The 60948-nt window shown below is 37.6% G+C and overlaps 3 protein-coding genes across 3 annotated transcripts; all 3 read left to right on the top strand.

The window, feature by feature from the left end:
• Nucleotides 1–958: 958 nt before the first annotated feature.
• Nucleotides 959–34027, top strand: ache (acetylcholinesterase). Its single transcript, XM_042512256.1, has 9 exons — nucleotides 959–1156; nucleotides 23620–24145; nucleotides 25817–26040; nucleotides 26127–26387; nucleotides 26819–27041; nucleotides 27250–27483; nucleotides 28848–29040; nucleotides 30252–30430; nucleotides 32338–34027. The coding sequence occupies exons 2-9, from the start codon at nucleotides 23713–23715 to the stop codon at nucleotides 32457–32459; spliced, it is 1869 nt and encodes a 622-aa protein (XP_042368190.1). The 5' UTR covers nucleotides 959–1156; nucleotides 23620–23712; the 3' UTR covers nucleotides 32460–34027.
• A 7233-nt stretch (nucleotides 34028–41260) lies between these two features.
• si:dkey-6n21.12 (schwannomin-interacting protein 1) lies at nucleotides 41261–50566 on the top strand. Its single transcript, XM_042512365.1, has 7 exons — nucleotides 41261–41613; nucleotides 43455–43717; nucleotides 45556–45680; nucleotides 46881–46995; nucleotides 47562–47687; nucleotides 47799–47916; nucleotides 48857–50566. Exons 2-7 carry the CDS (start codon nucleotides 43457–43459, stop codon nucleotides 48955–48957), a joined length of 846 nt encoding a protein of 281 aa, XP_042368299.1. The 5' UTR covers nucleotides 41261–41613; nucleotides 43455–43456; the 3' UTR covers nucleotides 48958–50566.
• Nucleotides 50567–57742: 7176 nt separating this feature from the next.
• Nucleotides 57743–59360, top strand: si:dkey-6n21.13 (P2Y purinoceptor 3). The gene has a single exon (XM_042512587.1). The coding sequence runs from the start codon at nucleotides 57848–57850 to the stop codon at nucleotides 59303–59305; it is 1458 nt and encodes a 485-aa protein (XP_042368521.1). The 5' UTR covers nucleotides 57743–57847; the 3' UTR covers nucleotides 59306–59360.
• Nucleotides 59361–60948: the final 1588 nt, after the last annotated feature.

Genomic DNA, 60948 nt, shown 5'->3' with positions numbered 1-60948 from the left:
GACAAAATTAAAAAGATTTGCAAATCAACTTGGATTTAAATATAATGATTGGTGATTTGACTTGGTCTTGGGTCTTTTGAAAGTTATTGATACCTTCCCCCAAGCCTAAATTTGACAAAGTATGTTATAGCCAGCAGTGTCATGTAGACACCATAGCACGCTGTTAACTGTTTTTGGAATATCTCTGTTGTGCTGCAGTACAAGAATGTGCTTTTTATTGCCTTTGCTTTGTAACCCAGAGGCTTTGCAATCCAAACTGGAAAAGCAGTATTTAGTAGTCTTTAGTCTTTATAAAACAAACAACAATGAAATTCATCAATGAATGTATTTTGTAATTTTTTCTTTTAAAATCCATTTATCCATGTTGAAAGAAGTTGTTGTTGTCAGTGGAAGTCTACTAAGGGCAAACTGTATCCCATGATGCATTTGATCAAGAAATGCATGTAGGGAGAATATGTTGTTTGCAGCAAAAGTTGCCAGAAAAAAATAATTTCCTTATATGTTTGTGCAAACCACAGATACATTGCATTTGTACATTTCATACGTATCAAATCAGCATTTCTAAAGTGATGAAGTTGATGAGCTGACTTTGTAATTGAGGATGTTGGGTGGCAAAGGAACAAATGAACATTTTCAAAGCAATATTAAGGACATGTTATTGAAGCCTGCCATTACAGACCTTTTAAAAAAAAAAAAACAACCCACCTTAATTACACATAAATAACTAAACTGGGAGTCCAGAATCATTCTTTATTTTTTTCTCTCTCATTTCTTTTCAGCAATAAGTGTATTACAGTAGAGGTGAAATTTTGGCTCCAAAGGCATTTCCCTACTGTCTGACAGCAGCGCCACACATATGTGTTCTCGCGAGAAGAACAGTCCCCGTTATGTTTACTAGCAGTATTTATTAGCAGCAGTCTCCCCCTACCGTCACTGCTTTACGGTCCGGCCGAGCGAATGTTCAGTCAACGCGCTGCTGCTGGGAGGAGGCACTACCGACATTTCGTCTTTGACAGCCGGCCGGAGACACCTCTCCTTCAGGGAACATTTTCACACGGCCTCGGCCCACTGTCCCGTGTAGCTTGTTTGTTGTCCAAGCAGAGCGGGAAAAAGAAGAAATAAGCTAGGAAGCCGTCGGCTCCGCGGGGGTAGCCAGGTAAGACAGAAACACTGGTGCCGAATTGAATTGTAATTTGCTATCATCCATTCTTTACACCGCGAGAGCTTCACGCCAATTGCTCTCGTGCAGTTTGAGCAATATTTTATCTCGTGCATGACTGATTTGATGCCCTTTAATCTTTGCTACATCAACGGTAGCCATGGTTACTAGCCATTTATCCGGCAGAACCAGTACCAGGTCAGACTGTGTGTACGTGCGGTTCTCCAGCACGAGCAGAGTGCCACGCCAAACCCCTTTTCATAAACTGGCAATTTAAGCTACTCTTGCTTATCTACGAATATACATCGTTTATTGAAAACGGCTGGATATCAAATCTGAATCGACAGAAGTAGTGGGTCATATCGGCATACACACAGCATCTGAAATAATTAGTTCGATTGATATTGTATTGTAATTTGATGGACTCTGCTTGCAGAAATAGCAGGTGGACGTATTGTAAAATTGCATGCAGTTATACATGTATTTACGTTTTCCGACAAAGAGTGATTAAATTGTGGAAATGATTGAATTGTTGTCTCCGAGGTGTGTGATGTGTGTTACAGCTGGAGGAGGCTGTTGGGGGGAATCGATGTGTGACGCGCCTCAATGGCGAGACGCATGTGGCTGCTGTGTGTTGTTGGTGTCTTTTTTTCCTTACGCACGTTCACTTTGTCTCCGTGTCTCTCTCACACACACATGCACACACAGTTATAGATATGCACACATTTTGGCTTGCAGAAGGCTCGGATTGAAGCTTTGCAGTAAAAATCAGCATACTGTTGATGGTGTCATGTTTGAACCACAGCTGTATATAACACTGTGGCCTTAATACATTCTTTTTATTTATGCTCTTCTGAATTTTTGATATTGTCTATCTTAACATAATTTGGCATTATTAAATACCCATTACTATGATTACATGGTATTGATAAAGTGGCAATATTATTGCTTGCATTATTTACTGGCAGAAGTATTTGTATGTGTAGTATGATACTGTATCTCCTGATCTAATTACAAAAGCTATTCTCTTTAACCCTTTGAAACTTGAGCAAAAGGGCTCTTTTTTTCTTTTCAAAAACATGGGAAGAAGGCAATGGGAAAAATAAGAAGAAATGACCTAAAATTAACAAGAAATTAGTAAAAACAAACAAACAAGAAAAGGAAACCAAAACTAAAAAATAAAGTAAAAATAGGCATGGAAATTATGTGGGGAAAAGTGCTTAAAAATCATAATAATTTTGTAAAATAATTTCAAGTATTTAATTATGAATATTATAAACACAGTATTTCCCTAGCTTTATTTCTGTTTCCCTTGACAATTTTCCCAAGCCTGAAAAAGGTTTGTGGAACATTTCTTATTAGGGGTTGACTGATATTGGTTATACTTGGTTATACTTAGAGGGTTAATACCAGTAACGGTTATTTTCAGTTAATGAGACCGATAACTAATATCTGGAACAGATATGCATTTCCAATGAAAAAGAAAATGTTTACTAATTTAAACACATTCCCGGCAACCTTTTTATCAATTCAACTGAAAATTTAAATTAAAAAAAAGAATCAATACAAATTAGCTGCTGTGGTTTTACAAAGTAAAAGTTCCTCTCATGCTTAGCCTATCTTTGCACTTTTTAAATAAACGATTTTATCGTTGATCATAAAAAATGAAAACATGATATTTGGCAAAATGCCCTGATATTTGTTGACCCCTATTTCTTATTAAGATGTTCATTGCCTTTTTTCCATGTTTTTGAGAAACTGCACCAGTGTTCAAAGGTTCAAATACTTGTGAAAGGCGTCTGAAAGCTGCACAAGGAAAGTGATGTCGCTCCTGGTTACAAACAGTTAATCTCTCAGACACTCAAACACCCCTGTCAGATCACATCTCCACCTGTGTTGCATATTGCATAACAGTCAGTACTTTCAGAGATACTGGATGAGAAGCCAGTTGCTGATGTATTTGTGTTTGTGTGTTTAAAACAGCCTCCTCTCCTCCCTCCCTGCTGCTGCACTTCACTGTATGCTGAATTTATTGCTCCTGTAAGTCATAACAGTTAATGCAGTCTTGGCAGCTGGCAGTGCTCATTCCTTATCTGCATTCTCAGTGGAGTGACTGCCAAAGTGTAATCAATGCTGCAGGTTTTACTCATTTATTAAAAGTTGTGTTTGCGTGCAATTTCTGCACAAGGGACAATATGTGTAAGTGAATTCTGACTCTGCGTTTTTGTCCTCTGGGGAGTGATTCCACTCTGTGGTTCTGTGTTATGCTGCTTTGCAAGTTTGACAAGCTAAAAGGATTAACCCTTTGAAACTTGAGCAAACTGGCTGAATTGTTTTCATAACCATGAGAAGAAAGCAGTAGAAGTAGAAGACATAGAAGAAATGGCACAAAAATGAGCTAGAAATTGTAAAAAAAAAAAAAAAAAAAAAAAAAAGTACAAGAAAATTACCTGAAAATTTTGTAATAAAAAAAGAAAAAGAAAAGAAAATTTTAAAAAAAGATAAATAATATAAGATAAATGAGTGAAGTATTTTAAAATATGTAATTATAAAAAAAAAGTCTGTACTTTTTCTATTGCTTTTTATAAATAATTTTCTAAAAACACAATAAATGGGAAAAAACAAAAAAATTAAGTACTTTAAAATCGTAATAAATTTGTAACATCATCATTTTAAATATATAATTCTAATTATTTTAATTGTATTTTTCCCTACATTGTCTCTTTTCTCTTAGCATTTTATAAAATATTTTCTAAATCTACTAATGTCTTGCAATTTGTGCATTTTTTCATTGCCTCTTTTCTCATGTTTTCAATAGAAATCGCACCAATTTGCTCCGAATTCAAAGGTTGAAATTCTTGTGAAAGGTGTCTGAAAGAAGCGCAAAAAAAGTGGTGTTGCTCCATATTTCAGAGGGTTAAGGTGTTTTGAGTCTACATTTTTTCTAATTACCTTGTCTTTGGCTCTCAGCTACAAACCCTATTGATTCTGACTATGAATCCTTCAGAAGTCTCACTCATTTCTTAAGAAGATGTCCACTCTAGTTTGGAGCACATGTCACTCAAACTGGAGGAAATAGTGCATTTCTTGGGGACTATTTTCAGTGGCGCATAAATCCACATTTGGTGCTTGAGTGAGTATTTGCTGCAACATAACAGTGTAGGTGAGGTTGAGTCAAAAATACTATAGTGTGTGTGTGTTCATGGCATTGCATGTCTTTATGCAACAGTGTGACTCATTGTTTTCAATTTTTAGACACTGACAGATTGAAACTTGGTTATTATTAAATGATTGGTTTACAAGCCAGTCCTCAAACAATATTCAGGTGCCCATGTGAACACTGAAACAGGTTTTTCTTGCTATAGTCATTCCTCCAGTTCAAACCGAACAACAAAAGGTCCAATCCTAGTTCAGTTTTAATGTAAGTTATAAGCTTCTAAGCTTGATTTCACTGCCTACAGCATTCTAATTTAATCCTGGATCATTTTCAAAAAAATGATTGTTCCCATTAGCCACCTAAAAAAATGGAAAAATGAAGGAAAATGGGATGCAGGTTGGAAAATACCAAAGTGACGCTTGTACAACATTTAACATCCAGTCTCATATTATCAGTTATTATAAATGGAAAAAATTGAATGTCACTTCTCATTTTACACATTGCGAGAATCTATGAACAGATTGGCATAGTAAAGTAAATCAATATATCTCACTGTTCAGTTTGGGATTTGTATACAGTCGTGATACCCTGTTTGCAATCTTATTATTTAGCAGAAAGATTTGGCTATGACTATAACAACAGTCTCTTGATACATTGTAAAAAAAGTCAGAATTGTCATTTTGGATTTTGCACACTCCTCTGTGCTGCTGCAGGGACTGCGTTTGGCGTGCAGCTTGACTCGTAACCTGCGCAGCCTGTGGGCGGGTTAAGTGTCAGGACAGAGAACAGTGAGCAGTTTCATGTTTGAGTGGGCAGAGTGTTTATACTGGAGCTGTATGGGCTGATTCTCCACAATAACATTCTGCCATCATCTGGAGCCAGATGGCCTCTAAATCATACGAGGATGTTAAATTTATGTTGTCGAGCGGCACTGTGTGATGATGTAAAACCACTTCACATGTCACGAAGAGCAATGATGCAGAATATCAGTAGAACTCAAACATGGTGCTGTAAATCTGGAAGGTATTGCGAGTGAAAAGGCAGTTTCGAGGGTTAGTATTGGAAAATTTGTTAAATAAATTGCACAAAAGATCAGAAGTATGTCGCCACTATAAAAATAAAGAAGTCCCTTTAATATTACACTGATGCTGCATGAAAAAATACCATAAACTATCTGCACAATATCTACAATATAAGGTATAAAATAAAAGTTAGAATAATTTGAAATTGTTTAGTGATGTTTAAAATAAGATGCAAGAATTTAAGCTGTGTTAAGGTAAGGGGGGTTGACAGATAATTAGCCTGGGCCAATGATCGAGCCAATATTTTGCATTTTGCCAATTATGTGTATTGGTGTTTTATTTTAAATGACTGCCGATAAAATTGATTAATTAAAAAGTGCAAAGAAAGTGTCAGCATGGAAGGAACTTTTACTTTGTAAAACCTGTAAAACCAAATTCTCAATATTTTACAATAAGATTTTCATTTTATTGTGAGTGCATCTCCATTCCAAATGTCGTTTATCGGTATCAATAACTGCTAATACTCTGTATCAGTCCTGAAAAATCAATATCAGTCGACCACTAGTTAACCTATCCCTGTCTGTGAAATCACAAAACCATACGAGATATTAGTTAAATTTTTATAGGTATAATATATAATAGAAGTGAACTTAAATTATACTCAAAATTACAGTTTTAGACCAAAAGCTTGAAAGCAAATATATCTAGCAGGACTGGACCCAAATATTCAAATATTCCGACATTTGTTTTGTAGATTGGTGTATATATATATATATATATATATATATATATATGTTTTTTTCAAAATCTTAAATGTGTTGCATCATGTTTCCGAGCGCTGTCCTGGATTTTGAACGAGTTATTATGAGCATCCATTATTTCCCACTGATTTAAAATCTATTTGTGAACTAGGGGACAAACAACCAGCTTTTGCTGCCAATTTTTTTCTTGTAAAAACTCCACCCTCTGTTTATAGGATCTAAATTTAAGCTATTCCTTAATGAGTATTAATACATTTTTCCACTAGGGGGCACAACAAGCGTAAAACAGGCTGAAAAAAACACAGAAAGGGGCATATTATGGAGTTGTAAAGTTGTTATAGCAAATGTGTTAGCACTGAGAATGGTAGACTATATCACACTGCAATAACCATGCAGCCTAACATAAGTTATATCTTATAAGATGAAGGAAAACCAGGATGGAACGTCGGATTAAAATGTGAGTTTTAGTCTGATGACAAATTGGTAACTTGCTATGATGTTTCTGAGCATCACTTACCATCGTTATAGACAGAAAGTTGTAGTCAATCTAATTTATTTTGTGTAACAAGGTGCCTCATGCAACAACATTTTCTCTTCATTTTCACTTATATTTACTCTTAATTTTCTGGTAAGAGGAAAAAATAAGAGATGTCAACTCAAGACACACCAAATATTCTTAACCACCCAAATTTGCTCTGACCAGGTGTGCTGAGATTAAAACACTCAAGTAGTGTAAAATTAACTTCAGATTTGTACGTAAGTACAGTATTTGAGTAAATGTACTTTATTGCAGTTCAGCTCTGGTCAGCAGAGGTCCGCAGTAACTGAAATTACAATAATTGGGGTCAATAGACTGAGAATAGTCGTATCTCTTTACCCCTGAAATTGAACAATGCAGTCATAATTAATCTAAAACATCATCTAAATTTGATTAAACTATATTTATGCATTTTTTAAATGTTCCTCAAATATGAAAGTTATTTTTTCTTGTGTTGGACAATAATTTTTGGCCTGTGAAAAAAAAATGTTTTTCTCTTATCTTGGTACGAGTGCTCTCAGTCACTCATAAAATGTTCTCTTACCTCAGATAAGAAAATAAGAAAACACTGTGGAATCAACATCAATTGGTACTAACAAAATAAGAAAATAATCCTGGATACAAGCAAAACAAGAGAGAATTAGTGTGTTTATATTTCTTTTGCTTGTGGCCCAAGGTCTTGCGAGAACATACAGGATATCCCAAAATTTTAACTTAACAAATCATGTGGAGAAATGAGGGTCTTGTCAAGCACCCCCCCCCCTCTCACCTTACCTTTAGAAGGAAGGGATTCATCCTCTGGAACTACATGAAAACAGGGCCCAGGACCATTTATGGACGTAAAGTTTCAGGATTGGAGGTTTGGCTCTCTGACAGTGTTCCCCACAGCTCACCAACACTTCTTGTCCTGAAAAAAGCCAGAACAGAAGGTTTATGCAGTAAACTGTGGTGTGTCCTCTCAGCGTGACTGTGAATGGGGTGTCAGACAGTCTTGATGGATCAATTCAGACTTGTCAGACATTTAGAGATGTGTTGGCTCTCATATTTTGGTCTGTCCCATTCCAAGCCCCACTGTGTGTCCCCCTTTAACCGTGTGTGTGTGTGTGTGTTTATGTCCTGTAATTGTGGTGTTGTGTGAAACATTAGATGGCCAAACTGCAAAATGGAAAATTCCTGTGATTCCCCTGCTGCCAGTCTGTCTGTCACAGAGCTAAAGGCTCACTGCGGTATAAAGTTACAAAATTCAGGGAATATTCAAAATGGAATCTTTCCATGAAAATGACTAGTAATTTAATGGAATTCATGGGAAATAATGTGAATAAAATGGAATTAAAGGGTTTATTTACTCAGGTCAGTCTTTTAGTTGAGTTGAACTTCAGTCTTAGTTGACTCATTTAACATTGTGCTGAACTCTTCCTGAAAAACAACAACAAAATTGTGAATTTCTATACATAATAAGGTTACATTTTAAATGGTATTATTTTAATATTGAAATTGCAATTTATCTGCTATCTATTTTGTTATTTTCGAAATTCCTGAGCTTATATTAATAAATAAATTATAAAGCCTTTATTCATCAGGTTAGATGTAAAAAAAAAAACATGCTGTCACTTTCCATGGTCTCTCTCTGCCTGCTGGCCACCGGCTGTTTACAGTCCTGTAACTTCTCCCCCCTCCACTAGGTGCCACTGTGTCTCTCAGCTAAGCTTTCTGTTCTACCAGTAGAGACTAGAGACTGAGCTCCAGTGGTGCGTGCTGGCACTACATGAAATGAGTTTGATAGAATGAGGAACATCAGTATTTATGACGGTATTTAAAGACATACCTTTGGGATTTCTAAATACCCTGGTATACTGTAATACTATGATACCACCCAAGCCTAGTGTGGATGTTCGATGTAAACTTAACAATATCATGCATGTTAAGGAGAAAATGTGTTAGTGTGGATGTACCCTTAAATTATGAAATGTAGAAATATACTATTCAGGGCTGCACGTAAACCTTATTTTCATCAGTGAATCTAGCAATTGTTAGGGCTGGTGATTGAGACACAGTTCTACTGAGGAACCGGTTCCACTTTTTTCAAAACCCTAAAATGAATAACGTTGGAGCTTATCGATACTGCCGTCGAGTCACGTAGGTCCTATAATGTTACATTACATCTTGAGTCGAGCTACGTAATTTAAATCTAGTAACTGGTCCACATACATTGATGGTACATCAAATCAAACTAAATGCAGTGCCTTCGGCTGTCTTTGGGTTAAACAAAAACACTCTTTAAATGTTGCCAGCTGTTGCGGCACAGCTGGCACAGTTTTCATCGTCATGCACCCACGGCAGCAGTGGTAAGCACACCCAAACTTTGTAGCAAGTCCTGTCAGTCAAAAATAGCAATCCAATGTTGAAATGTAATATGATAATAATACAGTTGTTTTGGGTGAAAAATTTGCTTTTCCAGAAATATAAAAGAAACAGTCACATGTTCAGCAATAAAAGAAAACTCAGTTGTTTTAATAATGGATTGTTACCTCGTCTTTTCATCAAATAATAGAAAAGTATAGATAGTGGTTTCGATAGACTTGGGTTGTTAATGAGTCTGGATATCAGTATCACTCAAAATTAAAAATCCACATCCCCACCAATTGTTTTCTAAAATAACTATTTGCTCAATGAAATTGTTAGACAACAAACCCGCCCATCGCACTGTTCTGCGTCATGCAGTCTTTCTTTTGTCTCTGTGTACCGAAAAGAGCCTTCGTCACTGATCACCTGAGACTTTGAACTCTCCCATTCTGTTGTTGGAGTTTTGCTGCGGAGCTTCTTTTATCTTTTCCGTGCGATTTAAATATTTCTATATATAGATATAGTTTGACCTCATGCACTTCTTCCGTGGATCTCTTAACAATAACGCTACGCCTGGATGATCACAGATCTGTGCTGCACTTACACGCCTGTCAGAAGCCCATACAGCAACACATTTTCAATACTATTTGCAGAATTTTTTTCAAATTCATTGATTGCTGTGTAGTGTCTTCCCTTCACTGATATTGACTTCTCCGTCTTGTGTTTAAACCTGAGAGACACGTGACGTGCGCCGGCCCCAAGTGAAACCAATCCTCCTGTGAACTTCATACACAAATTCCTCAGTCTAATTTGAGAAGTGACACACTTTCTCCCACCCAGTGGTGGGCCCCTCCACTCAGTGTCTTCCTCTGCCCTCCTCTCTTATTTCCTCACCCACTCTATTAATCCATGCCCTCCTGCTTTCTCAGGGATCACCTTTAGAGGTTAAAGAAGAACTGAACCAAATGCATCACTTAATGCATTTTTAACGAACCACACCCGCCTAACAAATCACTGTGCTGAAGGATGAGTGCATCTACTCATAGCTAGCTCTGTGGTGCTAGGTGAGCTATCAGTAGATGCACACTCCCCTCTGATTAGGGGTCGACCGATATTGGTTTTTCGGGGCCGATACTGATACTGATTATTAGTAGTTAATGAGACTAATACCCAGTGTTTGGAACCAATATGCATCTACAATAAAGTAATTTCTGTCAGTATTTAGAATTTGGAATATAACACACTCCAATACAAAACTTTGTTTAATCAAAACTTAATCGAAACAAATCTAAACTTAAAACATCATATACAGAAAGTTCCCAGCAACTGTTTTTGAATGTCAAGTGAAAATAAAAAGAGATTAAAAAGAAACTGAATAAATAAAAATAGCTCTCTAAGGTTTTAAAAAGTAAAAGTTCCTCCCATGCTGACACTTTCTGTGCACTTTTTAACTAATAAATTTTATCAGCGATATATTTTAATGATCGACGATAAATATTACAGATAACTTGACAAAATGCTAAATATCGGCCCAAATATCAGCCAGGCTAATACTCTGTCAAGCCCTACTTCTGATTCAGAAAATTGTTCCTTCTTGAAACTGCTCACAAATAAGGTCAATGGATTCAATGGAACCAGGTTTTTTTGGGGCACTTTGAGCACCACAAACCGAGTGCCGTCTAGTTTCATTATATTGGAAAGAAAGCAAACATCTCTACAGCCGATATCTCTGACTTTTAATATATTTGTGTATTTGATTTGGGGGTGAACTGCCCCTTTAACAAGCCTGAGGAACTGCCACTGTCAGATGTCAACCCCCCCCCCCCCCATTATAATTATTCGGCATAAATACCTTCTCACTCCAAACAAACCACCCTGTCACACTAGGGTATAAAATTAAGCTGCTTAAAATAAAATACTGTCCATACAGAATATGAACATGCCATCAGACTTCGCTGCTCATCACCAGTTCCATCCGTTGCTCTCCTCTTCTTTTCCAGCATCCTTATTCTCCACTTCCCAGCAGCTTCACTCTCCCTCCGCTCTATACCTCCTCCCTGTTGTTCCCCAACACGCAGCTGTCACTGCTATAAATAACACCCCCCGCTCCCCCCATAAACACATCTTTCCTTCTTCCATTGCCTCCCCCTTCCCTCTCTCTTACATGAGGTCCTCCCTTGATTTTCAGCAACACGGATACAATGTCTGCCATATCACCCATTGACTTTGAAAGAAAATTAAAGAGCTGATTTCAATTTAGTTTGTTTTATTTCACATAGATTATCGTAATTTTTTATGTATTCCCTTATGAATATATTTATTTTATTCCACATCACTTAAATTATTGTTTTTGTTTGTTTTATCATAAAATGTATCACAACTCGCATTTTGCTGACCATTTTGCCTGTTGTGTTTACATGCCAGGGTTTCCTGAACACTTTTTGGTGGCATGCCACGACAAAAACATCTGCTGCCACATATTGACCTAATAATTTTTTAGCCTGACTATTCATTAGGAGTGCTGTTGGAATATACTGTATATATCACTGAGTTATTTATGATCACCAAACTCCCGGAGCACACTCTAGGCACAGACAGAGCAGCAGAACTCCAGCCTCAGTGAAAGTAAAACTTAATCCTTTATTGCGGGCCTGAGTATAAAAGATTTCTTTCACTCGCCTCTTCAACAGTTGCACTTCTTACCCATCGATTTGACCTGGTCAGCTCTGACCAGATTGACAAATCAGCTCCTCAAACTGTTGTACTCACTGCACTCACAGACCTATAACAATGTCTGATTTAAGAGAGGGGACACGGAATGATAAAAAAAAGGGACGGACACAAGACAACTACATGAAGTTTGCTAAAAATTCAAAGACTTGGGTGCAGTGATTCTCCTTTTTTTTCTCTCCAACCTACCTACTTCTGCAAATCTGAAGAAATATAAAACAACATTTCAAAAACAAAATTCTGAAATTTGTAATTCTGCAATTAAAAGCGATTAATCGTGATTTTTTTTTTTTATAAGTAAAAAGCATCTGTGTAAAAATGTGTATATTGTATGTATATTGTATATTGCACAAAAGGGTGTACTCGCATAATTAACATTGTATCAGTGGCTTTAAATGGTGACAAAATTACAATAATATCATTTATTGCAATTATTTCTGTGACAATACTGTATGTCGTTTAACAATAGCAATTATTGTGACGGGCCTGATACAAATGTGATGGACCTGATTATATTTGATAAAGTACAGAGATTTGATAAGTGAATTCAATACTGGATTCAGGTTTGGTGAAATGCTTTCCGAGTCCAAATATGAATATAAGTGAATCTGATGGTGATATGACTGACATCAACTAACATAAAGAGCAGCAAATGTGACAAATGAACGACTACTTTGTTTCTCACAGGAAACCATTGTTTTCATGTAGGACATGCAGAGATATACAAATACACAAGATGTATGAATATATTTACAGCAGCAGAATTATGCCACCAAGGGTAGATGATATAGCGACAGTTCAGAGGTAAGATGGCAATCTCTCAGATAAACATGAGAACAGGAACTTGGGACTGAAACAAAACTCCAAATCACGAGCGTTACAGTTGTGCTCCCGTGCAGGCGTGTCGTCACACTGCTTCTTTCCCCTGTATGCCTGTAGTAGAAATACACACGATGACAGCCCTCCATGTTGCCCACAGCGAAAGTGTGCTACACCGAGCCAGAGGAAAAGGGCATCCGAGTCCACATTCTCAGACCTGCACGTTTGTCCAGTGCTGCACCAGACATGTCTCCTCTACCAGTGTCTGGATCACTGTGTGGATCTGCAGCTGTGTGTTCCAGAGAGTACAGTGTAGTGTAGTATATTGATTCACTCTTTAGGATTTTTTTTGTCTTTTTTTGGGGGGATTGTTCCAGCCTGAAATACTTGATTTTGTGGCAGCTATTCTAAAAAACTTGCAGGTTTTGATATTATAATTTTACAGTGAAATTACAGGAGTAGGTAAAAATTGCAAAAATAATAGCTTATTCAATTTTTGAAAAATCAAGAAAAAAACTGTTTCAGTGAGAATAAAACTGCAGTGTTCTGAGTTTGGGATTTATACTAAACTGACATCACCACAAGCATATTTAATCTAACATTGATTCTTTTTCATTGGTAGAGAAGTGTTTGTCACTCGAAGACTTTCTGTTGTGTGCCACCACAACTTATCACACATGGCAAAACAGTGCAGAACATCAAGGAATTGCCTTGCATGATCTTAGGCAGTAATTTTTGTTGGTAAATGTGGGACATTTGTGTTGCACATCTGCATCTTCACAACCAGGATCAAGGAACAGAGTTTGGTGATGTTATGCAGGAAAATGATTGGTGATACTTGATTTGAAATGAGAGATGATTGTTCAAATAACTTTGAACAAAATTGGATGGTTGCACAGGATTCCAAAGGTATTGATTGAATTTATGTTTTACTGTTGCGAATGTGGTATGGTATGGTACAGTATGGTATGGTATGGTGCGGTGCGGTACGGTACGGTACAGTATGGTATAATATGGTATGGTATGTTATGGTATAATATGGTATGATACAGTATGCCATAATATGGTACGGTATGGTATGGTATGGTATGGTATGGTATGGTATGGTATAGTATGGTATGGTATGGTATAATAAGGTACGGTATGGTACGGTATGGTATGGTATGGTATGGTATAATAAGGTACGGTATGGTATGGTATGGTATGGTATGGTATGATATGGTACGGTGCGGTACGGTATGGTATGGTATGGTATAATATGGTACGGTATGGTATGGTATGGTATAATATGGTACGGTATGGTACGGTATGGTACGGTATGGTATGGTATGGTACGATATGGTACGGTGCGGTACGGTATGGTATGGTTTGGCATGGTATGGTACGGTATGGTATGGTATGGTATAATATGGTACGGTATGGTACGGTATGGTATGGTATGGTACGATATGGTACGGTGCGGTACGGTATGGTATGGTTTGGCATGGTATGGTATGGTATGGTATAATATGGTACGGTATGGTATGGTATGGTTTGGCATGGTATGGTATAATATGGTACGGTATGGTATGGTATGGTATAATATGGTACGGTATGGTTCGGTATGGTATGGTTTGGCATGGTATGGCTTGGTATGGTTTCTGTGTTATGCACACGTATGAAACCACATTTACAGTTACTCAAAACATGATGAAAGTTGATGAACTTGATGATTGAACAGATGGTGGCACACCACCTGAATAAAGGTCAGTGTATCCTGAACAAAAAAAAAGTGTGAGAAGGCAGCTTTTATCATTCAAAAAATTCTACTTACTATCTATATTGTGTGTGTGTGTGTGTGTGTGTGTGTGTGTGTGTGTGTGTGTGCGTGCTCCCTGCAGTGATGTTAATGTCATGTCTCCAGCAGTGGAGAACAGCTGCAACATCAGTACTTAGGAAAGCCATTGTTGTCCACAGAGCTGTATGGGCGCAGGTCTTTATAAATGAAGTTAGCTGAAAGTCTGCTATAAAGCTGTAGTATTTTTTGGCTTGTTTGCCAGTGCTGGAGTGTGGCTCTGCTCTGCTCTTGATGATGGCCAACAAGAAATCCACAAAATACTTCACCTTCATTTTACTAAGATGATTACTCCCAAGTAACACTGGTCTGTGTACTGTACAGTGTCCGGGCACTGCATCAGTTTCATAGTTCAGTAGTTCATAGATGTACAAAAATGCATTTTTGAAATTTGCAGAGGAATTGTAGAGTGAGGATTCATAAAGTCTGTTTCCAGTGTTCTCGGTCATGTTTTGTTTTTATTGACAAAGCAAATTTTCCCCCTCAGCCAAGTGTCAAAATGTATTTGATATTTCAACTTTTTTTCCTGGTGTTTCTACTCAGGGTCACAAAAACATGTGAGCACTCTACCTGCTGAGTTAACACTCACGCCCTGATGCCTATTAAACAAACCCTCAGGGACTGTTTGGCGCATTTTATGTGCTTGTCATTCTCCATTTTTTGCTAATTTTGGCTGTGTTTATGTATATGGCATACATTTTGGCAAGATTGTGTATTTTTAATCCTGGAATTTTCAGCTCAGCTCCTACAAAAAGTCTAAAATACACTGTGGAAACAAAATTATTCCATTAATACTGTTAAGTACAAAAAAAAAACTCCACTGAAATCCATTCAAACTGCAATTTTTGATCCCACAGCCATCAAAGCATAAAAACGTGCATTGTATTATTTCTGAGTGTCATTCTGGGCTTTTACTTTTGAATTTGTAATTTTTACTATTTTCTTCCTGATTATGTCATTTTTACTATATTTGGCATATGGAGAAAATACATGCTATTGTGTGATCATCAAAAAAAAAAAAATACTTAGCATGCAGTATAATCAAATAACTTTTTTTGTGGCTTTTTTTTTAAAATCTAAAAACATGGTACCATCATGTCAAAAAGCTTGCATTTAAAGGGCTCAATGAAAGTAGAAAATAACTATAATGTAAAATATTTATTAAAGCTTAATTTTGATTTTTTTTTTGTTTGTTTGTTTTTTTCCTTGTTTACCACTAGTGTCCACTTTATTTCAGTCTCAACTATGTTCTACAGATCTTTTTCATGTACCACTCCTAAAATTTTTTGGTGTGTGAGGGCTTCTCGGGTTAGCCACACATATGAAGAATGCATTAGGTCTCACCATAGACCACCTTGCTGCAGTAAACAATCACAAACAGTGTCATACCATTATTTTGTTAAAAATGCACAACAATGCCTGGAGACAGTCGTTCCCCACCTGTCAGGTTGGGGGCTCCTGTTTATGTTTTGAAATGTATGGTTGTCATAGTGACAGGATTAGTTTTAAGGTACTGTAAGGGATAGGGGTCAGCTGTGTGTTTGTGTGTGTGTGTGTGTGTGTGCATGTGTGGGGGGGGTGCTATTTCTGAACACGCTCCCTCTAAGTTGTATAGAGTATCTATTTTGGTGATGTCACCTCTCTCCGTCCCTCACACACACACACACACACACACACACACACACACACACACACACACATTTAAACAAACAAGCTGACGATGTCATCAATGGACTTCCAACGTGTTTTCCAACATGGACAGTGTGAGTAAAGCTAAATCCATCCTGGCTACTTCATCATATTGTCTTACCTAAACAAATGTCTCACAATGTTAACATTACTATACGTCCACAGCAAACATTATTCAGCTGATTTATTCATTCCAGCATCAAACTCAACGTCTGCATGCTCACGCTGCACTTAGCTTACATGGAGTTTAATGAGGACCAGTATAGAATGGGGTGGGTGATATGGAAAAAATTCAAATATCAGGATATTTTTGGCTGGACCGCAGAATGCCAGACCGGCCCTATAAATGTGAAAGTCTTTCAGAGAGTGAGTGATGAAGGGCTACCATTGGTTGGAGTGATTAATGTCATGAGTGTTGGTGTTTTACACCATTGGCCGTTGCTCTTTAGAAATGAATAGGTGCTGATGGAGCTATGGTGACGCAGATCTCCTTGATATTTTTGTAAACTGAAAACCATTTCCCTCAGTTTTATTAACTTTTATATGACAAAAAAATTGTAAAGACAACAAAGCCCCCACAAAACAGTATTTGAAGTCTTGTGTTTGATTTATTCTGGAAGTAGATGAAAAGTCCTCCAGGCGCAAGGTTAATTTACAAAGTAGCAAATGTCATAGACATATGCTAATAATGTTAACATGTTGCATAATTAGGAAAAATGTGTCTCATATGTAAGAAAATTGTTTTGTTTGTGAACCTTTTGAGTTATAATAGAGACAAATTTTGCAGTTACCTTCATTAAATGTCGCTGTTGTTTACTCCATATGAGTAGAGAAAAGTCTGCTACCTGCTAGGCAAATTTATAAAAGGAAATGTTATAGGTTTATGCTAATAAAGTTAGCATGTTGTATATTAAGGAAAAAAATGTATGTTATATAAGAAAAAATGTTTTGTTCAAGAACCTAGTGAGTTATAATGGAGTCGTTTTTTGAAACATTAAGTTTGTTAAATGTCGCTGTTGTTTCTGGCTAGATATGAGTAGAAAAAAGTCAGCTAGCTGCTAGGCTAATTTATGAAACAGGAAATGTCATAGAATTACGCTAATACCATTAGCATATTGGAAACCCTATATGTGGGGAAAACATATCTACAGTGTGTTTTTTTGTTCTTGTTTTTGATAACCTTGCTTTTAACGTTACCTTTTTTAAATGTTCTCATCATTCCTGGCTTTGTTTTAGTAGAGGTAAAAGTCCTCTAGCCTCTAGGCTAATTTATACAATGTGAAATAGCATTATGCTAATAAAGTTAGTATGAGTTGTAGGCTGTAAGACTATTGTTTTGTTGGCAAACCTTGTGAGTTACAATGAAGTCAGTTTTTTTATGTTACCTTTTGTGAAATATTGCTGTTGTTCCTGGCTTTATATGAGTAGAGGAAAAGTCCACTAGCCTCTAGGCTTATTTAAGATTTGTAAGCTTATGCTAATAATGTCAGCATGATTTGTGGGGAAAATGTGGCTTGTAGGCTATAAGACAATTGTTTTGTTGGTGAGCTTGTGAGTTATAATGAAGCCAAATTTTGTAACGTTACCTTTGTTAAATATTGCTGTCGTCTCTGGCTCCGTATGAGTGGAGAAAAATCCGCTAGCTGCTAGGCTAATTTATGCAATGAAAAATTTCATAGGCTTATGCTAATAATGTTGCATGATTTGTGGGGAAAATGTGCCCAGAAAAAGAAAGTTTTTATTGTGAAACTTACGAGTCATAATGGAGATGATACATATACATTATATTATACATAATTTTGTGTTGTTTGTGCATATATTGGAATTTTCTATTGGGGATAACACCAAAAACAAACAGCAGATGGTTATTTTTATAGCTCAGAGATAATTGACATTGACCCCATAGATGAAATTGATGGGGGTAAGACCCTATAAATCGCAGCCATTCCAGACCACCAACAATAACCGCTGCAATATCCCCAACTGTTCTCCTAAACCAGGGATGTGCATGTGTCCCACCTGCCAAGTCCAAGTCACGTCTTTGAAGTCGAGTCTGATTCAAGTGTGAAGTCTTTATAATGGCTCAGACTTAGCAACAATACTGCTATTTGTAGAGATGTCACCGCAGATGAATAGTATCCTCCCGAGTAATTAATGAGGGCATATAGAACCCTCAGTTCGGATTAGCTGAAAGCATAATGCTCGACAGCATAGATGTCAGTCCATAGTGGAGCCCAGGAGGAAACCGGAGCCCACGGCTGTTTCTTTAATTACTTTTTATTAGGTGCAAGGACAGCAGAGTGCTGCAGTTTCCGCTTTGGCTCAACAACCCACCGACTGACATCTATATTGATTCGTCCTTCCATCTATCATCATTATGTATCTACTACAACTGAGCTTCCGTATTATTTTATTATTTAATACCGTATAACTAGAGAAACATTGGTAGAAGTTCTTACTTAACTTTGTCCGTTTTGCTCAAACTTTTTTTCCACATTGTATTTGAGATGCAATGTTTGACTTTACATAAGTATGAATTTGATTTACTTGAGTCTTGTCTTGTCATGTCACTTTATACTAGTACTCCACTACATTTGAAAAGGGAATTTTTTTTACTTTTTACTTCTATATTTATCTGAAAAAGCATGAGGAAAGTTTATAAAATATGTTAATTCTGTTATAAATTACAGTTAATACAAGTACAGGTTAAATAATTAGACAATGAAAATTCATTGGCAAGTATTTTGATAAACATTTCAGTTTTTTTCTAATTTTATTTTTTAGATTAATTGAATTTGTATTTTTTTATTTATTTTTGCAATGTTTATTTCTCTTATAAATTACACTTTATGCAAGTACAGCTAAAATAGTTAGCCATTAAAAATGAATTTGCAAGTATTTTAATAATCATTTTCAGTTGTTTTCTAATTTATATTGAATATTTTTTAATTTTTGTGGTGTTTTTTTCTGGATTGGGTGCTTTAATACCTAAATTACATGTACCATTTTCAGTGCAGGACTTTTACTAAGTATTTTATCGCAAGGTATTACTACTTTTACTTTAGTAAAGGATCTGAATACTTTTCCACCACTGGTCGACTCTCACCCAATGTGAGTGATTGCTTTACCATATTTCTTTGACTAAATATAATAAAACAGAAATAATAAAAAAAGAAAGTTGGTGCTAAAAATACACGCTCCATCCCAAAATATAATTCTGATACAGTCTCTTAGAGTTATTCTGTTTCTCACTCCGAGGAGACACAGTGCGTATCTGCTAAGTGCCACATTAATCCATCAAACGCTATGGCATTTACTAGGGTTTTACTGGGATGCCTTTTTATAGTCCCCTCATGACCACACACCTGTCTCAGCCTTTGTCGCTGAGTGCTGAGGGGCTTTTAACACGCCTGCATGCTGAAAGAAAATAACTTTCCCTCCTTCACAGTGGAAACTTTGTAACAGACATTTCAGCAGTTGCAGGAGGGTTCCATTACGACACACGTGGTGCACTCTTAAAATCAGTCGCACGTTGCAACGACTCATTTCTAGATAAACATGGATTCATGTAAGCTTCTCAATTTGATTGATTTTAAATAAATAGTTTCTTGACTTTCAGAGTGTGAAACTCCAGCCTGTGTGCTGCATTTTCAGTGATGCTGGCGTAAAACAGCAATGCAAAGAGGCGCCTTTCATGGTGGTATGATACGCACAGGATCCATCAGTTTTAGAGGCTGTTTACACGGCATGAAACGTTAAACTTTTATTGCAGTTTGGCCTTTCGTTTACATGACAACAGTGTTTTGGGGTCCCCAAAAGGGGGCGTCAAGAATGTAATCGCCGTGTAAACTGGCAATGTGCAGATCCTGTGCGCACGGTGATATCATGGCCGCTCTTGCATTCCCGTGGTCTTCTTCTATGGTGTGTCATTACAAAGTTACACCGCCAGCTACTGGCCTGGCATGCATACTACAGTGTTTTCGGTTGTTTATTGCAGATCCCTGTACACAGGGATTTTTTTCACAGTGTTATTATATGAATGCAGATTTTTTTTAAACGCCACAGAAAGACTTTTCTGTTTTTAGTCGAGCCGTTCTCATCTAAATGTGGCCTTAGAGGCAGCAGGTTAAAGAGCCTATCCCAGCTGACATATAGTGAGAGGCAGGGTACACGCGGTACAAACAACAAACAATTTAGTCGACGAAAACGTATGATATTATAGTCAAGATTTTTTTATTTTATGTATTTTTTATTTAAATTAATCCAATTAGGCTAATACAGGTACCACATATTACATAGAATCAAGGTGACAAAAAAAAACATTTAGAGATAATTTTGAAAAAAATAGTTCTAAAATTTAATTTGAAAAGCTCAAAATCTCTCTATTTATGGTCTCAAATGCCACAAATAACTAATTTGAGTCAAGTGGGATTTGTACCCATGTTTACTGTAAACTCTGGCTTATTGATCATGCTGTGAAGAAGCAGAAAAATAACTTAATTTCAGCCAGAGTGTTTCCTGAATCGGCAACATGTTAGTCTGGAGGTTTAAACTCAGCTCTTCTCACAGAGTCACAGTTCACAACTGCTTCATTGTTCCTAGTGCTGACTATTTACTGGAGTTTTCACCCAGTCGGTGCTCTTAATTCATTTTGTTGCTCTTATGGCATTAGAAAATAATTGCACACACGGCTGTTGTTAGCTGTTCTTTTCTCCTCTCTTATTCTCTTATTTTGAAAGTCTGATAGTCCACCACTAGCATTTTTGTCTCGTCAATGAAAACAAAACATGGAAGTTGAATACCTTTTGTCATAGCTTTCATCAACAAAATTAGAATTGTTCTAAACAGGGTATAAAACTCAAAATGTGTTTCAGGGTTACTGTGACTGAAAATGATGGTGCAGGTCATCATACAAAAGTAAAAAATCCAGCGAGAGTGTCATTGAGATGATATGACATACATTTCTGTAGAGATACACTTACAAATACTTCACCTTCACCGTGAAAAATGTTTCAATCCAAAACTATTTATTTATAGTCCCTGAAGATAAACTCAGCACCACCAAGTCTGCAGCTATTCTTCAGCTATTAAGTTGACATGAGATAAATGTAAAAATGTATTTGTACTGCCGGTAGTAAGTAAAGTGGGAAATGTTTTGGAATAGACACTGTGTAATGGAGATGAAAATTATATCAGGATATCAGGTAATCCAATCAGTTGGGGTGTGTGAGCGGTGTAGTGTGAGCAGCGAAATGTAGAGAATTTATTAGAGTCTTGCTGCTCTCGATTAGTTCAAGGAAGAAGCGCTCTGTTCCCCTGAGCAAACTGCGCTCACACACAATTGATTTTGGCCAAATTTCGCCACTGGAGTGGTTTTGTATGGAGGACTGCAACTGACAAAATAAAAAATAAATAGATAAATGTGTCAATAAATAAATGAAAATGCAAAAAAAGGATAATATTTATTACATTTTCCATGTATCTATCAATTTATTTATTTTCCCATTTAATTTTCCATTTAATTTGTCCATTTATTTATTTTCATATTTATTTGTTAATTTATTTATGTGTTATTTTCCACTTTGCGTTTTATTTCCCCATTTTATTTAATTTCCCGTTTTGATTTCCATTTTTGAATATTTATTTATTCATTTTTCAATTTTTTTATTTATTTGTGTAATTTATTTATCATTATTTTATTTAATTTATTATTTTTGTCGGTGTCAGTCCTCCATAGTTTTGTAGTTTGTTGTTTGCTGACAATCAGATATTAGCTGTAGAAAACTATAAACTGGTTCACGTCTAGTTAGATGGTTTATTGTTTACATGATGTTGCCATTCCTAGGTTTGGACAGTTGTGTGGCTTTTACAGAGGCTTTTATGAAGACAGCTGGTGCCGTGTCTTGTTGTGTGATGTGATGGAACACTGTATCCTGCAGGCCTCCTGAGCATAAACAGCAGCAGTTTGATTCGGCTGGAGCGCTGACATGTCCATCTGTGCTGCAGAGCTACAGGACTCTTTCAGACTGCTGTTGTCTTGGTGTTGTGTTGAATATTTAATAAGTCTTTTCTGGGAAGCCACAGCCCACCTACACAGCCACATCCACTGCTAACCTGCATCAGGGTGTGCAGACATCCCGAAACAAGCCCTCACGTGTTTGAATCCATGAGAATGTGAGCATTTAGATATTCATTTGAAAAGTGATATAATGATGTGATGTTATGTTATTGTCAAAAATCCATTTACTTTGTCCAAATGAGCGATTCTAAAACAGTCAAAATGGATTTTTCGCGTGTTGAGAACTGCCTTATTTAATGCATAATTTCTAATCCCATACTTAAATGTTATTACTAGTTTGATTTTTTTATACATTATTTTGCATACATTTTCCATATTGATGACTCAGACCTAAAGGGCCACACCTTTTTTTAATTTTCAAATTTCATCCATCACTGTGAAATTAATGTAAGCTTTGGTTTCTAACTGTATCTTAGAAATTGATTACGTACCTAAACAGATTTGCAGTCAGTGCAAAAAATATTTTTTGTGATTAGTGATTTGCTTTTGTTTTTTTTCAAGATTACAAAACAAATACATTTTTAAATCTATTTATACTAGTTTTAATATTAGTAGTCTTTTAGTCATTTTTCTCTAAATTATTGGCTAAAATAGTCAGATCTGACTTACAGATGCTGTTGCTGTATGCTGCTAGGTCTATTAACTACGGCAAGGCAATATGGCCAAAAATGTTATTGTGATAAAAAGAAATCATAATAATATAATATAATATTTTTGAGATCAGTTATTAATTATTATTGCTCAGTCATGCAATTAACCAGCTTTTTTGGGGACCTTACAACCACACCTCAAAGTCTTCATCAGCAGTTGGAGGTAGCTCAGCATTCATTACATGATCTAGGTATGGAATATGTACAGCTGTACTTTGATCTGTATAGATGTAAAATAAAAACAACAAATACATTTAAAAATTAGGACAAGTTAAGACATACAGTTCAATCTGGCACAGTCAGGATCACCACCTCCGGTAGCAAATTTTCTAAGGGTGAACCTTTTTGAATAATCCCAAGTAGGGTTGCACATTGTAAGCACTTTCCTTAATCGACTAATAGGTAAAATTAACAGTCTATTAATGTTAGTTAATTAATTGTTATATGAAAAAAAAACATAAAAACGTTGTTTTTTTCAAACAATACCAACTGCGTTAAATAGAGCCTATAGAGTAATCAGTTAAATTTCACACGTTCGATCAAATTATTGACGGCAGATTATTCGCTCGTCGATTAATTGTTATCATCCCTAATCCCGAGGCAAAGTTTCAAGATATGGCTGTGATTCTGTGTGGAGTTTAAGAGACGCGTGACCTTTATTACAAATGTAAAAATGAATCATTTGTGTTGTCTGTCTGAACAAATCTTTGTATCTACCTTGATGACACTTCCTACTTCCTCCGTCCTGTCGTGTCTTTCCTCATCTGATTTCTCCCTCTGCTCTCCATCAGTCCTTTACAGTAATCACATTACGCTCTCTCTTTCTGTCTGTGTGTAGAGCTGAGGGGAAGCAGAACAGACCCTGCCCTCCCTGATTGGAGAGGGAGTCACGACCACAGCTCCAGCCGCGCAGACCGTCTTTGCCTCCACCATGCAGTCCTCCGTCCTTCTCCTGCTCTCCACGATCTTCCTCCTGTCCCTCCTCATCCCCAGCTGCTCCTCCCAGAGCGATGCAGACCTCATTGTTCAAACACGTAGCGGTCGGGTCCGCGGCGTCCGCATGCCGGTGCCGGACCGAAGCTTTGTCACCTCTTTCCTGGGCATCCCCTTCGCAGAGCCACCTGTAGGGAAGCGGCGTTTCCGTCGTGCCGAGCCTAAGCGTCCGTGGACAGGAGTGTACGAGGCAACCTCCTACCCCAACGCCTGCTACCAGTTTGTGGACACGTCGTTCCCCGGCTTCCAGGGCAGCGAGATGTGGAACCCCAACAGAGACATGAGCGAGGACTGCCTATACCTCAATATCTGGGTGCCCTCCTCGCCCAGACCGCATAATCTCACCGTCATGGTGTGGATCTACGGCGGAGGTACTCGGGCTCGACTTATTCAGAATGTGACATGAGTCATTCTTCCATCAGAGATGGTAGAGTGAGAATATTTGGCATCTGTTTATGTTCACTGTTTGTACGTAGACAAATTGAAAGTAGTTATTAGGCAGGTTTCCATTAACCCTCAGATTGCTCAAATTGAAATTGCAAATACATACAATGGAAACACGTCAGTTTAAAAAAAAATTATATTTATTACAAAAATGTTTTCACGCACGCATGGGTGGTATTTCAGGCGATTTGAAAAAGCTGAATTTTACAAAACTGCAATGGAAACAGTTTTTTCGCTTTTACAGATCATATGATGTGCAACGCCATGTGGCGGTAATGCGACTTTATGGTTGCCAACCGCTGTTAAACCCAAAGAAGAAGAAGAAGTAAAACAAAGTCACATGACATTCTACAAAACATGACTCGGTATGTGTGGATGGAGGAAGAGACCGAGATCTTATTAAGTCTCACACAAGACAAAGACATAATGACGATATATTAGATTGGCTTTATTGAGTAGAAATACATAAAAATAAACCTGCTAATGTTTTCAACATCAATCACCATGGTTACTGGAATATTATCGCAAGAGGAAAGTTGCTTAACATCACTCAGTGGAAAAGCAGTCATCTCGCAATTGTGTTTATCAAAATTTTGAAAATATCACATAAGTTTTGAGCAAATCTGTAATGGAAACCTGCCTACTGTCACAGTACCTGTTTAGAATAGTTGAACTCTTTTGATTTTGAGCCCAAATTATATTATAAAAGTCTCATTTACAGTGTGGAACCAGATGAGGTTTTATTCTATGCAGATGATGACAAACTTCCTTACACTTACACATATTGTAGAACTGTCAAACAATACATTTTTAAAATTGGGATTTATCAAAGAATTTCAATAGCTAATCGTGATTAATCGCATTTTTTATCCGCATGCTCTCCATTACATTATTTTGCATTTTTGAACTGTTATAAAGTCCATATATCCACAAGGTGAAGCAATTCTTACCAGATTGTCTTGATTAGGAATCAAATGACAGCAAAAAACTGCATGTTGCCATGTGAATGCCTTTTGTCCGATACCTGTTACTAAACTTATAGATTTAAAGATGGAGGACTCTTTAGATATTAACCCTTTAAAACCTGGATTGACATCAGTTTTCATGTGCTGTGGTCCGATGCTTCTCACTTTTGAAACCCTTCATATGTGAGAAAAATGGTTTGAAATCTATCCATATATATTCATATATATGGATAGATATATCCACAATTATTAAAATGATATTTTATTCACAATTATTAAAATGATATGTTTAAAATTATATCAGTGGTGATGGATATATTGCTGGTGCTTTTCTAAGATAATTTCCTGTTTTACTTTGACTTTTTTTTCTTTTTTCTTAAATTTGCAGGTGACATAATTTTATACAAATTTCTTGATAATTTTTGGGTTATGTCTTGTTTAGTTGCTCATTGCCTTCTTGCCATGTTTTTGAAAGAAATAAGGACAACTTGAATTGGTTTCAAAGGGTTAAACTTTTTCAATCTGTATCGTTTAATTCAATCCCTGAATTCTAATCAAAGTTGAGGTCATTCTGTTAGTAGAAAATTTCGGTACCACGGGTTAATATTATTCCGTGATATTGAACATTTCCAGGGTTCTACAGCGGTTCTTCTTCTCTGGACGTGTATGACGGCCGTTACCTCGCTCACAGTGAGACGGTCATCGTGGTTTCCATGAACTACCGGATCGGTGCCTTCGGCTTCCTGGCTCTGCACGGCTCCTCTGAGGCTCCGGGCAACGTGGGTCTGCTGGACCAGAGGATGGCGCTGCAGTGGGTACAGGACAACATCCATTTGTTCGGAGGAAACCCCAAACAGGTTCGTTTCTCGCGGTTTGATTTCTCTATCCTCTTCTTTCTACACAAAGACCCAACCTGATCTCTCTGTTTGCTCTCTTTTACCAGGTTACTATCTTTGGTGAGAGCGCTGGAGGAGCTTCAGTAGGATTCCACCTCTTGTCTCCAGACAGCCGGCCAACCTTCACCAGAGCCATCCTCCAGAGCGGCGTCCCCAACTGTCCGTGGGCCTCGGTCAGCCCTGCAGAGGCCCGCAGACGAGCCACGCTGCTGGGCAAACTGGTCGGCTGCAATGGAGGCAACGATACCGAGCTGGTGGACTGTCTGCGCGGTAAACATCCTCAGGACCTCATCGACCAGGAGTGGCAGGTAACCTTTTCACACACATCAGCGCACAGAGTCAAAATATACGTATGATTGCAACAAATGTGGATTAATGCGCTGCCGGAAATGGTCCCCAACAAATGCACTATTTCCTCCTCTTTGAGTAATGTTTGTTAAAAACTACAATGTCCAGCACCCTTTGGATGTCCTGCATGACCGACAGGCAAAGATAAAACCTTTGAAACCTGAGCAAAAACAAATTACCCCGAAAGGGCGAGAAAATTACCTGAAAATTGTTTTTTTTTTAAACAGATCATTTTTAAAAAAAGAAATAGAATGTAAAACAAGCAAATAAGACTTGGAAAAAGTGTCTAGAAATTTGAAAAAATTATAATATATTTAGTGTGTTATGTTCGTGCATTTTAATCACTCAGATCAGCTCAGTGCTGCATTGAGCTTCTCGTCGTGTTTTACAGGTCCTGCCGTGGTCGGCCCTCTTCAGGTTCTCCTTTGTCCCCATGGTGGATGGTGAGATTCTGCCCGACACTCCCGAGGCCATGCTCAACTCAGGCAACTTTAAAGACACTCAGATCCTGCTTGGGGTCAACCAGGACGAGGGCTCCTACTTTCTGCTTTACGGCGCTCCGGGATTCAGCAAGGACAACGAGAGCCTTATCTCCAGAGAGGACTTCCTGGAAGGTGACGCTCAGACACAAATAATACCACAAAATTTGTCTCTTAATTGTTTATATGATTATAGAATTCTGTATATTTGACTTATTAGAGAGAATTCAAGAAATCACCACTGGGAAATTTACCTGAAAACAATTACAGCAATGACTGACAACAATAGTTATACTTTTAAAATATTAAAAATGCAGCTAAACTTTAAATGTCAATGTTCCAGGTGTCAAGCTGAGCGTACCACATGCTAATGACATTGGCCTGGAAGCCGTGGTGCTGCAGTACACTGACTGGATGGATGAGAATAACGGGGTGAAAAACCGTGAGGCGTTGGACGACATCGTGGGCGACCATAACGTCATCTGCCCGCTGGCCCACTTTGCCCGCTCCTATGCCCAGCACAACGCCCTCAAGGCTAACATGGGAGGAGTGATGAACAGTGGTGGAAATTCACAAGGTAACGTGTGAAAGTGATCCACTATATACAGTGGTCACCATTAGAGGACGGCAGTTTTGAGGCATCAATTTGACTTGCGTCACCAACTCCAGTTTGGTGCTCTTTTCCTCATTAAGCTAGTCTGCATCTAGAAAACTTTAAATTTATTTTTTTTTTTATGCTTCCGTGTCATTGATAGCTGTGGCAAAAAGCATTATGTTTTCGGGTTGTCTGTATGTTGGTATGTCCATCATACATACATACAGACGTCTATACAAGTCCCATTCTCACGAACCCGATATCTGAAGAACCACCACCTGAAGAACACCTTAAGGGAATTTCTTCAAATTTAGCACAAATGTCGACTTGGCTTCAACACCGAACTAATTACACTTTGTCACAGTGACTTGGTCCGTCAAATTCTTATAAATGTGATGTCTCATGAATGCCAAATTTGGCACGAACATCCATTTGGACTTATTCAATTTTTGTTGTCTTTGAGGGAAGGCTTTGAGGTAATTACCCTAAATTTGGCGCTAACATCAGTTGACTCAAGGATAAACTGAATAGATTTTGGTGGCCAAAGGTCAAGTTCACTCTGTCCTTGTCCCTTGTATTTTTCTTTAATGCAATATCGAAAGAACACCTTGAAGAAATTTCTTAAAATTTGGCATAAACCTCCACTTGGACTGAACCTATTCAGTCTTGGTGGTCAAAGTTCAAAGTTATTTTAAATTTATATCTAATTCTCATGAATGCACTACTCAACATCTCCCTCAACGAATTTCTTCAAATTTGGCACAAACATCCACTCAGACTCAAGGATGAACTTATCTAATTTTGGTAGTCAAAGGTCAAGGTCATTGTAATATTACACATAATTCTCTTGAATGCAATTTCTCAAGAAAGCTTCGAGGGAATTAACTCAAATTTGGCACAAACATCCACTTTGACTAAAGAAATGAACCAATTACAACTTTGTGATTGAAGGTCAAGGTCATAGTGACCTCCTTGAACATGTTTTTGGCAATAACCCAAGAATCCATGTGCTTATTATGACAAAATATTGCACAAATGTCTAACAGAATGAAGTGATGACATAATAGATGCAAGCTTCCATCTAAGCTTTGATTCGGTTTGCGGATGTACTTTGGTAGAAAGAAAAAAGTTCTGACATGAAACTTTTCACAAGGTCTGTGGATTATATTAATGGCCATGACTTCTGGAATACGTTATTGCTTCTGAGTTTTTCAAATGTATTCTTGTGACCACACCTTCTATTTTAAGGAATTTCATCACTTAAACAAACCGTAATATACTCCTTTGACCTTGATGATGTTAGACTGTAGACAAAAATGAAGCACTTTCTCCTCCTGCTCCTCAAGGAGGGGTCTACCTCTACCTGTTCGACCACCGAGCGTCCAACCTGGCCTGGCCCGAGTGGATGGGTGTGATCCACGGCTATGAGATCGAGTTCGTCTTCGGCCTGCCCCTGGAGAAGAAACTCAACTACACCCTAGAGGAGGAGAAACTGAGCCAACGCATGATGAGATACTGGGCCAACTTTGCACGAACTGGGTGAGGCATCACAGACAGAAAGAATGAATCTGCTATGAACTTCTGAACTCTGAGAGGAGGACAGCGGACAGCACAGACCAGTCCATCTTAATTAGGTTGCTTAGCTACATAGCCATTAACAGCTAGGATGGGAATGCCATGGTGGCTCAGTTCACCACTTTATGCAGACTGAAATATCTCTAAAATGATCAGCTGTATTTCCATGAAATTTAGCAGATGTTTTCATCGAGTGCCATCATCTGGTCTAAAATTTAATATGTCCAGTATTCTATTATTATTTCACTATAATTCACTTGACTATGACTTGCAAAACTATCGATGTTCCCATCATCCTCAGCTGTATTTTTTTCTGAAAGACTTTGGGTTCTCTCAGCTAAAGCTCCCCACAGCACCCTAATTTTAAAAAATAGATGCTGAAGAATCAAAGTGAGCCTCTTCTGCTGAGCTCGGTCAGATAGCTTCACATTTTTTGTCACCAAATTATTTCGATCAGATACATTTAGCAAATACATGCTTCTGGTTAATTAAAATAACAAGTTTTTCTGAATATTTTGCCCATATCAGGATGTGATTTCCCTTCCTGACATTACTTTAAATCAATTAATTCTGTCTGTCCACAACTTGAGAATAATGAATGCTTCTAATCTAATAATGTCTGGTCAGTGGATGTGTCTTCTTGTTCTGTCTGAGCTTTGACAAATGGCCCTGCTGCAGTTACAACACAAAGCGGACGCCAGATCTTTAATAAAAGAGCCAGATTCTCAACTGTTCTCCTTCCAGTCCAGCTTAAAAACCTTTACTTAGTTAAACCTTTTGGAAAGATTTGGATTGGGTTGTGCAACTTATCTCTATGTAAGAACTAGTTTGTGTTTTCTACACTTAATAAACACACTTACATCAGAACAAAACAAAATTTGATCTTACTAGTAGGTGCAGCTGGTTCCTGGTGTATTATAAATACAATGTACACCCAGAAAAACACATCCTCTGTTAAAGAATATGGGATACCTTTTGGCCCATGACATGCTACATTGCATAAGAAATGTTTGCCAGTGCTGATGTTGCTTGAGTTTTGATTTGAACTGACTTTGTTTTAGCTGAGTGGACCTGAAACACTGGCAGCTGAGTACAGAGTTAATGATGAAAAACTTTTTTTTATTTATTTTTAATTGTACTCTCCCCTTGTTCTGTCTCTTTTACCTCCCTCTTAGAAATCCCAATGTGAACCACGACGGGCTGGTGGAGAGCAAGAAGCGCTGGCCTCTGTTCACCGTCAGCGAGCAGAAACATGTCGGACTCAACACCGAACCACTGAGGATCCACAAAGGTCTGAGGAATCAGATGTGTGCTTTCTGGAACCGCTTCCTGCCACGCCTCCTCAACATCACTGGTAAACACTCCTTCTAAACACAGCTTCTGCTCAGTGCATATCTGAGGGCATTCACAGGCATGTCAAGATCATTATGTTAGTGACTTATCGCACAATACGGACATGACCTCAACCATTTTGCTGACCTCAGTATTGCCCCTTGTGATTACACAGGTGTTTGTGTACATAAGAATGTTACCAACTTTGTAACCAACATGATGCCAAAATAAACAGCAGGGTTGTCTTGGTATTATGGTATACAAAGATATTTCAAAATCCTGAACATATGTTTTTCAGTACTGTCATAAATAGAGGCACTCCTTTTTTTATTAAAGTCATTGTATGTAGTGCACAGCACGCACCACCAGAGCTCAGTCTCCAGTCTCTACTGGTGGAACAAGCAGCTGAGCTGAAAGACACAGTGACATCTAGTGGTGGAGGGAGAAGTTACATGACTGTAAACCGCTGTTTGGAACAGTGTATTTACTAACTAAATTACTAGCAAGAGTAACCAAAAGGGTTTGAGGGAGTTTTATTTTGTTACTGTCGAGTTTGACTAATGTGTGTTTTATGATAAGTTGAGGAGGCAATTAAGCCTCAGCTGTCAGTCTTCTGAGAGCAAGTGAAAGTTGACTTCAAAAGGTGATTGGTCATGGTCTTAAGAGTGGTCTCAAAGCCACTTTTAAAGGGTCTTCTTGGTCTCCTTTCTGAATCAAATGCATTTTGCATTCTTGTCTAGATCTCGGACACAGCAAACTCCAGATTTTTAATCAACACTTACTGTGATTGGATGTAAAACTTCTTTCTTCAAATCCAGCCAATCACTTAAATCATTTGTAGTTTGGTTTATTTTTTGTCACAGATAACTGCTGCCACCCTTCATAGAAATCAGAGGAAACTTGTTTATATATATACAGTACATATACATATGGAGAGCTTTGCTAAGCTCGTTTATTAGGTGCAAAAGGCATCACTTGGTTTTGTTTTTGTTGGCCAAATTTTAAAAAGTCTCAAATTGAGTCATTTTGGACTACTCCTGTAAAGGTACTATTATTTAACCCTTTAACAGGCATTGTAACCGCACGGTTGACATTTTTTTTATGATCAAACAGCTTTACTAAAAGCTTTAAAAAAAGACCAGTTGTTTTTATACAATTCATTTAAGTGTTTTGATTATGCTGTAATTCACCTAAATTCTATTTTTATTATCTTAAATGAACTATTTGTTTTTTTTCTACCATACATTCAAACAGATTACTAGGGTTACTAGATTCATTATTATTTGTATATATTGTTGTTTATTTTATGATGATACTTTTATTTTTATGCAATTTTGTAGTTTTTTTTTGCCATATATTTGATACAGATTTTTTCCTATTTATTTTATAGTTTTATTTGTATCTACATTTTTTCTACATTTATATGTTTATTGTATGAAGTGACTTTTATTTTGAGATTTCTCTTATATTACATCATATTGCATTACACTGGGAAAATGGGTTTTTTTTCTAAATAAATTGATGGATTCTGAAGTCTATAATGTATATGTTTTGCAAAGGTGTCTTAGTGTGACTGTTAAGGACAATAACATTGTTTATTGCAATTATTTCTGGGACAATATATTGTCCAACATAAGTATTTATTGTGACAGGCCAACTCTGCCGACAATTTTTTTCATTGTGCATCACTAACTTAGCTCTTTGCTATATTCTGCACTCTCACATCTCCCGGGTATTTGACCTCAGACCGACCTCTATTACATAAGCCCCTCCTCTCTTCAGGTTAGCAACCAAACAAAACACAAAATACCATCCTGTGACTGTGACATAAGCAGCAGGACAGCATTAGAGTAAAGCCCCACACTAGCTCCGATAAAGCGTAAAAAGCTCAGCTGCTAACCTCTCTGTCCTCTGCGTCTCCTCTCACAGATAACATAGATGAGGCAGAGCGTCAGTGGAAGGTGGAGTTCCACCGCTGGTCCTCCTACATGATGCACTGGAAGAGCCAGTTTGACCACTACAGCAAGCAGGAGCGCTGCACTGACCTCTAGGAGCCTCGGCGGAGAGATGAGAGAATGACGGGGAGGGGGGAGGCAGAGAGAACAAGCTGTGGCCATTTTCCTCCATAGCCCCCTCAGTGAAGTCTAACTTCCTTCAAAACTTTAGTTTTCTTTGTGTTTCACTCCACACACAAGCACTGTTGATCCTTATTTGTATTATTTATACTATTTATTTATGTGTTGTTTTTTTCTGAATTTGTGTGTGTCTCTGTGGAAATCAAGGGCTATGGAGGGAAGTCGGCATCAACATGGAGGAATATTAGAAATGTCAAAGATGTGTCATTACCTCGGGTGTGTGTGCGTGCGTGCACATGTGTGTACGCGCGTGTGTATGTATGTGTGTGTGTGTGTGTGTGTGTGTGTGTGTTAGGCTTGAAAGCCCCCAGTTTAACTCAAATCTCGACACTGCACCACTGCTGGTTTACTGTTGACTCATTTGTCTTTGTGTCGATCTCATCTTTGGTTTTCTGAGGATTCCTTCTTTTGCAACATATCAGGGTTTTATGTTTTTGGACTCAACTACACTGTTTGTTTCTGTCGAGGCCTTTTAGTCTTGTTCATTTTTTGACCACTGTTCTCATTTTCCTGTGGTGTTCACTTTGTCTTGTGTGTTTCTCGTGTGGTAAAGCCATAAGCTGGGTTACATCACTTTGTTTTTGTGTGAAAAGGCTCCATAAAAAGGCTATATTTCCCTCTATATTAGGAAAACCACTCTGTGCTAGTTTGACATGACGTCGGTTTGTAAGTTGAGATGCTTCCATTCGTACCGTGGATGGTGTATGATGTTCAGCCCAACTGATTGGTGCCTAATTTACATTTCAAAAGTTCACTTTAAATCAGCTTGACGCTTGAACAGAAACAGAAACATGTCATGTCAATGTTAATGGCCCTCCTCAGCTTCAACTCGCCGTCTTATTTGCATATCTGCGTAGCTGGGACAGAAATAGGGTGCAGGGGGAGCGGAAAAACTCAAAATGCCTACTGATAATGTAAGAAAGCAGTCAAAATAAAGTCAAATATCCCTGCAAATGCATCACAAATGCAAAAGCTCCACTGTTAAGTTAAAGTGTAACAAGAAAAAATAGCCTATTTTAAGCAGGACTTAAAGGAATAATTCACCCACATAATGATCATTTGTATATCAATTACTTACCCCATCTTAAGTTGAATGCCTAAAGAAAACTATTTTCCTCGCTTTTCTCTGTGGTGAACAAAGAATCCAAAAATGGAGGACAAATTCTAGATGAATTGGAGTAAATGGGGTCCACATTTAACAACAGCAAAATTATGTCAAAACATCAGTTTACAAACACGGAAATAACTTGTGCAATATTATCCAAATCTCATTTATCCAGTTGTATGCTCACTATTTCCCAAACATATGCAGTTTCATTAAATTTGTAATATTTCAAACAGTCCCGCTTCATGAGGAGCACCTGAGCAACTCAGTGGAGCAGAGTTCAAACGCATACTTGCTCAGGCGGGCTACTTGTTTGTAAACTGGTGTTTTGATGTTGTTTTGCTGTTGTTTAATTACACCCTTTTTTTGCAATTCATCTACTATTTTCTTTGTTTTTGGATTATTAGTTCAACATAGCCGCATGCAAAAAAAACAAACAGCAATTCGTAATTTCAAAGTAACACGTGGTGAGTAATTGAAATGCAAGTATTACTTCCAAATTATTACAATTATTTTAATTCTAAATTTCTCAGTTAATTAATTCATTATTTGTATCTGTAGAATTAGAAATCTAAAAAACGTTAGTCTCACTTTAAAGCTACTATTCATATGATTTTAAATATGTTTTACTTTGGCATAATTGGCTGGTAGCTTTTAAGAATAACTCTGGCAGATAACCCTATGTGAGTCTGACAACACTAGGATAACAAAGTAATAAGTAAATGATTCCAGGTTTAGTACATTTGTTGTCACTTTTTGACAGATTCTTACATTACAGCGAGGGAATGAGTTGCTTGGGGGGGGGGGGGGGGGGGGGGGGGGTCGTCTGACTTAAAAAGGGATATCTTGAATTCTAGCAACCTTCTCTTCATTCGTCTTCAGAAAGTTAACCCTTTAAATATACATACAGTATAATATGTGTGTCTGTACGTTGTGTGAAAGCGGAAGAAGGGCTGTAGCTATGAGGTCACTGAGGTCATGTAATCAGTATTGGGGGGGTGGGTTTGTTCATGCCCTCAGTCCCTCTAAAATTTTTGCTACGGCCCTGCTGAGGAGCCATTACTGTATTGAACAACTGCACTGAATTATGTGTGTGTGTGTGTGTGTGTGTTCGATGTGTGTGTCATCCTGTCATGTACAGCTGGGATGTATTTCATTAACATTTCTCCCTCTCCGTTTGTTACAGTCCTCCATGCTTTATCGCTCCGTCCTGTTGTTTCTCTTTCATCCTTCCATCTCTTCTGCGTTTTATTCCACCTCACATCTTTCCTTCATTCGATTTTTCCACCAACTGCCCACCCCTCTCCTCTCCTCTGCTCTCCCCATCCTCCATCCCCTCTGTCCTCCTGCATCTGTTCCTCTCCCTCCATCACCGCCCTGTTGCCCTGCTTTCCGCCTCTCCCTCTTCCTCCATGTTTCATCTTCCTCTCTGATCAACCTCCACCCACCCTCCTGTCTTTCTCTTTTCCTTTCATCCTTTGCTCCCTCTGCCGCCTTTTTCCTCTCTTCCTCTCTCGTGTCAGACCTCCACTCCTCCATCCTTCCTTTACACCCCCTCGTTCTCATTCCACCTCATCTAACTTTTCTCCTCTCCATCCATCCTTCCTCATCCATCTCTCAGTCGCATCACTCTTCCCCTTCCTCCCCACTCAGCCCTCTCCGTCCCCCGCCCCCATCTCTCCCTCTCCATCCTCCTGCTTTCTCGTTAGTCTAATGGAGGCCGAGTAATTCACTCAGCAGCGGGATAATGTGACAGAGCGCTTGCTCAGCCTCTGGCCTGCCAGCCAAACAGGACACAATGGATGGATGGAAAATGGAGGTGGAAATGCGCAGGGGATGAGGCAAGGAGAAAGGGGACAGAGAGAGAGGGAGAGGTGGAGATGTGACAGCAAGATGAAAAGACAGTCAGAGAAATGCAGCGTTACATAACTCTTGTCCTCTGAAAGAACCGTGCGTCTGAGAGTTTCAGCTTACATGTGTGCCGCCGATGATGAATTATTCAAATGTAATTAAAAGCTGAAAACCTCAATATGACACAAATTCCCAGTCATTAGCAGCTAACTTTTTAACATAAAGACTGGACTTGTATTTATATATTTCGACTGATTTATTTCTGTTTTGGCACTTTACAGGGGAAGATCTTACTTAACAGCATTCGCAGTTGTAAAAAGAACAGAAGAGAAAAAGGGGGATTTTGCTGATTTTGACAGAAGATGATAAGTGCCAAATGTGAAAAATGTATTTGAGTTCTTAACTTTAAAATTCTGAAACTCGGAATTCAGAAGACATTTTCACATGTGATTTTTGACTTTAAAGACAGAACTTTTAAAAAGAAAATTCACATGTTGCCCTGATTTCTCTTGAAAGTCTCAGAAGGGGTTTTCTGATTTTAATTACTGTAGTATGGAAGAATTTTAGTGCCAAATGTGAAAAAAATATTCAAGTTCTATGTTTTAAAATCAGAATCCCTGACACATTTTCACACGTGAATTCTGGCTTGTAACTCGGAGCTAAAAAAAAAAAAATTAAGTTCATATTGCCCTAAATCCTTTCCATACCAAAATCAGTTAATATCAGAATTCTGACTTCAAACACAGAACTCCAAGAAGAACTACATATGTGGCCCCAATACTCTGTTATTAAGGGCCCTGGGTTTCTGATTTTGATCATTAAAGTACGTAAGACAGATTAGTGCCAAATGTGGAAAAAAATATTTGAGTTAGAAATTTAAAATCAGAATTCTGTCTTCAAACTAAGAACTCAAAACACATTTTCATATGTGAAATTTTTAAGAATCCCACATTGCACCGATTCTCTTCTGTACTAAAAAGCCCTGAAACATAGTTTATGTGCATTAGATAATCACATATTGAAGGAAATTTACATACTGTGTGTACAAGATATTCTATTTTATCGCACATATGCTGCATGAATAAGTTATATATGGATCTTGTGTCCACAAAATACTAACTTGTAAAGTGAAATAATATTGATTTTACAAGATAATGGTTGCCCAAAAGTTCCATATGTTGTTTGCATGGTATATATAAAAAAAATGAAGGATATTTTAAATGTAAAATGTATGTGTTGATCATAAGTTGATATATTTATTATTTATTCTTAAAACTATTCTTACTATTAAGAATCACTGTAATATTTTTTTATCTGAAAATTTACAGAACTATTTACAGGTACGGATATTGACACAGATGATACCTGTACTCGAAAAATCTGCACTGATGCTCATTTCATGTTAATGTTCAGCTCAACCCCTAATATATATTTTTTAAATTTTACATTTTTTTATTATCATTCGCTGGATGGGACTTATGATTTCGGGCTGCCTTCTCTCACTCACTCCACCTGATTATGTAGCTGTGCATCATCCTTCATATCTGTGTGTGTGTGTGTGTGTGTGTGTGTGTGTGTGTGTGTGTAATATACGTGTCTGTGTCAACCTCTTTGCCATTTTTATTGAACAAAAAAAAAAACAGGGAGGGAAGTGAATCAGCGCTCTGATTGGCTGACGGCCGTCCCAGCCAAGTGTCTCTGTTGGCATGTAAAGCTCCTATTTATGGATCGGAGTTGAGTAGTCTAGCTTTAAAAAGAACTAAATATGAATTAAGGATTGTACCTGATGTTCAAAGTACCGGTGAGGAATGCATGTGTGACTGTCTGAGTGAGTGACAGCTCCTCCAGCTCCTCTCATCCAATGGGAGACCCCCGCTTAAGCCCTCCTTCCCCTGCCCTCCTATCAAATCCTTGTGCATGTCCTGAAGTCGACCCCGTCCCCCAGTATATCCTTCCAAACTTGGACTGTTATTTTATGTAAAAATTTGTACTTTTGAACAATATCAAAGTAACTAATATATCTCTAATGTTAGGTACGTTTAATGTTAGCAATAACGTAAATACATCAGTAAAGGAATATATTTGATATTTAAATGCAGTGAAAATATAACGTGATAAAAACAACAATGATGACGGATAGAGGTTGTGTTTTAAAAAGCAATATTATTCTGAGTATAAACTAAAAATGAGTGCCATAATCTTTTTTCTTGTATTTTGTTTTTTCTTCTGTTTGTTTGACTTTGTTTCGGTCCTCTGCCTCATCGTTGTTTGTTCCAGTCACTAGTACTGTACGTGTTGAAGGCTTCTGTAGCTTCCCAGTATGTCTCTGTGTATCATGAATGCTGACTTGGTTAAGCTATAGCAACAGAAATAAAGACACCCTGCTGCTTCTGTCCGTCTCGAGCTTTTATTGAGTGTCAGCAGGCGCCATCAGCTGTTTGATCCAGGACTGTTTCTCTCCTACATTGAGTCACTTGAATTTCAGAGGATGCTCATTTCCAAAGTTTTAACAACAGAAACATAACAAAGACTTTTATTTTTGGTTCTAAAAACCTTCTGAGAATGGCACAGTGCAATCAATGCAATGTTTTAGTAATGTTTTCAGCAGCAAGTTTTCTTTTAGTTCCCAGAATGTTGTTAGGGTAGCATTCTCTATGAAACAAACAAAAAAAATTTATTTTTTTTTGTTGTTGTTGACAAATCCCATTACATTACATTTTCATAAAAATTATCTATAATCTCAGGCCTCAATAAAATGTTCTGAATGATGTTTTTAAAACGTTCTTCCTTTGTTGTCATGTCACATTGTGGGAATGTTTTAAATAAAGATTGCTTTGTGATCTGTCACCCCTCAACATCACCAACACATTCTCAAAATGTTGCAGTTATAATGTTGCATTTTAGTCAGCATTTAACCTTATAGGAACATATTTAAAATGATAAACACCCTTAAAACGTTCTTTGAACATTAAATTAAAATATTTTCTTTAAAACATTATTGCAACTTGTAGGTAACGTTAGCCAGTGTTGTGGGAACATTTGCTGCTAGCTGGGTAAATCCTTTGAAACCTAAGTAAATCAACTTGATTTTATTTTTTTTTTTTTTAAAAATATGGCAAGAAGGTAATGATCAATTAGATAAGATAAGAAACTTATTTGTAAAAACTTAAAAGAAAATTACCCAAAATGAGTTTTAAAAAAAATGCAAACAAGACTTGTAAAAAGTGTTTTAAAAAATAATTCCATGACATAATTTTAAATAATTAATTTTAAATATTTAAATTTAATAGTCTATCCCCCCCCCCCCCCCCCCCCTAGCTTTTTTTTCATTTCCTTAGACATTTTTCCTTAGACATTTTTCCCCAGCCTTTTAAAAAGTTATTTTTCTAAATCTACTTATTTCTTGCAATTTTTGGATAATTCCTTACCAAGTTGTTCATTGTCTCATTCCTATGTTTTTGAAGAAATCACACCAATTTTCTCAGGATACAAAGGTGTAGTAAATACATGTGAAAGGTGTTTAAAAGCAGCACAAGAAAAGTGATGCCGTTTCAAAGGGTTAAAAAAAAAAGATAGCATGTCAGTTTTAAGAGATACTAAGTGGTAATTATGATATTCATTATGACTATTTTTTTATTTTTGTCACAATTTATGAAGTAGCTGTCTCAACCCTGAGAGACACCCCAAAAAAAAAGTAATATGAGAAACTGGTGCTTCCAGAGGTAGAAGAGTGCTTCACTCACTGATGTTGGTTCAATGCTGCCACCCAGTGTCTTTTTAGTATGCACAGACCGACTGAAGATCTTGTGTGATGCCTGACTTTCCAATTTTTAAATAATCAGAAAGGCTTCCTTGAATCCTGCTTTCATTGTACATTCATATATATATATATCCCCACATCGTGCTAAATGGGATCACACTTGGGGATACTTCACCTCCTCCAAATGATCATTTGTATATCAGTAACTAATCCAGTGTTATGTAGAAATTGTCCAGAAAACGCTGTTTTTAGTGCATGCTCCCTCGTTAAATGAAGAATATAAAATCCTGAGAGAATTCTTGATTGAATTGGAGTCATAGCGGCCGCATTCAAATACAGCAAAATTATATCAAAACGTGTTCACAAACTGTCACATAATTCATTCAGTATATTTAAAGTATCCTTTCTCCAGTCATATGCTTAGTATTTCTCAAACTTTGGGCTTAATTCGGGGACATGCCCCCCCTATAGATGACACGGCTCTGGCTTGCGGTGTGTGCCATATTTCACCATCATGTAAGAACTTGTTGGGAAAGAACCACAGTAATTTTAAGCATTCCCTTACTCTACCGCTCTTACATTATCTTAGCCATACTATATACACAGTATTGAAACTCTGACCCTGATTTTTTTTAATGTAGAGATCTGGATCCCTATGTGTGTCATTATTCCCATCACATCAGCCCACTAACCGCTCACCCACACATTTGAATCTGGACAGAATAGAAGGACTGAGTGAAACAAGACACCTCCACCTCCTCTGCTCACTGCGTCAAGCTGCCACAGCTGAGATCTCTTCAACAGGAAACACACTGAGGGTCAAACAGAGAAGACTGAAAAGAGCAGAAGGCGCCCTTTAAAATGTGTGTGAGTGCAGACCTGAGAGTGTATGCATCTTTTGTCTGTTACTTTACGTGTAGTCTGCATATGCATATTTTAAAAACTGTTTTTTTCACTTGTCCACTGAGTCCAATACGACAATAATCAATTCACCTAAGTTACTGAAAAAATCGACATGAATTCTTCCTTAGACAATCCAATATGACCATATTTGTTCCCCCTTTTCCAAACTGAATGTAGTCTACCAGTATGTGAGGACGTTACTAATTACATAACTTGTCTTTGATTTGAGTAGTTTTATTATTAGGTGATATCACATCCACCAGAAAATTTCACAAATCAGAAACATTTTATGGCAATGTAGTGTAAAAAAATAAAAAGAAACATAAAGATAAAAATAAGATAAATAAATAAATATTATTATTATAGAAATGTATAACCATTAGAGCTCCCTCTCATCCTCCTCCTTACATTGAAGTCAACTTTGTTAGGGACTGTTCTTTATTTTTGAGAGGAGAGGGGGTGGTGCACAATGGGGGGAGGCACTTCAAATACATTTTTAAGCACTCATGTTATGTCATGTTATGTTATGTTATGTTATGTTATGTTATGTTATGTTATGTCATGGTAGTCATTATTTGTATTATTATGTTAGTTATTTTGTTTAGGGGAGGGCCATTCACCTTTAAAATGGTTGTATTTTGTAGGCCTGTTTATATTAAATACCCACAGATCCTTAAAATCTGCAAGTAAGCATGAAAAGCATCTTTTTATTTTTATTTAAATCTTCAAAATTACACAATTTATCATGGCCAGAAACTGTGAATTATGGTCAAGGAAAAAGAAGGGTCGTGGGGGTAAACAGTCACACCCCTGCCACCCTCCTACTTAGATAGCCTAAATAAAGAACAGTTCCTTACATTGTCACATTGTATGCTACACTGTATATTACAACAGCACATTGATAGGAAGTTAGACAGAAAGTTTTTGTTTTATTTTGTTTAAATTCTTTAACAGTAACAGCAGAAACAGTAAAAGCTAAAGGTAGAAAATAAGACCAAAATATTAAGGCTAATTTGTTAGCAGCATGCTAGCGAGAGGACAATAAAGCTTTTATTTTGAAGGCACCGACAGGAAGTCCCAAAGTTGAAATCCTGAATCACTAACTTTTTCCTTCGCGTGAAATTCCTCAAGTTTGTGTCTTTTGTTTGTATGTTTGAGCCGTGAGTAAACGAATATCTGGCGTGATAACAGCCCAAAAAGATAACGCCGCCATGACACGGTGTCAGTAAGTGCGCAGACTGAGACGAAGGACATTTGGACGGATCTTGTGGACATATTTTCCACTTCTTTGAGGACAGAGGGAGTAAACTCCTGATGGGAAGAAAGGGAAGGGGGAAGATAACTAGGAGGAGTTGAAGAAGGAGTCGAGCTGACTGTTATGTGGCAAAAAACTCTCAACTATTTCCGCGACAACGCGAGCTCCGGAGCTGGTTTCTGACCTGAAGAAAGTGGTAAGTGACTTTTTGAACAACTAGTTGCAGTTCGGTGTGATACATTCAGACTGAAACAAACCCGCCAAAAACTCTCAGGTCCAACAGTTTCAAACACACGCTGGCGAGTCAAACTTTGATTTTAGGCAGGGCCGTAAGCTTCATAAAACCACTGAGGGCATGAGACCAGGGCCCCTAACCACCACCACCCCGAACCAGAAACAACGTTTTTCCCTTTTTCTAGACTAATGTTAACTATTTGTCTTTCAGTGGTGTAATGTCAGAGTTTCCTGCTTAAGTATTTCTTTTTTTGGGGCGGGTATCTGTGCTTTAACTGAGTTTTTATAATCCTGTTAAGTTTCACTTTTACCCCGTTACATTTCCTAATTAAAATATTTACATTTATTCCATTACATTTCCTAAATAAAATGTACACTTTTACATTATTACATTACCTAAATGAAATATTTACCTTCATTACCATTTCTTAAATTAAATGTATACTTTTACTCCATTATGTTTCCATAAGAAAAAGTGAATTTTACCCTGCTACATTTCTACTAAACATCTTAGTACTATAACTACAGTAAATACTAAATATCTGAAGACTTTTACTTACTCACTTTGTTGTTATTTTATTACATAGGCTAAACGTATATGAAATATCCATACATTAGAGTTGTCAAAAATAAGGATTTATCAATACATATGGATTGTGAATATTTGAAACATTTTCTCTTTCATTGGTAATTTTTAGTACTGTCATCCTGCTGTTCTCTGCTACCAAGCTATCATTTTATAGCCTTGCCATATTTAACTTTTAATAGAAATATTCAATTGTGTACCCTCTATGTCAGCTTTTCAACATAGTACCGAAAATGGTGTAGAATATTGATATTTTTCATGGTATTGTTTAAACATTAAACATTCCAGTATCGTGACAACCCTAACACACATGCACATGGCACATAATTGGTAAATGGACTTGCATTTGTAGAGCGGGGGTCGACAGATTATCGTCCTGGACGATTATTGAGGCTGATATTTGGCATTTTGCTGATTATCTGTATCAGTGTTTTATTTTAATGGTTGCTGATAAAATTAATTAATTACAAAGTGCAAAGAAAGTGTTTTAGTTTGTAAAACCTCAGGGAGCTATTTTATTGATTAATTTCTTAATTTAAATTTTCACTTGACTTTATTTAAAAAAAAAAAAAAAAAGTCGCTGGGAACTTTCAGTGTATGATGCTGAAAGTTTTGCGTTGGAGTTTGTTATATTCCAAATTCTAAATATTGACAGAAAGATTTTTATTTTTATTGTAAATGCATATCGGTTCCTGTTGTAGAAAATCTTGTACTCTTGATGAACGATAAAGTAAACTTGATAAATACTAACACAAACTTGATGAATAATAAAATGAAATTGATGAGAAACAAAAAGTAAATAAACTCAATGAGCTGCAGTTGTCCATACTTGAATATATGTTTATTATATCTGATCAGAGAAGCTTTTGACACAACAAATATCAGTTATGGTGCTCATTAACTACTAATAATCGGTATCGGCTCTGAAAAACCGATATTGGTCGACCCCTTTTGTAGAGCGCCTTTCTAGCCACGCAAAGCACTTTACATTTCGTGCCACATTCACACGCACATCCATGTACTGATGGCCAAGGCTACCATGCAAGGTGCTACCCGCTCATCAGTTTAACATTCACATGCAGTTTTAGGGTTGAGTATTTATGAAGAGACGCCACATAGTCGGCGCTCTAAGTAGTTTTCTTTATTTTATTTTCTCACTTGACATCATTGCAATGCTGAAATATTTAAGATCTGAACATGTTTACTTCTGCTTCCAGAGATGGAGGGAGAGAAAGAGCGACAGCGGCAGCAGCGAGAGGAAAAGGAGAGCAACGAGGCAGAGGATGACAGGAGGAGCGATGAAGATGCCGACATTGACGAGGAGGAGGAGGACGAAGATTCAGAGGGCGCCGCGCTGTCCTGGCAGGAAGGCTACGGCGAGGACAACCTGGGCCTTCCCATCATGCACTGGGAGGCGCTGAGCCTGCGCATCGCTGAGCTGGAGAAGCAGGAGGAGGAGAATAAGGAGAAGAGGGCAAAGGTCAGTGGTGGTGGTCTGGGAAAGGGGGACGTTTAGTCCTGAGGACGCTCACTTTTACCGTCTCAGTTATTTAACAAAGTACTTTGAAGTGACTTTTTAGTTGAGTGAAAACTCTGTTTACCCTGAGGGGAGAGAAACAGTCAGTCATTATGGAAAAAGGTTCCCACGGTCATGGAAAATCTTGAAAACTCATGGAGTTTCAAAACACATATTCCCAAGCCTGAAAAAGTCTAAAAAGTATGAAAAATCATTGAAAGTTTTGGAAAAATCATGAACATTTGTTGTAAACGATGGATTTGTTTTCTGTAGCTGATGACGTAACGTAGCTTTAACATGCATCGACGTGACAACATTTTGGTTGTTTTTGTTTCTTTGTACATCATGAAATACTTTCTCCTCACGTTCCATCTCTTCCTTCGTGCATGCACTCAAAAAATAATTCCTCCAAAAACGTTCACTGTAAGTCATTGAATTAGATGTACATTTATAATGTATTTTCGTCACATTAGTTAAAGGAAAAATATCGCATTTAATGCAATAGTTTATCATCAGGTTGAGACAACTTGAATAAATTAAGTAACATAGTCAGATTAAATTAAATTAATGCAGTCTTTTATATAAAGCAATCAATAAAGAAATCTGATCATATAGAGTTTACTCCAGTTGTTTTATTTGAGTTTATACAAAGCATATTTATGTGTTTCGCTATTATTATAAATTAACTTTTGATTTGATTTCATTTAGTTGCATTTTATTAAAAAATGTAGCTATTTTTTTATTAGGGCCAATAATCATTTTTCTGAGTGTACATGAGGAAAGACAATATTGGGGAAAAAACAAGAAACTTTTGTAATTAACAAATAAACAAAAACAAGGAGTTTATAACAAATATCCATTAATTATTCCTAGTTTTGTGACTTTTCCAGGCCTGGAAAACATGTTTTATTAAATAAATACAAAATTCAGCCATTTCAAGTTGTGGGTCCCTTTTCCTAAATTCTCAAGTTTTTAAAACATTATTTGAAACCCCTTGTGGACACATGAAGGAAGAGAACAAGGGCAGAAAATCAAGAAGTCTTGAAATCAAGATTAATGAATAAACAACCAGATTTTTTTCAAATGTTGTCATGTATAGTAAAGCTATTTGACGTCATCAGTTACAGAGAATAAATTCACAATTTTCAACAAATTTCCATTATTTTTCCAAAACTTTCAATATTTTTTTCTAGTTTTGTGACTTTTCCAGGCCTGGAAAACATGTTTTATTATATAACTAAAAAATACAGACATTTCAAGTTGTAGGCCTTTTTTTTCCTAAAGCCAAAAGTATTTGACATGCCTTGTGGATATGCCCACAAGAAATGTCAAATAATGTTTTAAAAACGTTTGTAAAAGGAGCCTCCAACTTAAACGGCTGTATTTTGTATTTCTTTAATAAAACCATGCGCTCTGAACCTGCAGGCTCTCAGGTTTGGACGGCATCGTCTGGACTTTTACAAAGTAGCTACTTCCTTTGGTCAGCCAGCTTGTAAAACAGACTAAAATGCATAAATGAATAGTCAATAAATAAACGGTAAAGTTTAAATAAAAGCCAAACTAAGCAGTTTGAAGCTAAAAATAAGAGTGTTGTGAAAATTGAAAGCAGAATCTGCAGTTTAAAGGCGTTCAGTGATAAGAGTCAAAGCCTTATCGTGGCCCACGTTATTATCAGGTGTGACGCACGGAAGCTAACCTCAGTCAAACACAGTCAGCAGGCTCTGTCTGTACAGTCATGCTAAAGAGACCACAGCAGCTAACAGCCGTCATTTTAACCCTTTGCTGCTCTCTGTGGTGCCCAGAGCGGAGCCGGTCTGGAGCGAGGCAAAGCTCCTCTCAGCTGGATGGAGGAGAGAGGGAGGAGAGCGGAGAGCTGGGAGGACGGAGACGACGCCTGCAACAGCCACGTGCTGGCGCTCACCTCCCGGTACACACACACACGCACACACACACACACACACACACACACACACACACACACATCCCTCATAAGACTCTGTAACCTATTACTCATGAGCGTGGTGTCAAGTGTGTGATGTCATTGGGATTTGGTGTGTTTCATCTCGCAGCCAAACGCCCAAATCTGTCCATAGAACTTTGGTTGTTTCACTAGAGGAAGGATACTGAAAATATTTAAAATCTCAGCATTTCAGTGTATTTATTAAGCCTTCGAAACTTAAGCTAGTTAGTTTGGATTTCTTGCAAAAACACAGAGAAAAGGCAATGAGCAACTCAGCAAGACACGGACAAAAAATTAGCAAGAAATTAGTAAACAGTTACAAAATTATCTGAAAATAGGCTAAAAATAGAAAAGAAACAAACAAGAAATGAGCTAAAAAAGTTGCTGAAAAATAGAAGGAAAAATTTTCAATATATTTGAAAGAATAATTTTAAATTAATTTTAAATATATATTTGTAACAATTATGAATATATTTTTTTGGACATTTTTTCCTATTGATTTTTATTCTCACTTTAAGAAACATATAATAATTTTAAGGTTTTTTTCTTTTATCGTTTTTTACTAATTTTTTCCAATTTGTGGGACACATTTTGCAAAGACACTTATGTCTTCACCCAACATTTTAAGTTTTTTCAGGTTTCATAGGGCTAATTATTTCACAACAACGTATGGAACAGTGACATGTACATCTAATGCTGCACTTCTGGATGTAACTATGAAAGATTTAATAATATCACGCAGGCTTGTTGAACTTTAAGCACACTCATATGAGACTAAAACCATTAAAGACAGATGCTGAAGGGCTGCTGTGAGTTTGACTGGCCATCAGGTGTCACTGTGTTTACTGCATCTGAAGCCCCAGAGCTTCTCTTTCTCAGCACTTTACCTCATGTGAGTTAATGTTTGGTAATGGGAGTGTGAGTTTTCACCCCCCCCCCCCCCCCCCCCCCCCCCCCCCACACACACACACACACACACACACACAAAAAGACCCCCCCCCCCCCCCCCCCCCCCCCCTCCACACACACACACACACACACACACACACACACACACACACACACACACACGCACACTGCTCCATCAGTCAAACGGGTCCCTAAATGACCCCGAGTATCAGTCCAGCACAAGTTTGTTTGTGTGTGTGACTGCTGTGTGTCCTCCAGCCTGCAGACTCAGATGAATCTTCAGCTGTGCTTCATCAACAACAGCGAGAGCGAGGAGGAGGAGGACGAGAAGGAGGGAGATGTCAGCAAGAAGGAGAGCAGCAGCAGCACACGGGTAACTAACCTGAACCCGAGTCCCCAACTACACAACACAACAGTTAGATTAATGATATGAGCAGAAAATGAAAAAGACAGTTAACCCTTAGGGACTGTTTGGTGCATATTATGCACTTTTCATTCTTCATTGTGTGCTGACATGCTGTTTCCACTAAGTGCACTGTCACAGTCAATGTTGCTGCTAATCATTAATATATCCCAGACTGTGATAAGTTAAAAAAAACTGCTTTGCATGCAGTATATTGAAAACACTTCTTTTTTTTTGTTTTTTCATCGAAAAACATAATGGCATCATGACAAAAACATGGCATTTAAAGGGTTAAAATTCTGAAAATTAATGAATATTTGAAATTTCTGATTAGGACTGGTGTTGGTTAAAATGTTTGTATGTTATTTGTTTATTTTGAAAAGTGCATTTTGTGCGCAGAGCGATATGAGTGTGTTTAACATTAAAGCTAAGGGTTAAGTGAAATCTCAACATAACCACATCCTTTTCTTATCATTTGATGTGTTTGTTCTGTTTTTATGTCCTGCCCACCCTATTGTCCGTCCCTGCGGATACAGAGAGGGACAGTTCAGGTCCATAAGAATCCTCCACCTCCTGCCAAGCCGGAGAAACCCAAATCCAGAGGCTTCCGAAACACTCTGAGGAGCCTGCGAGACCGACTGAGAACAGACCACAAAGCTCTGGTGAGAGATCAGCCTGTTACTACCAAATACTGCCAAATGTATAGTTTAATGCAGTTTTTTCTCCTCCCTCTCCTCTTGCCCTCCTCGTATCCCCTCCTCTCCTCCTCTCAGGCTGCAGCTCGCAGCGCTCCTGTGGTCCAGAGGAGACACGTGGAGCGCAGTGATCTACAGAACTTCAGCATTAAGGACCTGAAGGCTCTGTGTTCGTCCCTCAGCCAGACCATCCAAGGTAAATTAATTACTAAAAACAAAAAAAGTTAAAAAACAAACAAAAAAGTGCTTAAAAATAACACAAATTCTGGTCAATTCATAATTTTAAAAAAGAAAATAATAAAATTAAAAAATTATGATACTTATAAATATAGCTTCTCCCTGGCTTTTGTGTTTTTTTTCCCTAGACATCCAGCTTTTTAAAAAATAATTTTCTAAATCTACTAATTCTACTAATTTGTTGCAATTTGTGGAACGTTTCTTAACAAGTTGCTCATAGCCTGTTCCCCCATGTAAAATTGGTCTCATATTTAATTCCCAGTTAAAAAAAATCCAACCTACCTTAATCCTTTGAAGCCTGAGCAAAATTTGCTTTATTTCTTTAAATAAGAAAATATAGCAAGAAATGAATAAAAGTACACGAAAATGACCTGAAAATTTGAAAGAAAAAAAAGAAAGAGAGGAAATAACCTGGAAAAAATGAAACAACACAATTGATGTTTAACACAATTTTAAATATGTTATTATCATCATAATAAATATAGTTGTTCCTTAGCTTTTTTCTTTTTTTTTACCCTAGGTATTTACCTCTAGCTTTAATTTTTTTTTTCGAAATCCAATAATGTCTTGCACTTTGTGGAGCCTTTCTTACTAAGTTGCTCATTGCTTTTTTTTCCCATGTTTCTGAAAGAAATTACACCAATTTACTCAGGGAACCTTGGATGTGCTGTCCTCACCTTATACACTACTCGCTCTTTGTGCATAAATGTAATAGATATAAGGTGCCACGGTTAAAATAATGAAAATGTTCAAGTTGCTCTCTGCAGATTTATGGTCGCGTGTGCAGGCAAAATGTTAAAAAAAAAATGTGACCACCTTTATTTCTCAGATGTACCACACCTCTAAAAAACCTGGCATTAACTTGCATTAACTTGTGATATGTCATCTGTCCCCATCAGACCTGAACTCAGACCTGGTGGGTCGCCTGCAGGTCCGAGACCAGCTGAGGACCGAGCAGGACGCCATGTTGCTGGAGGTCCAGGATCTGACCTCGCTGTGAACCCCAGCTGAGGTTCACCTGTCCAACAGCCAGGAGCGGTTACTATCACACAAACATTTGAATGTTCACTGCTGTGAATCACACGGCATCACAGTGTCCCTCCTTGAACATCTCAGTCAGTCCCTCGTGCTGTGGGTCTGACCAGCCAATCACTGTGAAGAGTGTCACTTCCTGAAAGGATGAGGACATTCACATGCTTAGTATTTTTAAACTTACTGTCTTTTGTGTATTTATGAGGGACTTTTTGTCTCACTATAGGACGGTGTCCCCCCCAGCAGTGGTTTAAAAACTCACAACCAGCATAGTGATGATGTCAGAGCCGTACGGTACGGTCAATCACTGAAAATGGAGTCGGACAAAACATCCAGGCGGTGGATGGTGTTTTTTGGGAGATTCACTTCTTTGCCTTTTTATGCGTAGTCAGATTATAAGATCAATGTCATCTGCACTGTGTCCACAGGAGACAAAGGACGGAGTCATGCTAAACCCAGTTTAGCACAGAGACTGGAAGCAAGGCTGAAAAAACTTAGTGGTAGTATCTCCAGAACTGAAAGACGAAGCCCTCGCAGAAGTGCCAAAACTACAGTTCCTCTAATGGCCACTAGAGGCTGGCTTCAAAACGAGTCAATCCACATAGACCTCCATGTTAAACTACCCAACTTATCAGCAGAAATAAACATGTTTACAGTCTGGTACAAAAATAGTTTCCAAATAAAGTCATTTCTAATTTTAAAAAAAAACAAGCTGGCAGCAGCCAAAATAGCAGTCCACAAAACAAATAGGTAACCTTTAGGGGTTAAAATTTTGTTCAGACTATTTTGGGGATTTAAAAGATGTTGCAATCTGTTAAGTATTGTGATAACATATATTGCATTTTATTATGATTTATTTCCTCTTTTTTTGCAACTACTAATTATGTCCCTAAAGGAAAACTTTGTCTACATCTGTTTTATCCAAAAAGATGAAGTTTTCAGTGTGTTCATCTCAATTTAGTCATTTTTACTGTAGCAAAACGTACCTTGTGGATGGAAAAAATTAATTATTTTATTTTTCTAGTCGGCTACCAAATGTTTAATTTGTATTTGTAATATTAATTATATATTATGAAATCATATATTCAAAAAATCCATACTTGTATCTGTTTAACGATGCAATATTGCCATGCAGTATATCATGATACTATGCTGTATTGATTCCCCGCCAGTACCACCACACCCTTACTGACCTTTATGGTGGTTGTTAATTATTTTTATGCAGTTTATGGATATAGTTTCCACCTTAACACACCAAGCTGTTCCACCCTGAGTCCAAACCAAAACTGGGATGCAAAAAATGGGACATTTATTTGACTGCATTTTACACATGAGAAATGTGCATCAAATCAGAGTCAAAATTGTGAACTTGTTTACTGTGTTCTTATTAATTTTCTTCTCGTGCATTGGGTCAGCTTTGGAGTCTCTCAGGCAGTCTTAATGACATGCAGGAGTTTGAGTCATGGGGTTGATGAACAGTCAAGTTTTACATTAACTGTACCTGGTTTTCTGCTGCTCCGTCTGTGTCCAGAGTACACTCTGCGCTCTGACAGTGTGGTGCAATCAATAACCGAACATTATATATATATATACACATACATACATACATATATCCTAATAGCACTCCTAATGAACAGTCCATAGGGTTCCCACAGTCATAGAAAACCTGGAAAAGTCGTAGAATTTCACAATCATATTTTCCAAGCTTGGAAAATTCATGGAAAAGTTATTGAAAGTTTTGGAAAAGTCATGGAATTTTGCAGTATGTAATGATATTGTTACAGTAATCTTCTACGGATAGGTTTCTGCATAATGAAACTTACCCGCAAATTTATTTTCTGTTGCTGTCGATGTAGCGTAGCTCTAATATGCATTGATGTGTGTGCACGTCAATGTTTTGTTTACCTTCACACACATTTCTTAATGTTTTTCCCGCATTCCATCTCTCCTGTATAAGTTAAGTTATGTGTGAAGAGAGGATGTGAGTATATTTTTGAAAAACGCTGGGCAAGTGGGGCAAAAACAAAAGTATTATGGTTTCTTGAAAAGTCATGAAAACGTTTTGTACTTGAAAATGTGTGGGAACCCTAGGCCTAGCTCTAAATATTTAAAATTAGTACGTGGCGGCAGCTGTTTTAATCGTGGCAGGCCGCCACAAATAAGTGAATGTGTAGGAATCCGGAGAAAGATGGCAAGTTTGAGTTTAGATTATGGTGTTTTTGATTGTTTACAAAGCTGCTCAATTACTTCTTTCTGTTCCTGTCAGTTTCCTTTAACCATCACGCTTTTGTTGTTGCCTGTGCTGATAGCTCACAATATTTACTGCATGATATAGACAAGAAATATGGAGAAAAAGTCATCAGACTGACTGATTTCAAGGGTAAAATGCTCATTTCTGACAGTGGTTGTCTTTCTTCAGAAATTTCACTAAGGTTTTAGGTTTGGTTCAGAGGGAAGAATCTCATTTTTGGGTTTGATGGAAACTAAATTTCCTAAACGTCTGAAATGATTTGTCCAGTGTTGATGAAAGTTAGCTTCATTTTCAAGATCTCTCTCTTAAAGGCATTTTGGACCACTAGTAGCACTAAGGATTAATGTTTTGATCAACAGTTTTCGGTTTCAGTATCTGTGCACGAGAGCATGCGGGCAGCGTGATTAATATTCAGTAATGAATTGTTAATGTTTGCAAAAATTAGAATATTTACAATATTTAGCAGAATAGCGTTAATATCACAGCGGATATGCCAGAATTTCAAATGAGTAAAGGTTTTTTCATGTAATTCCTCCTCATTTTTCATGTTTTTTACATTATAAGAGTGCCTGCATTTCCCTTCTGTTAAATATAAAATGAGTGTACAGTGGAGCAAGACTTTAATATGTTGTTGTGTTTAGCATCTTTTCAAAAGGCTTCAAACTGCAATTTGAAAGGGACTCCTGTCTAAAGCTGCTCGAAATCACCAACTGAACAATATGTCTTTGTTTTCTACTTTGCATTAAGTTTAGTTATGTTTTCTGATGAGAGAAAAATGTCTTCTCACGTGCATCTTTGTGTTGGCCTTTAAGGTGGAGTTAGTAAAGAACTGTGCTTTTCTTTTATATGTGAGGGATATTTTAATGTTTATATTCAATCAGTTCTGTGAGTCTTGGCACAAGATTTTAATATTTTCCAATCAACAAACACAATACAAAAAAACGTTTACCTGATATTGTTATAGTCTTAATGATAGACATTTCCACTAACCCATCAGTACAACTGCGATGTTTCCTCTCATTCATGAAGTAACTTAACCCTTTAAAACCTGGTTCAACATCACTTTTCTTTTGCTGTTGCCTTTTTACAAGCCATTTAACCCTTTAAACCAGGAGCAAATTGGTTTGATTTCTTTTAAAAATACGGGGAAAAAGCTTGGCACAACTTGTCTGGACCTTTTTCAGGTCTTTCTCTTGTTTTGTTTCTTTTGTTTTGTTTTTTTACTTTTGTTTTTTTCTGTTTATTTGCGTATTTTCAGGTAATTTTCTTGTATCTTTTTGCTAATTTCACATTTTTTTGGGCTATATGTTCTTAAGTTGCTCACTGCCTTCTTCATGTGTTTTTGCATTTTTACAAGCTGTTTAACCCTTTAAAACCAGAGCAAATTATTTCTTTCAAAAATCTGAGGAAAAAGCTTTACACAACTTGTCAAGAAATGTCCCACCAATTGCTAAAAATTAGTAAAAGATGACAAAGAAAATTAGCTTTTTCAAAAAGGGCAAATCATTTCAGAAAGTATCATAAAACTTGAGAAAAATGTCCAGAAAACTTTATTTATAATCATTGTAATTATTTGTTTTAAATTATGTTACAGGAAAAAAAAATACAAATATTTTTAAATTTTCTGCATTTTTGGAGGGATATTCTCTTGTTTGTTTTTGATTTTTACATTTTTTTTTAAAAAAATAAATATGTTCAGGTAATTTTTTTTTACTCACAGTAGCTTAAAAACAGCAAACTAAAAGCTATTTGAAAAATTTAATTAAGTTGAACTCACCATGCAAACCATTATAGTACACTGATTTTCACTCAGAAGCAGTTGAATATCAGCTTCCAACATTTTGGCTCAAGTAGCAGTTTTGTTGTTTGTTTTTTTTTAAAAAAAAAAAGCTTTTCCTAAAGGCAAAACACCTCAACACTGTTGGCTGCTGACGGTCATGTCTGTCAGTAGTTGTGATTGGTATTTTGGGGAAAGAAATCAATAATTAACATAATGTTGATTTGGATTAGTTTACTGTAGATATACGTGTAAGAACGGGATCCTGTTAACTCATTAAATTTGCTTCATTTACTGTAAAGGAATCTTCAGCAGCAGAATCATTTAGACTTAGTTGTTGTTTTCTCGTGTTAATGTGTGTATCAAAAAGTTGTCAGTTAAAGTGATTGCACGCTCCAATCCTGTGTTTTTAATTTCGGTGGTGGTTCGACCATTTTGTTTACACTCGATAACAAATTGTGCCTTTAAATTAAATAAAGAATTAGTCCAGTCATTTTCGAGACTCATTTCGTTTGTGTGTGAGCAGGTTTGTGTACTGATGACTCTTTGTATGCAGTGCTGTCTGTCTGTTTGCGGCTAACTTGGATGTGTGTTGTAAAATTAGTTCACTGAGGAAATCTGTGTGCTCCTCAGTTTGGTTTTTTTTTTAGCCACTCTATTTAAATATGCTTTCCAAAGCAAGATATGTCAACAGTTGTTTTTTATATTGAGGATGATTCAGAAATAATCTGATGACCCTGTGATCGTTTGGCTTGCTGCTAGCACCACTGTCAGAAAATTTCTGAATATTACCTAAAAAGGCAGACTGTTTTAAAGAAACAGTGACATGTAGTGGATTTTTTAGCGTAAGAGATAGCTCAGTCAGATTGAGTTGAATTCAACATGTTTTTATTAAGATACAGTGACTCAATTGCTCTACCAAACAGCTGAGCAGGACGTTTATGGGTAAATAAATGTTTTTTTGGGGGAGCAAAACTAGTGAAAACACAGGCTGGTTTGCTGGATAACACTAAGAATTCTGAATGGAACAAGTTCAAGAATCTGTGCTTATTTGGTGGAAAATGGGAATCTGTTATTTGATGAACTGCCTCAAAAAGTACATTAACATACATTTCAACTGTCTGTGTTCTCAGGGAGATCAGTCGCTACTGCAAAACATCCAGCTCAGCTCAACAGGTGAGAGGAGAGCCACACACACACACACACACACACACAAAGGTGAAGTGGGGAAGAAGAATTGGATGACACACATTGAGGGACAGAGGGAGGGACTGAATTACCATAGAAACTGCCAGACTGATCAGAGAAGCAGCAGAAAAAGGTGAAAGCTGAAGTGCTCCAACTGTCAAGGTCACCGATCACCCAAAACTGCTGCCACACTGATCACACCTGATGTTTTTCGTGCTTTGTCAACTACCAGGAAAAGGTGTTCTTTGAAGCCGCTGACATACAGCCGCACAAAAAGCCTTTTGGATGTTTTCGTACTTTCTTGTGACTATTCTGATGGGCGACACAACAGGAGCCATATGGAGTAAAAGTCATCGCCGGCACAGGTAAGCTCTTTGTCTAACAGCAGATTGCAGTGATGCAGGTATTTATGAGTTGGATGCAGTTCTCTTTACACAAACACTAATGCGTCTCTCAAGACTTCACAGGTTATTTTTGGTCCATGGCGTTTGCTAAGGCAGTAAAACGGTTCATTTTCAATCACATGTTCAAGATTCGTCCTGTAGCTAACGTAGATTACATGGAAAACGTACACTGGAACATTTCTTGATGAGAATGAATATGAATTCAGTGGCAGATGATACATCAGGCTGGAGTGGGCTTTCCTAGAAGCTATTAGCAGCTCCTGGAAAACAGCCTCTTCTAAATATGACCTCTGTACAGTCCAGAAAGAAGAAAAAGTTTCATTGATAAAAGGCCTTAAAAGTATTAACACATTGTTTTACCAGTAAGGTTCTATCTAATTTGATGTCTTTTCCTTTTGCTCACCACTAGTGCATTTCCTTAGCAGCAGCAGGATTTGATCACTTTCAAAATCCAAGCTAACTTCCTGCTAAGAAAATCAAAGACATTTAAGTCTTAAACAAAATCATTATTTAAAAGGGACCATGTACAGTTTAAATCATAAATGTGATCATTTGATGCACCGTACCAGATTATATCTTAGAGATCATTTGCATCGGCAGCCGTTTCTTTCCATTAATTTGTGTAAGGTATAAAAATCCATCAGCAGACTCTTGAAACAGGCTTCAGTTGTATAATGCATCACGGTGATATGTCTTATTTTTGTTAAACAGCACATGTACATGAACTTAAAGAACTTGGTCACTGCTTTGTTCACTGGTTTTCTTAAACGTCATTATGTGTCAAACCCAGTTTTCCAGCTAGATTTCTAATCGACATCTTAGCCAGTGTGTGGATGTAGCCATGTTTCTAACCTGTTGTGAGCATGTGCAGCAGAGCTCCAAGGTAAAGAAAGACATTACACATAGCAATGCATATTTGTATGCAACATAATTGAATTTGAAGTCAGATAAAACCTTTAATGAGCTCTGTATGATATTTAGAGTGAGTAAGTTCATTCCACTTGCACTGAAAGGTCCAATTTCCAAGTTCCCAGTAGGAAATCTGAACTGGGAGACCTGAAGTCAGATTTTTTGACTCGACAAGTCAAAGGAACCTCACCAGCCCTCAAAAACTATAGTAATATACGTTTATTAGCATGTATTAGCACTATCTTGGGTCTCGTTTTATTTATATTTCGTATTTATTTAAAGAAGTCTAATTTAAAGAAGATGGAAATCAAAACTGGAAGGCCCACTGAAGTCAGATTTTTTCGACTCGACAACTTAAAGGACCCTCTACCCTTAAAATCTGTGATAATTTACTCTTTATTAGCATGTATTAGCACTGTCTTGGGTCTCCTTTAATAACATAACATTACAAACGTCTGGTAGAGCTGCACGATTAAATATATTTTTGCCCATTTGAGTTAGCAGAGCACCAAACCAAAGTTCGCTGTTACGCCGGCGGAAGTTAGCCACTGGTTAGTAGCTTATTCAGAAAGACTGCTATCACTAACAAATTTTCATGTCATAAATATAAATGGGAGTCAATTTGGCTTCTGAAACATGCACAATATACATTTTTGCTTCTTTTCTTTTTTTTTTTTTTTTTTTACACACAAAAATCTCTTAGCGGACTCTTGAAACCTGCCTGAGTTACATAATCCCTTACACCATTCATCGCACATTCACGTTTGTCAGAGTATCATTGTTGTTAAGAGATATCGCAGTGCAGAGTTTTCGAATTCCATTTTGACTGTATTACTCTATAAAAATGTATCAAATCAGGTGAAGACTCGATGTTTACTGCAGAGGGTTACAGAACTCAAGCATCTTTGAAGAATCTCCTGGTTCATTTTCAAAAAAAGGATATCACACATTCAAAATTCCTCAGCAATAATAGTTATGGAGCTTAAACGTTAGGTTATTTCATTGAGCATTAAAGCAGGCCCAAGATGTCAAACTTTGCTCTTGTTTTTAGCTCTGAGTCAGAATTGCTGAACTTCAGCATATTGATGAGACTGCCCCCACAGGTTGTAAGATCATGTTTAGGTTATAGGGCAGAGACCTTTTACATCTTATTTGCGTTGTACTGTTAATATGTCATGTTATTGGCTGACACATTACCCTTTATTTAGCTGAACTCTGAGGTGAAATGGTGGTATCACCTGTGGATGTCACACTTATGCAAGCATGCCCAGGTGCACCTGCCTGTGTGCTGATGATCCTAATATGTAAGGGTGATGGCGAGGCTTTCAGCTGAGAGCTGAGGCCTCGCCTGAGTGAATCCAGTGGTGTTGACTTAGATGATGACGTTGCCCATCTATAGTAGACAGAAAACATTTTTTAGGATTGTGAAAAAAGCCCTGATAAAATCTAATTTACTGTCAGTGGAGTGAGAGTAAGACCGATATACAGAGGGGGGCATGGAGACTCATCGGGGAAGCGTGGTTACTTATTGCTGAGTTAATGGGGTGAGAAGAGACTGAATCAGCAGCATACCCTTGTACACAGGAAGGCAAACAAGCACTAAGAATCAGCAGCATACAACAGGAGGTCAAACAGATTGTGCAAAGGCCCTAGTAAACAGTCAAAGGGGAGGAGGAGTGGAGCGGTGGGAAGTTCCAACTCTTTCCATTCCTCCCTTCAAGAGGACAGAGGTCATACTCTGAGCTAAATGCTAACATCAGCATGCTAACATACTGACAGTGTTGACATGTTAACGTCTATGATGTAATACGTACCATCTTTGCTATTTTTTAATAAGTTAGCAGTCTAACTTTAGCTGTATTGTGCAGCAAGTACAAATGGGATTGATGTAGTGCTTTGATTCTCTGCAAGAATCAGACTGAGCAATCAACCTATCCCAACACTGGTCTGCCATTTATTATGCGAAATGTTATACAATCTCTATTTAATAAAGGCTGTTTTCACTTCAATAAATGGTTGATAGCAGTTGTCATCGGGAGCTAATATGGTTATTTTGTGAAAAGAGCAAGTAAAATATTATTGATTACACTGTTCAGCTGATTATGTTGATTAAATGAATTGAGATCCTAAGGGAGTACAGATGGATTACTAATTTATATCTTTTTTTTCTAGGTGAACCACCCATTTGTGGATCTGACCATCTGAAATCCTCAGGAAATCTACTGTACAGGACCAAACGAAATGACCATTAAATGGTACAGAGTACGAGGATGACGAAGCTTGACGGAATCCCAAATGCACAGGCCACAGCCTTGAAGTTTTCTCTCACATGAAAATTACTTTGTCTCTCACAATGTCATCTAGAGGTGGAGTTTCTCCTAATATCAGTGTCTCGGTACTTCAGGACTTACTCAGCTCCTCCTCCCCCTCACTCGCTGCTAGCCCTCCACCTCCATCTTGCAGCATAGACGAGTCTTACAAGTACATCTTCCTCCCAATATGTTACTCTTTTACGTTCCTCTTCAGTATCTCCCTTAATTCTGTCGTCCTCTACCGTTCCTTCCGCCGGACCAAGCGCTGGAATGCTTCACTGATCTACATGGTGAACTTGGCCTCTACAGACTTCATGTATGGCTTGTCACTGCCGTTTCTTGTGGCTAGTTATGTCATGCGTGACCGCTGGATCTTTGGGGACTTCATGTGCCGCCTGGTCCGTTTTCTCTTTTACTTTAACCTCTACTGCTCCATCTTCTTCCTCACTTGTATCTCTGTCCACAGGTACCTCGGTATCTGCCACCCAATGAAAGTCATCACATTAGAGACTAAGAAGGCTGTCAAGTGCACTTGTGTCCTGGTTTGGATTGTAGTGTTTGCTTTGACCTGCCCTATCTTCCGCTTTGCTCAGACTGGTCATGTGACTAGATTAGGAGTGCTCGGCAACAATGCAAGTAGTATAGACTACCCAAGCCATGAGGTTTCATCAGTAAATGGTAATGCCAGCTATGGTAACATGGTAGGGGTCATTGAGGAGTACCAGAACTGTTGGGACGATGCTATTGACAAAGAGTTTCCTGATTACGTACCCTATGGCATCATACTCCATTTGCTTGGCTTTTTTGTGCCTTTTTCCATAATTGCTTGGTGTTACTCTCATGTTGTCCTGACCATATTTAGAACTCTGCATTCTCAGCCCTCATCCTGCAGAGGTCGGAGAGAAGGAGAACATGATGGAATGGAGAGAAGAGAGAGAAGTAGCCCTGCAGTAGTTGCAAGAGGAAGAAGAGGAAGCAATGGACTGCCAAGGGCACTGAGAAGAGATGGAGGGGTTTCCATTTTCCTTGGTGCCCACTCCCCTTATGCTAATCGCAGACGTAAATCTATCAAGACCATCATCACCATCACCCTCCTCTTTGCTCTGTGTTTCTTCCCCTTTCATGTCACTAGAACCATCTTCCTCCTTCTGAAAGTGACAAAGGGAGTCCCTTGTCACACTATGACCATGGTCTCAATGTGCTATAAGATCACAAGGCCTTTGGCATCATTCAACGCATGGCTCAATGCACTCCTTTACTTCCTGACTAAAGACAAGGGGGGAGCTCACTGCTGCCAGGCAGTAAATACCACCACCCAACAACATGGTGTGCTCCTCTTGCCACTGAGGTTGATGGGAAAAGTAGAGGATGCAGAGGAGGGAGGGCTGGAGGACCAAATTGACAATAAGGAGAATAAAGGATTTCACAGTCCCTCATACATGAATAGAGCAAAAGTCAGCTATATAGTTGAGTGAATGTTTTCATGAGGAATAAATAATTTTAGATGCACTGTAGGTTGACTTTTACTGGAAAACAAAGTATATAAAATATATAAGCATAAGCAAAAACAATGATTTAAGAGGACCTAAGCAAGAATTCACCTTATAATTGTGATTGTATGAGCCTAATTGCGGGTCTGCTACTTAGAAAGTTACTTAGCTAAATGCAACATGAATACAAATGTGACACCTCATTTTGGTCGTAATTTGTTATTTCGTTTTACAGGGTGTATTTTGATATTGTGTTTCAGACTGAATTTGCTACATTGGCATCACTGATTTCCTTTGAAGTTGTTGTGCAACATGCCATCCAATCACGTCTTACCCGTTTTTACTTGTTCTGAATGGCTACACTCGAAATGTCCATCCTCATAGAAAGAGGCAAGGAGCAATAAATAGTCAAATGGGAATATCGGCACACACTTTCAGTCAGTCTGTCTATGACAGCTTTCATGGTGTTGCACTCTGTTGTAGATGGGTGGAGGATGAAAAAATGGGATCTTAAGAAAGACATTCGAAACTTTTCTGTCAAAAAAATGGTTGATGGAAGGATTTCAGCTGCTGTTGCACAATCCAACAAGCTGCATTAAGTGAGCTAAACTATAAAAAGAGATATCTTAAAAGATTTAACTTGATGGTATGACCTGATGATGATGGACATTTGAACCACACATGAAGAACATGGCCGACCATTGAACTATGTCTTGAACTCTCTTCCTCCAAAAATGACAATCCGACATCCACAGCTACTTTACATGGTGACTGGCCAGGTGTGTTGTTACTTTTTGTGCGTACAAATACGTGTAACACCATCAGTGCCATCAAAGAGAGACTGTCTGAAAAGTGTTCATGATCGTCCACAATTGGCGATTCATTCATCTTGCCCTTCTCTTTGCTGACAGATTTAGCCCATCTTCAAATGTAGCCTTTCGGATTAACTTCTACCACTTTTGCCTCATGACATGTTCAGACTAAGGTTTGTATAACCTAGTGTGTTTGAAAAAAATACTGAACCCTTAAGACTGTTTAAAACCACCTCTGCAACATAGCCAGAATTCATGTATCAACGTATTGGATAAATTAATTCTGATTCACACATTAATTTCGTCCAGATTTGACTGTTTTCCGTAGTTTTCTCTCGTCCAGCCTTTTCCCCAGCCATCCATCAAAAGCCTGCAAGTTGCACTGCTGCTAGAATCCAAACCCCAACCAGAACATTTGATCCCATCACACCTTGATCTATCTCAATTGCCAGTGTCAGAGCAGACGCCCAAATACTCAGCCTGACTAGCACCTGGCTGCCTCTCAGATCTCATTACACCATATAAACCTGTACATACCCTTTTCAGAGTGTAGAACCCTTTCCTTCTACAGTCTTTACCTTCGAAAAAGTCTTCCCATCTACATTAAACCACTTCTTCCTTAGAAACATTTATGGCCAGACTCAAAACCCCACCAACATATAGCCCACAGCAGCATATCGGGCTGTTTCTTGACATGTTTGTAACCTTCATCCTGCACTTAACCACTGTTAATCTACCTTGGTTTCATTGTTTTATTGTTAATATTTTCGTTGTTATTGCTGTATCACTCTCTTATTCTACATGCTCTTATCTTCT

Source organism: Plectropomus leopardus, chromosome 23 (assembly GCF_008729295.1).
Source record: "Plectropomus leopardus isolate mb chromosome 23, YSFRI_Pleo_2.0, whole genome shotgun sequence".
NCBI lineage: Eukaryota > Metazoa > Chordata > Actinopteri > Perciformes > Serranidae > Plectropomus > Plectropomus leopardus.
This window is presented reverse-complemented; position numbering and strand designations above follow the sequence as displayed.

Coding starts and splice junctions, on each gene's coding strand:
- ache (XM_042512256.1), top strand. CDS start 23,713: ATGCAGTCCTCCGTCCTTCTCCTGCTCTCCACGATCTTCCTCCTGTCC. Junction 24,146..25,816: donor GGTGTGGATCTACGGCGGAG/GTACTCGGGCTC, acceptor GAACATTTCCAG/GGTTCTACAGCGGTTCTTCT. Junction 27,042..27,249: donor CAGAGAGGACTTCCTGGAAG/GTGACGCTCAGA, acceptor TCAATGTTCCAG/GTGTCAAGCTGAGCGTACCA.
- si:dkey-6n21.12 (XM_042512365.1), top strand. CDS start 43,457: ATGGAGGGAGAGAAAGAGCGACAGCGGCAGCAGCGAGAGGAAAAGGAG. Junction 43,718..45,555: donor ATAAGGAGAAGAGGGCAAAG/GTCAGTGGTGGT, acceptor TGTGGTGCCCAG/AGCGGAGCCGGTCTGGAGCG. Junction 47,688..47,798: donor GAACAGACCACAAAGCTCTG/GTGAGAGATCAG, acceptor TCCTCCTCTCAG/GCTGCAGCTCGCAGCGCTCC.
- si:dkey-6n21.13 (XM_042512587.1), top strand. CDS start 57,848: ATGAAAATTACTTTGTCTCTCACAATGTCATCTAGAGGTGGAGTTTCT.